The following is a 72089-nucleotide window of genomic DNA, read 5'->3' as shown; positions in this document are numbered from 1 at the left end:
TTAGCCGGGCACGGCACTTCAGAGGGGCGTTCCTGGGCACCGTGGAGAAAGAATAACGCCCCTCTGGGCTCCTTACAGCGCCATTTGCATATCATAAGAATCGATTTTTTTGAAGAAATGACAAGACTCACAATCAAAAGAACAAGACAGATGGAAAACAGGTACTCTGTTAAACATGGATTCATGAAAAAAAAATTGGGGGTAAATTGCTAGTGACAGATTCCCTTTAACATGGCACCCCAAATAAGGAGACCTGCAGGCTGCAGCAGATATCCCATGTGACAGGTCACCCCCAGGAAACCCCTAACAGTTTCTGTAGGTCATGTATAAATTTATTTAATGGGGGTGTGGCATGGGAGGAGCAAGGTTAGGAAGTGGGAGGGGCCATGGTGGGTAGTGGGCGGGGTTAAGGGGCCCAATTCAGATTTTTGCTATGGGGCCCAGTGATTCCTATGTACGCCTCTGAGATTAACTATATTAATTTCCCTGTCACGTATGCAGTGCAGGTGTACCTCACACCACAAATGGGTATATGTCACCCACTGAACTAAAAGACGGATTAACTATATTAATTTCCCTGTCACATATGCAGTGCACATGTATCTCACACCAAAAATGGGCATATGTCACCAGCCGAACTAACAGTCAGATTAACTATATTAATTTCCTTGTCACGTATAAAGTGCACGTGTATACCCCATTAAAAATGGGTATATATCACCCAACAAACTAACAGACGGAATAACTAGAATAATTTCCCTGTCACATATGCAGTGCAGGTATACCTCACACCAAAAATGGGAATATGTCACTCACCGAACTAACAGACGAATTAACTATATAAATTTCCCTGTCACATATGCAGTGCACGTGTATCTTATACCAAAAATGGGTATATGTCATCGGCCGAGCTAACAGACAGATTAGCTATATTAATTTCCCTGTCACGTATAAAGTGCACGTGTATCTCACACCAAAAATGGGAATATGTCACCCATCAAACTAACAGACGGATTAACTATTATATTTTTGTGTCAGGGGTACAAAAATGGTGCATTGCACCCACAAAAAAATCGCTGTAGGTCACCCACAGAATTAACAGTCAGATTTATTATTATATTTCTGTGTCGGGGTACAAAGCTGGTGCATTGCACCCACAAAAAATCATTATAGGTCACCCACAAAACAAGTAGTCAGATTCCTAACACTCTCTCTCGCTTCAGCTGCCTTCTTCCTGTCCCTTCACTACTCAGAGCTGATGGGCGGTGCTACACGTGATCCAGCTTGTATAGAGGCTGGGTCACATGATGCACCGGCCAATCACAGCCATGCCATTACTAGGCATGTCTGTGATGGCTTCTAAGTGCCCACAGCTTAAAAGCTTATTGATTGGCTGCCCTGCAGCCTTCCAACAGCTTTATTAAATGCCCGAACACCGAACTCAAACCCACACTTTTCTGGCAAAGTTTGGGTTTGGGTACCCGAACTCGCAAAGTTCGGTACTGACCCAAACTTTACAGTTTGGGTTCTCTCAATACTACATATGTCTCTTAATATTACCAAATTGAATCCCCCCTTTCCAGTTCGCAGAACAGATTAAATGAAAGAAAGTATTTTGGTGCCCATGATGAAGGTTCCTTCTTTGTGGATGAAGAGACTCACAATGTTGACTTGAGTTTCCCTCTGTAATGATCATCCTGTTTCCTTCCCATGGGATAATCATGTCATAAGATATTAAGAGCGACATTCCATATTGTTCCATTATATTTCTAGTTATTAAATGTAATGTATATTTTGTTGTCAGGTTTCTTAAAGAAAATATAAAAAATAAATGTCCATATAACTGTGATTAAATTGTAGCAGTAATTGTGTGAGACATCAAATATAGTAGAAACTGACCAGCCAGATATGTCCATAGAAGGAAAGGTCCATTGAGATGCTAAGAACCTGCAGTTTGTCTTCATACATGACAACACAGGATGAATCCCAAAACTTATAAATATATATTTTTTTGCAATTTAGCATCTGTAAGAGCGGGTCTAGGTAAAGTCCAGGAGGGACATATATCCCATGAAACTGTAGTAGGTGGTCCGAAAAGCTGTAGCTAATCCTAGCAGTGGCCCTCCCAGCTGCAATCCAATTAGCACTGGTTAAAACAGAGTGTGAAATAAAAATAAATATCTGGTATTCTAAGACATTATTCTTCTGTGGCCTCTGCACTACTTGGCCTTCACCAAGGCTCTCACAGTCAACCAGTACATTATACACTTCCGAACCTTGGCCTCAGAGATGGCCTGAAATTAGAGATGAGTGAATCGAAGCTGACGAAGTGGAATTAGTTACGAATTTCAGGAAAAATTTGATTCGCACCTAATATGAATTTACTCGCGAATCGTGGTAACGAATCACATTTTTACTATAATGGCTGCTGCATGTGTGAGGACATGGAGGCAGGAACTCTGGGAAGGCAAGATCACCCATGCTGACATGCATGCAGCCAATCATCAGCCAGCCAGCCCTGTGATGTCACAGCCCTATAAATACAGCAGCCATCTTAAATTCTGACATTCACCAGCGTACTTAGTGCAGGGAGAGACGTCTGCAGGCGCTAGGGACAGTGCTAGAAAAAACTTCATTGTGTTAAAAAAGATTTACAAGTGTAGGGAAAGATTATTTAAGGTGCAGGGAAAGGACAGCATTTCTGTTGAACAGGGTTCAGTAGGGGAAGTTACAGCCTGGGAAATAGGAACAATCCCATTACACCTTGCTGCACCGACTGGGGATCCAAATTGCCATTATACAGCTCCGTAATTCCAGCAAACCTTTCTTATGAGGGTGCACGTGCTGTTTTATACAGGCACTAACAGGGGTTATTACAAGGAAATATTTATATGTCTTATTTGCCCTTGTGCGGTGCACTTATCTGTAGTAAAGGCTTTTGTGGGGTGTTTTAGCGGAAAAAGAAAAAATATATTTGCCGCTCAGGGGTGTAGTTATTTCTTGTTAAGCTTTTTGTGACGTGTATTAACACAAAAATAAAAAATACATTTGCCGCTCTGCGGTGCAGTTATCTGTAGTAACTTTTGTGGGGTGTTTTAATTTCCTTTTTATTTATTTGATCTAACAGTATGTCAGGCAGATAAGTGCCAGGCCCTGCACAGGGGAGTGGCAGAGGCCTAAATGTTTCTGGCGCAGGCACAGGTCGCAGCAGAGTAAGGGGGCGTGGCAGCAGGGGTCACTTCAAGATGCCTGAGCTCCCAGTGTCAGCTAGCGGTCGTGTCGTGACCAGCAACCCAGCAGTTTTTGAGTGGTTGACTCGATCTTCGACTTCATTGCAAGTGACATCAGACACCCCCAGCCAAGAGTCAGTGGGTTTGTCAGACACAACCCTTAGTTGGCATGGCCCTGGAGCAGGCCCTGCCCCTTCACCTATCTTCAACCTGCCTCTGTCCTTTTCTGTTCTCAGAGCCATAGAAGTACTATATACTGTGGGCTTAGCTCCCCTATACAGCGAGGATGAGGTATTAGAGGACAGTCAGCAGCTACTGCCCAGACAAGATCTGGAGGAGACATCTGCTGCTTCCTCCGCTAGGCGGGCAAGTAGTGATGAGGAGAGTGGTGTGGGAGCTGGTGTTGCAAGGGATCAGGCTCCTTACCCAGAGACCGTTGAGGTGGACATCAGTGATGTGCAGACAATACTCAATGATAATGATGTAGCTAATCGCACTTGGGAGCCAGGTGATGAAGGGGCTTTATCATCATTGGGAGAAGAGGGTGGCAGCTTGCCCGTGAGCCAGCAAGTCGCTAGCGTGGCCGGGAGTCAGCAGGGTGACAGCAGTGGGAGGTCGGGAGCCAAACGTGCCAGGGGTTGACCACCCGCTTTGCAGGAGCCTACCTGCCCGGGAAGTAGCGGTGCAAGAGTTCACGGAGGCAGCGGCGGTAGCATTCAGTCAGTGAGTAGTGTTGGTGGTAAAATCACCTACTCGGAGGTGTGGCAGTTTTTTTAAAGCCACCGGAGGAGGTAAACGTGGCCATATGTAGAATTTGAGGGCAGAAGGTGAAGCATGGCCAGGGTGCCAATGTTGGCACTACGTCCCTGTGTTAACATATGCAGTGTCGCCATACAGTGGCCTGGGAGAACCGTGGCTCCGATGTGGTGGTCCAGCAGCATCACCCAGTGGCACACACCTGGTTTCAGTCAGTCAAGGCTCCACTACCTCAGCCGAAGGGAGCTGTCTGTCATTCCCATCATCTGCTGGTTATGCTGCTCCTACTCCTCGTCACTCATTCCGTCAGCAATTGATCACCGAAGCGATTGCCAAGAGACAACAGTATGCGTGCACTCATCCAACAGCGCAGAAGCTGAATGTGCTCCTGGCCAAGTTGCTGGTGCTGCAGTCCCTCCCTTTCCAAGTGGTGGAGTTTGCACCTTTGAGAGAACTGATGGCTTGTGCCGAGCCAAGGTGGAGAGTCCCAAGCCGTCATTTATTTGGCAAAAAGGCAGTACCAGCCCTGCACACACATGTAGAACAGAAGGTGGGCCAGTCCTTGAGCCTATCGGCGTCTGCCAAAGTATACGGCAGCGCCGACGTGTGGAGCTATAACTACTGTCAGGGACAGTACATGTCCTTTATGGCCCACTGGGGGAATGTGGTTCCTGCACAGCCACACCAGCAACTTGGCCAGATGATGCCGCTTCCGCCTCCACGTTGCCACACCGTTGGTCCAGCGACAATGTCCGCCTCTGCCTCCTCATCCTCCACCGTGTCCTCAGCCTCCACTGCAGAGACAATTCACAGTGCCCCTCCAGCATACCACATGTGCAGGGCTCGGCGATGTCATGCTTGCCTTGGCAAACTGAGTCACACAGGGGAGGAACTGCTCCGTGTCCTTCAGCAAGAAATCGAATCCTGGCTTTTTCCGCGACAACTGAAAATCGGAACCATGGTGACCGACAACGGGAAGAACATGGTGTCGGCGCTGCGTCAATTTGGTTGTCAAGAGTTTTACTGAAGTCTTCCACCCATCTGCAAGACATCATAAAAATAGCCAGGAAACTTTGCATGCATTTCAGCCACTCGTACACAGCAATGCACACCCTCCTTGAGCTGCAGCAGCAGAACGGCATCCCCCAACATAGGCTCATATGCGACGTTTCCACCAGTTGGAATTCCACCCTCCATATGTTGGACCAACTGTACGAACAGAGAAAGGCCATAAACGATTTCCTGATGATCCAAGCGGACAGGAGTACTCCCCTGTGTAACTTCGATGTCAGCCAGTGGCAGCTCATGCGTGACACCTGCCGTTTGCTCAGGCCCTTTGAGGAGGCCACGTTATTTGTCAGTCGCCAGGATTATGGGATGAACGACGTCATTCCACTGCTTCATGTCCTGGAACAGATGCTGGTAAATCTGGCTGGTCAGGTGACTGGAGACGTGGCGCCTAGATCTCATGGCCACATGAGCCCTGTGGGGGCTGAACTGGAGGAGGAAGACATTGGAGCACAAGCAATGTGTAGCGAAATGGCTGGTTTTTCTACACATGTAGAGGAGACAGGAGAGGAGGAGCAGCCGGAGGAGCAAGAGGGAGATGAGGAAGACGAGGCAGATGACCCAGGCACACCATGGCAGTATGCAGTGGAGATGGAGGCAGGGAGTAGAGATGTCCCGAACTATTCGCCGGCGAACAGTTCCCAGCGAACATAGCTTGTTCGCTTTCGCCGCAGCGGGCGAACATATGCGATGTTTGGTCCGCCCCCTATACATCATCATTGAATAAACTTTGACCCTGTACCTCACAGTCAGCAGACACATTCCAGCCAATCAGGAGCAGACCCTCCCTCCCAGACCCTCCCACCTCCTGGACAGCAGCCATTTTAGATTAATTCGGAAGCTGCATTCACAGAGAGAGGAGGGAAAGTGTAGCTGCTGCTGATTTAATAGGGAAATCGATAGCTAGGGCAGTGTATTCAGTGTCCACTACAGTCCTGACGGAATCATCTGATCTCTGCTGTAAGGACAGCACACCAAAAAGCCCTTTTTAGGGCTAGAACATCAGTCTGCTTTTTTTTTTTTTCCTGTGTAATCAAATTGCAGTTGCCTGCGTGTGTGTCAGGCTCACAGCCCTGCAAGCGCATAGTGTCACCAGCGCAACTCATATCTGGTATCACATTCGATTACATTTAAAGAAAAACAATTTTGACTGTGAATAACTAGCAGTCAGTTGCACACACGTGTTTGTGTGTTTAAGGCCCAGTGCAGTGCATAGTGTCACTTCAGCGCCATTCATATCTTGTGTCACATTCGATTCCATTTAAAGAAAAAAAACTATTTTGACTAAATAACTAGCAGTCAGTTACACACATGTTTGTGTGTTTAAGGCTCAGCTGCAAGTGCATAGTGTCACTTCAGCGCAACTCATATCTGGTGTCACAGTAGCTTGAATGCATAGTACAACTTAACCAATCTAAAAAAAATGACAGGCAGAGGCAGGCCACCCCGCAGGGGCCATCGTGGTTGTGGTGCTGTGATTCCCTTTGGCCCTAGACTAATGCCCAGTGTTCAGAGGCCACGTACCCTGAACTCGAAAAGTTGTGAGGACAGAGTTGACTGGCTAACACAGGACACCCAATCTTCTACAGCTTCCGCTCGGAACCTTGACGCACCATCCTACTCCAGCTCAGCTTCGGGCACCTCTCAAGTTACCACTCGCCCGCCTGCCGCCACCACCAACACTAGCACCACAGCCGCTTCACTTGATCTGTCAGAGGAGTTATTTACACATCAGTTGGAAGAAATGAGTGATGCGCAACCGTTATTGCAAGAGGATGTACATAACAGGGTTATGTCTCAGTCAGGCAGCATTACACACATGGACGTACGTGTGATGATGATGATGTACCCGCTGCTGCTTCCTTTGCCGAGTTGTCAGATACAAGTGAAGTGGTTTATGATGACGATGTGTCCGTGGATGTCACGTGGGTGCCTGCTTGGAGAGAAGAAGAACAGGGGGAAAGTTCAGATGGGGAGACAGAGAGAAGGAGGAGACGAGTTGGAAGCAGGGGGAGGTCGTCGCAAGGAGCTAGTGGCACAGTCAGACAGCATGTATCGGCACCCAGGGTCAGCCAGACAGCACGCCAATCAACGCATGCTGTTGCCACCACCAGAATGCCGTCATTGCAAAGCTCAGCAGTGTGGCATTTTTTTTATGTGTCTGCCTCTGATAACAGCGATGCCATTTGCAACCTGTGCCGAAAGAAACTGAGTCGTGGGAAGTCCAACACCCACCTAGGTGCAACGGCTTTGCGAAGGCACATGATCTCACATCACAAACGCCTATGGGATCAACACATGAGTAAAAGCAGCACACAAACTCAAAGCCACCATCCTCCTCCTTGTCCAGCATCTTCAGCCAAGTCAACCACTGCTGTCCTCCTTGCCCCCTCTCAACCACCCGCCACTCCGCCTCTCGCCTTAAGCAGTTCCTGTTAATCTGCCCACAGTCAGGTGTCTGTCAAGGACATGTTTGAGCGTAAGAAGCCAATGTCACAAAGTCACCCCCTTGCCCTGCGTCTGACAGCTGGCTTGTCTGAACTCTTAGCCCGTCAGCTTTTACCATACAAGCTGGTGGAGTCTGAGGCCTTCAAAAAATTTGTAGCTATTGGGACACCGCAGTGAAAGGTACCCAGTCGAAATTTCTTTGCACAAAAGGCAATCCCCAACCTGTACTCGATTGTGCAAAAGGAAGTCATGGCATGTCTGGCACACAGTGTTGGGGCAAGGGTCCATCTGACCACTGATACCTGGTCTGCAAAGCACGGTCAGGGCAGGTATATCACGTACACTGCGCATTGGGTAAACCTGCTCACGGCTGCCAAGCATGGAATGCATGGCTCTGCAGAGGAGTTGGTGACACCGCCATGACTTGCAGGCAGGCCTGCTGCCACCTCCTCTACTCCTCCTACTCCATCCTCTTCCATAACCTCCTCGGCTGAGTCCTCTTCTGCTGCTGCGTCTTGCTCCACATCAACAGCACCCCCCAGCTCCCCAGGGGCTATTCCACATCCCGGATACAACAGTGTCATGCCATCTTGGGGTTGACTTGCCTGAAGACAATAACAAATACAGGTGCACTCTGCAGTCTTACTAAACCCTCAAACTGATTTTAAATTTGAGAGATTAGTCAACATGTCCTACGGTGTAGAACATGTCTAAGCCCGGGCACCACGTGGTGCCCGGGCTTAGACATGTTCTACACCGTAGGACATGTTGACTAATCTCTCAATTTTAAAATCAGTTTGAGGGTTTAGTAAGACTGCAGAGTGCACCTGTATTTGTTATTGTCTTGTTATATTGATTATGACATACGCACTTGTTACCTTGTGTGAGATGTCTATTGTGGTACTTGTGGTTCGCCGCGGGCATCCTCCACCGTATGCATTTTGCTGGGGATCGCCATTAGCAACGGGCCACAAGTGCAGGATTTGCTCCCCTGTATATATGCACGACTGCATGTGGGTTTGAGCACCTCCTGCTAATGCCACCCTGTCTTTTTGTTTGACTTGCCTGAAAGCAGAGAGTCACACCGGACCAGCAATCCTGAACGCACAGGTGGATCAGTGGCTGACTCCGCACCAACTGGAGATCGGCAAAGTGGTGTGTGAAAACGGAAGCAATTTGTTGGCGGCATTGAATTTGGGCAAGTTGACACATGTGCCGTGCATGGCACATGTGTTTAATCTGATCGTACAACGCTTTGTGCATAAGTACCCAGGCTTACAGGACGCCCTCAAGCAGGCCAGGAAGGTGTGTGGCCATTTCAGGCGTTCCTACACGGCCATGGCGCACTTTTCAGACATTCAGCGCCGAAACAACATGAGGCGCTTGACAGCCCGACACGTTGGAATTCAACACTCCTAATGTTCGACCGCCTGCTCCAACAAGAAAAAGCAGTCAACGAGTATTTGTATAACCGGGGTGCTAGGACAGCCTCTGCGGAGCTGGGAATTTTTTTGCCACGTTACTGGATGCTCATGCGCAATGCCCGTAGGCTCATGCGTCCTTTTGAGGAGGTGACAAACCTAGTCAGTCGCACCGAAGGCACCATCAGTGACATTATCCCATTTGTTTTCTTCCTGGAGCGTGCCCTGCGAAGAGTGCTGGATCAGGCCGTAGATGAGCGTGAAGAGGAAGAGTTGTGGTCACCATCATCACCACCAGAAACAGCCTTATCAGCATTGCTTGCTGGACCTGCGGCAACGCTGGAAGAGGAGTCTGAGGAAGAGGAGTCAGAGGAGGAATGTGGCTTTGAGGAGGAGGAATACCAACCACAGCAGGCATCCCAGGGTGCTTGTTGTCACCTATCTGGTACCCATGGTGTTGTACATGGCTGGGGGTAAGAACAGACCTTCAGTGAGATCAGTGAGGACGAGGAACGGGACATGAGTAGCTCGGCATCCAACCTTGTGCAAATGGGGTCTTTCATGCCGTCGTGCCTGTTGAGGGACCCTCGTATAAAAAGGCTGAAGGAGAACGACCTGTACTGGGTGGCCACGCTACTAGACCCCCGGTATAAGCAGAGAGTGCCTGAAATGTTACCGAATTACTGAAAGTCGGAAAGGATGCAGCAGTTCCAAAATAAATTAAAAAGTATGCTTTACACAGCTTATAAGGGTGATGTCACAGCACAATGGGAATCTAACAGGGGAAGAGGTGAAAGTAATCCTCCTCCTACCACGACGGCAAGGACAGGACGCTTTACAGACGTGATGTTGATGGAGGACATGCAGAGCTTTTTAAGTCCTACGCATCACCACAGCCCTTCGGGGTCCACCCTCAGAGAACGACTTGACCGACAGGTAGCAGACTATCCCGCCTTAACTGCAGATATCGACACTCTGAGGAGCGATGAACCCCTTGACTACTGGGTGTGCAGGCTTGATCTGTGGCTTGAGCTATCCCAAATTGCGATAGAACTTCTGGCCTGCCCCGCTTCAAGTGTCCTGTCAGAAAGGACCTTCAGTGCAGCAGGAGGTATTGTCACGGAGAAGAGAAGTCGCCTAGGTCAAAAAAGTCTATATTACCTCACCTTTATTAAGATGAATGAGGGATGGATCCCGAAGGGACTGACAGTGGGCGATACATTCAATTAAAAAAGGCCTGATAACTGAGATTAGCTGCCTTGGGCTAAAAAGGGGCCACACGCTGCTGTATTTTATCTCTGAATGCCGGATGACTTGCGTGACTTATCCGCCACCAACTAGGGTTCAAGCCGCAATGTTTTAGGGCACTTTCTGCCTGGAAAACATCAATTTTTCTGGCCGCTGCTACAATACCTAGTTTTTCAGGCATGTGTACATGCCTAATTTTTCTGGCCTCTGGTGCTGCACTGTGGCTTCAAAAACCAAACAAAAAAAAAAGGACATACATGTGTCAATTCCCCTTTGTGATCGTTACCTTGTTGTAGTGAAGCGGCTTGCGTATCACAATGAAGCGACCACCTCTATGAGTGTGTTGGCAATGGCAATGTTGGCACACCCCAGATGATAAGGTCGCTGTTTCATTGTGAACAGACCAAAAGCGATCGGCTGGATAATTTTGCATACAAAAAACATTAATTTTCTTTGTGATCATCTAAGGTGATCATTAAAGCCTACTAGGCCAACAATGGGCCCACACTGCAGAATCATTGTTTTCTGGGTCACTTAACTGTCACTTAACTACCTCAGCACGACCATAGGCTTTGAAAAAAAACCATCGCCTGCAATCTCCCAAACGTGCGCACGAGCACAGTCATCACTACACCAAGATTGACGCATAGAGGAATATAATTTATGTCATGAGTGTGTCAACTATTGACAAGTCTTTGTGGTTGTCTAAAATCTATTCCATACACGTCCCCTGATAGGGGACGTAACAGGGAATAAACTGATAAGAATAGTACTACTTAACACGCTGCTCATATCTGGCAGCACATTCGATTGCACGCACAGTGCCCCAAATTTGAAGTAGGAGGACCGACCAAGCATCTTTTTCCATCTCCCGGTTCCTAAAATCGATGCCATATACACATCCCCTGATAGGAAAGTAACAGGGACTAAACTGATAGGAATAGTACTATTTAACACACCTTATAATAATATTAATAATAATAATACTAGTGGACGTAACAGGGATTAAACTGATAGGAATAGTACTACTTAACACACCTTATAATAACGCAGAGAGAGGCAACGCAGAGAGAGGAGTCTGAAGAAGAGGAGTCAGAGGAGGAAGGTGGCTTTGAGGAGGTGGAAGACCAAACACAGCAGACGTCCCAGGGGGCTTGTTGTCACCTTTCGGGGACCCTTGGTATTGTACGTGGCTTGGTGGAGGAAGAGACCTTCAATGACATCAGTGAGGACAAGGAACGGGACATGGCTAGCTTGGTATCCAACCTTGTGCAAATGGGGAGTTGTGCAAATGGACTGTTTGCGGTGCGTTAAACGGGGAGTTTGGTCTGTCATAGTTTGGTGTGTCACTGTGAAACGGGCGTAACCCTTACACTACCTGATCGATACAACATCATACCTGATGTTTTAAAGCACATTATGCCAAACAATTTAGGAATGTTAGGTGATTTATGCCCTTTATGGATTAAAACCCGACTCTGCATCAACTACGTAATTTTCCATGGGAGTTTTGCCATGGATCCCCCTCCGGCATGCCACAGTCCAGGTGTTAGTCCCCTTGAAACAACTTTTCCATCACTATTGTGGCCAGAAAGAGTCCCTGTGGGTTTTAAAATTCGCCTGCCCATTGAAGTCAATGGCAGTTCGCCCGTTCGCGAACATTTACGAAAAATACGGAAAATTTTATGTTCGCAACATCTCTAGCAGGGAGTCCCTCCAAGTCACTTGCGCAAATGGCCTGCTGCATGCTCACTTGCTTCGGTAGTGACAGCTGAATTGTCACCATTCAGCAGAGGGATGAATTCTGGCTCTCCATCTTGTTGACACTCGCTACGGTCAAAAATGGGGGCCTTTTTTACACCCGCTGAGAGGGAGGACAAACTGAACTACTATAGAGACATTCTATGTAGTCAGTTGGCCACTGCCTATCTGTGCCATCGTCCATCCTCTCGCAGGTCTGACCGGGGGGGCCCTCTGCGCTCACGTTCCACTGCCATGGCTGCTGGGGAAGGGTGGGTTGGCAGGAACAGTACCAGCATCATCAGCAGCAGCCTGAGTCTAGAGTTACTGATTAGCAGCTTCCCTTACCCGCATAGTGAAGAAACTACTCACCAACAGCTAGACATAGAGCAGGACCTGAACCAGCAGGTGGTGGCATACTTGGACAGCACCCTGCCACCCCACATTAAAGATCCACTGGACTACTGGGCAGCGAAACTGGATTTGTGGCCGCAACTAGCAGAGTTTGCCCTAGAACAGCTGTCCTGTCCGGCCAGTAGTGTGGCATCAGAACCCCAAGAAGAACTCGCCTGTCCACTAAAAAAGTGGAGAGACTAACCTTTGTCAAGATGAATCAGGCGTGGATCAGCCAGGATTTCCACCCACCAATGCCTGATGCATCGGACTAGATCATCCATGGTGCCACACCAACACTTTGACAAAAGAGACCGTTTCTTATGGCTACCTGCCTCAGCTACTATTCTGATGCTGCCACCCGCCTGATGCCACACATCTGATGCCAAGTGCTCCTTCTTTTACCCACCATCTTCATTGGGTACTGGTGTTACTACCCACCTCCACACTATGTCACCATGCCACTCTGTGGCCTCCTGATGCTGCCGCCACCTCCACACTCTGTAATTGTGCCACTCTGCGGCCTCCTCATGCTGCTCCCACCTCACCTCTTAGTCATAGGGCCACTCTGTGGACTTGATGCTTTTTCCACCCTCCCCACTTCATGACTGGGCTACTATTTAGCCTTTTTGGCTTGGCTGACATCATCATTTATTTTACCTTTCTTCTGATCTGTCAGAAGGAAGGTAAAATGAGACGCCCAATGGATCCTGTCTGTGTAGCAGCTTTAAGGCCTGTATGGTCCCATCAGAATTGGCTTATGATTTGGTAGCCAAAAGCAGGAGTGGGTACAAAACACAGAAGACATACAAATATTCCATTCATGTGTCATCTATGTTTTGGATCCACTCCTGGGTTTTTTGGCATTAGCAATACTGATGGATTGCTGACCAAATGCTGACCGAGTGAAGGCGGATGCTCAACAGACAGGATCCGTTTTTTGTGGATTATTGTTCTGACGGATCAGAGGAAGGGCAAAATAATCAGTGACGTCAACACAAACTTACTGCTGACACCTACTCCACTCTGTCGGAGGGCTCTACTTGTATAAGCGTTTAATAGAACAGGTTCTGTAGACATCTATGTGGAATCAGCTGACGAGGGTGTAAAAGGAGTGCGCTTCTTCTTGGCGCTAACATTGACCTGTAAGGCTGAGTTCACACTTGAGTTTTTTTGGTCAGTTTTGGCCCCGTGACTGCCCAAATCAGTGAAGTGTGCAGTGATTCTAAGGGCGACCCCTGTCATCTGCATGTCATACGGACTCACAGTATTATTTCACTACCACAGCAGACTCCCTATGCAGGTTACTGAAAGGCACAGTGTTCTACACCAGTATACAGGCACAGTGTTCTACACCACTCTCTGCAGCTAGGAAATAGCCGTCTTTTATTCGGATCGAACCAAATTTTTCCCAAAAATTCGGCGAGCCAGCGAATTGAATTTGAGAAAAATTCGCTCATCTCTACCTGGATTTAAAGGGACTCTGTCACCAGTTTCTAACCCCCTCTTTTAAAAATATTGTTCTGTCCATGGAGCCCTTGTGATTACTAAGGTGTTGTTATAAGATAAATCTGCTGGCTCGTTTTGATAAAAAAAACTTTTATCTAACCTGTCAGTCATGTAGTTAAGGTGCCCGGGGGTTTCTCATGGTCTGAAGATGCCGCCCGCCGCCGCCGCCGTTGGTGCCCAGCTCCTCCTCCGCTCTCGTCAGCGCCGCCTGAAAATCAAGAAATACGCCTCCGGCTCTCCCTCAGTCCCCCCTCCTTCTTTTCTAAGATCCCGCGCGTGCGGCAGTGTTCGCGTTATCGGGAGGTTGAGCGAAGTGCTCGCGCATGCGCACTTCGCTCAATGAGGCTGAACCGAAAAGTCCGCACGGGCGCATCAGGCACAGGCCTGTGCGCATGCGCGGGATCTTAGAAAAGAAGGAGGGGGGACTGAGGGAGAGCCGGAGGCGTATTTCTTGATATTCAGGCGGCGCTGACCAGAGCAGAGGAGGAGCTGGGCACCAACGGCGGCGGCGGCATGTTCAGACCAGGAGAAACGCCCTGGGCACCTTATCTACATGACTGACAGGTTAGATAAAACGTTTTTTTTTTATCAAAACGAGCCAGCAGATTTAGCTTATAACAACACCTTAGTAATCACAAGGGCTCCATGGACAGAACAATATTTTTAAAAGTGGGGGTTAGAAACTGGTGACAGAGTCCCTTTAAAAAGTGTTGGTTGCGGCCTTCTAGGGATGGTCTTTCTGGACAAATTAAAAATGAGCTGGCAGGTCGAGATATTTTCATGTCTCTAGATGGCCTGATAACCTTAGATACCCAGAGTGACCTGTGTTTCTGGGAGCTTGCCAAGGAGGTGGCTAGTGAGAGAAGTCTTTATCATCAAGCCCCCACTAACCAGAAACCATCCCCTCTATCTCGTGCAATACCAACTTTTATATCTGAGCAGGTGCAGATGGATAGAGCTGTGAGAAGAGGTACATACTCATATAGACGTGCCAATGGTCTGTGTATGTACTGTGGAGTCAAAGATCATGTTGTCCTCATAAGGCTAGACTCCTGGACCTATGTCAGTCGGAAAGATGACCATAGATGAAGAACAGTCCTCTCTAAGATTGACATTACCAATGGACTTGTCATTTGCTCTTAACCAGTTTATCATGTCGGCCTTCTTGGACTCCGCGGGATGTTTCCTGCACCAGCTCGTAGTGGCTCAATATCAGATCCCTGTGTAGCGATTGGAATGACCCTTGGTGGTGACATCCATAAATATACATATAGACGCACACGGTAATACACTAACAGCACTATAATAAACCTAATTATATTAACACAATAAATATACACTTAACACACACGTACTAGCAGCACCCACCCACCTGGCTATAAATTGTCACTATGGGATAAAAGGGGTTAATTCAATAGCTGTGGGGTATTGTAGGGGTTAAATGGATATGGTGTCAGGGCAATGCAGGGCAGAATATAGTCAGTGAAGGGGTTAATAATACAGGTTATGCAGAGGCATGTCTGCAGGGCAGAGGATATTGCAAGGGTTAGTTAATCAGGGAATACAAAAGGGATGGGTGGCAGTGGGATCAATGAAGGGGTTAATAATACAGGGTATACAGGGCAGAGAATATTGCAGGGGGTAATCAGGGAATACAAAAAGGGATTGGTGGCAGTGGGATATTCAGGAGTTAATAATAATGCTCGTTGGTCTAGGGCAGGGGTCGGCAACCCGCGGCTCCGGAGCCGCATGCGGCTCTTTCAAACCTTAGCCGCGGCTCCGCTCCGGTCTGAGACTCCGCTGGCCGCCTGTCACTTAGTTGTCCCCTGGGTCCGGGCCTCACTGTAGGGCACTGCAGTGAGTCAGTGACGACGTCCTCCTCCGCGCAGGAGAACGTCTTACGTCACTGAAGGGGCGGCCCTCCGCTGCTGGCGCCACAGAGGCATAGCGGTACCCAGTCTGGGCAGCATGGCGGCCGGCGGGTAAGGGAGCCGGTGCCAAAATGAAGGAGTGGGTCGGGACCGGGGTATCATGAGGGGCTTGGGCACTCGGGGGAAGAGTTTTTCATGAGTGGCTGTGGGCGGGGGAGCCACCGGGGGTAATTTGGTAAATGTATGGCCAGCCCAGGATCTTGTAGTAGGGTCCAGACCTGCTCAGGGGGATTAGGGGGGTTTAAATTGAACCCCCCTGATCCACCTGTGGTATTTTCATTGAGATTCTTCCCCCCCCCCCCCCTCTAATCAGGGCATAAATGGATCAGGGGAGAATTAAATTGGCTGGGGGGGGATTACAATCAGAGTGCCTCCAGCTGTTGCAAAACTACAACTCCCAGCATGCCCGAACAGCCTTTGGCTATCCGGGCATGCTGGGAGTTGTAGCTTTGCAACAGCTAAAGAGCCCCAGGGTAGGGGGAAGTGCTCTGTTTCCCAATCAGGGTGCCTCCAGCTGTTGCAGCTGCCCCTTTTGCCCTACATTAAAGACAGGCCTGAGTAGGACCCTCATCATCCACCAGCAACACCCTCCCCCCAGCAGTAGCACCCCCATCATCCACCAGCAAATCCTGCTGATGGATTATGAGGGGTGCTATTACCACATGGAGGGTGTTTCTGGTGGATGATGAGGGTCCTACTGCTGGATGGTGCTGATGACGGGATGCTACTGCTTGGGGGGGGGGAATGTTGCTGGTGGCATCCCATCATCCACCAGCAACACCCCCATCATCCGTCAGCTGATAATTTCCCCTACCTATGCACCCAACATAATCCACCAGCGAGAGCTGGTGGATTATGTTGGGTGCATAGGTAGGGGAAATGATTACATTTTATATGTGAGGCACAGGATGGGGCATTATTACTTTATGTGAGGAGGGCAGAGTATTTAGCAAATTTTGCTATGGGGCCCTCTGATTTCTAATTACGTCCCTGTTTTGGACCCCTGTAGACCAGCCATGGATAAAGGCAAGAAAAGAAAAATTTCTGAAGAAAACAGAGTGTTTAATGATACATGGACAGAATCATTTGCATTCTCTGCTGACAGGACTGGTTTACCAGTATGCTTAATATGTGGTGAGAAATTTGCAAACAACAAAAAATCAAATATTGCAAGACATTTCCAGAATAAACACACAGCCTTTGCTGAAAAATATCCAGATGGAGATGAGAGACGAAAAGCCGTTGCAGAACTTATGAGGAAGGTTGATAGGAGCAAAAAGAATTTCAAGAAGTGGGTGAAGTCTGCAAATTCCACAACATATGCTAGTTTTGTAGCCGCTCAGGAAATAGTCAAGCACGGGAAGCCGTTCACAGATGATGAGTATATAAAAGAAGCATTCATTAAGATTTCGGAACATCTATACATGGACTTCAAAAACAAGAATGAAATTGTGCAGAAAATCAAAGACATGCCTCTCTCTGCGAAGACTGCTAAAGACAGAACCCTAAAAATGGCAGAAAACATTAGCAAACAGCAAATTCAAGACATTAATTCAGCTGTGGCGTACTCCATCGCCTGTGATGAGTCCAAAGATAAAGGTGATATTGAACAAATAGCGCTGTTCTTGCAATATGTGAACTCTTTTGGGCCACAGGAAGAACTGATTGAGCTGATACCACTAAAAGACCAAACAAGGGGTGAGGATATCTGTAAGGCTGTCCTGGACTTTTTAAGTGCTAAAAAAATAAACACCAACCACCTGGTCTCAGTGGCTACTGATGGGGCACCGAGCATGAGAGGAGCACAGAAGGGCTTTGTGGCTCTACTGCAGAAGGCGCTGGGTAGAACGCTGCTGTCATTTCATTGCATCCTGCACCAAGAGGCATTGTGTGCTCAAACATTTCCCCCCGAATGCACAAAAGTGATGGATGTGGTCATTCAGATTGTTAAGATAATGGCAAAGGGTTTAAACCACCGCCAGTTTCGTTTGCTATTGGATGAGGTGGAAAGCACATATTCTGACCTCCTGCTCCACAACAAGGTCCGGTGGCTGTCCAGAGGCGAGGTGCTAAAATGCTTTGTCACATGTTTGGAAGAAGTAAAAACCTTCCTGGCCAGCAAAGAGCTCACCTTTGCTGAGCTGGAACAGCCAGAGTGGCTGGAAAAATTACATTTTATGGTAGACATGACAGCCCATCTAAACATGCTAAATACAACCCTTCAGGGGAAAGGAGGCACAGCCCTGCACATGCTGGAGGAGGTTTTGGCATTCGAGCGCAAGTTGACAGTGTTTGTCAAAGATTTCCAGAGAGGTACACTGTCTCACTTTCCCACTTTGAGAGAGTTCAAACAAAGTCATGAAACGATAAATTTGGAATATTTCAAGTCTGCAATCACCGCAATGCAAAGCTCGTTTGGAAAACGATTCTGTGAGTTCAGAGAGGAAAAAAAACACATTATCCTTCCCTGTCACTCCCCTGGCGATCGATCCATCCCTATTGAATATGACTGCATTTGCAGGTGTAAGTCAACCTGATCTTGAGATGGAACTGGCCGATATAGCCGACAAAGATATATGGGTGTCCAAGTTCAAATGCTTGACCGCTACTCTTGAGGATGTTGCCCGTCAGAAGGCCATTCTGGCTCAGAATCATAAATGGAGTGATATTGAAAAACTTCCCAAACAGGACAAACTTGTATTCGAAACATGGAATGACATCCCCAACACTTATATAAACATGAAAAAGTATGCATTTGGAGTCCTGTCTATCTTCGGTTCCACATATGTATGTGAGCAGGTCTTCTCCAACATGAACTATATTAAAAACAAACATCGATCACGCCTCACAGATGACAGCTTGCAAGCCTGTGTGAAAATGAAGGTGACGTCTTACAGCCCTGATGTGCAGACACTGAGCACTGAGGTTCAGGAGCAAAAGTCCCATTAACCAGGTAAATTAAATATTTTAATTAGCTATTAATTTGCAAAAATATATTTTACATTGTTAAGTGAAAGTCCTTTTTTTCTTCAGATTGACAGCTGACTGCACGATCCTGTATATATAGCATTAAGGTAAGAAACAATATATGCAGTGTTATATTTGTTTTAAATGTCACAATGGTTTTGCGGCTCACAGTTTTTTTTTTTCTTCGGAAACGGGTCCAAGTGGCTCTTTTTGTCTTAAAGGTTGCAGACCCCTGGTCTAGGGAAAGGGTAACTCAGCTATCCAGGATTCTCCAGGGGTTAATGTTCGTTCCTAGGGGATGATTTTCACATAGGCTCGTTATCCAGGGGTTAATTCCCGCTTGTAGATGCTTGTCTTCCAGCGGATGGTTCTTGCATGGGGCTGCTTGGCTCAACTGATACGGGGGCAGGAGGGCTCCTTGTTCCCCTGTCCCTGTTATGCATAACATCTCCGGCCCTAGCAAAAGGCAGAGAATCTCTTTGATTCTATGTCTTATGATATGCCCGACACTTCTGCAGTTATCTGGGCAGCATCTCCCCCTGCAGGCGCCAGGGGATTACTCAGCTGGCGGTAATTTCTAAGAGTATATACATATATATATATGTATATATATATTACAACAGGGGCATATATATATATATAGATAAATATATATATATATATGCACACACAACCTGGGGGACAGAAATAAAGTGTATATATATATATATATATATATATATATATATATACAGTACAGACCAAAAGTTTGGACACACCTCATTGAAAGAGTTTTCTTTATTTTCATGACTATGAAAATTGTAGATTCACACTGAAGGCATCAAAACTATGAATTAACACATGTGGAATTATATACATAACAAAAAAGTGTGAAACAACTGAAAATATGTCATATTCTAGGTTCTTCAAAGTAGCCACCTTTTGCTTTGATTACTGCTTTGCACACTCTTGGCATTCTCTTGATGAGCTTCAAGAGGTAGTCATCTGAAATGGTCTTCCAACAGTCTTGAAGGAGTTCCCAGAGATGCTAAACACTTGTTGGCCCTTTTGCCTTCACTCTGCGGTCCAGCTCACCCCAAACCATCTCGATTGGGTTCAGGTCCGGTGACTGTGGAGGCCAGGTCATCAGGCGCAGCACCCCATCCTTCATGGTCAAATAGCCCTTACACAGCCTGGAGGTGTGTTTGGGGTCACTGTCCTGTTGAAAAATAAATGATGGTTCAACTAAACGCAAACCGGATGGAATAGCATGCTGCTGCAAGATGCTGTGGTAGCCATGCTGGTTCAGTATGCCTTCAATTTTGACTAAATCCCCAACAGTGTCACCAGCAAAGTACCCCCACACCATCACACCTCCTCCTCCATGCTTCACGGTGGGAACCAGGCATGTAGAGTCCATCCGTTCACCTTTTCTGCGTCGCACAAAGACACGGTGGTTGGAACCAAAGATTTCAAATTTGGACTCATCAGACCAAAGCACAGATTTCCACTGGTCTAATGTCCATTCCTTGTGTTCTTTAGCCCAAACAAGTCTCTTCTGCTTGTTGCCTGTCCTTAGCAGTGGTTTCCTAGCAGATATTCTACCATGAAGGCCTGATTCTCCTCTTAACAGTTGTTCTAGAGATGTGTCTGCTGCTAGAACTCTGTGTGGCATTGACCTGGTCTCTAATCTGAGCTGCTGTTAACCTGAGATTTCTGAGGCTGGTGACTCGGATGAACTTATCCTCCGCAGCAGAGGTGACTCTTGGTCTTCCTTTCCTGGGGCGGTCCGCATGTGAGCCAGTTTCTTTGTAGCGCTTGATGGTTTTTGTGACTGCACTTGGGGACACTTTCAAAGTTTTCCCAATTTTTCGGATTGACTGACCTTTATTTCTTAAAGTAATGATGGCCACTCGTTTTTCTTTACTTACAGTGGGGGAAATAATTATTTGACCCCTCACTGATTTTGTAAGTTTGTCCAATGACAAAGAAATGAAAAGTCTCAGAACAGTATCATTTCAATGGTAGGTTTATTGTAACAGTGGCAGATAGCACATCAAAAGGAAATTCGAAAAAATAACTTTAAATAAAAGATAGCAACTGATTTGCATTTCATTGAGTGAAATAAGTATTTGAACCCCTACCAACCATTAAGAGTTCTGGCTCCCACAGAGTGGTTAGACACTTCTACTCAATTAGTCACCCTCATTAAGGACACCTGTCTTAACTAGTCACCTGTATAAAAGACACCTGTCCACAGAATCAATCAATCAAGCAGACTCCAAACTCTCCAACATGGGAAAGACCAAAGAGCTGTCCAAGGATGTCAGAGACAAAATTGTAGACCTGCACAAGGCTGGAATGGGCTACAAAACCATTAGCAAGAAGCTGGGAGAGAAGGTGACAACTGTTGGTGCGATTGTTCGAAAATGGAAGGAGCACAAAATGACCATCAATCGACCTCGCTCTGGGGCTCCACGCAAGATCTCACCTCGTGGGGTGTCAATGGTTCTGAGAAAGGTGAAAAAGCATCCTAGAACTACACGGGAGGAGTTAGTTAATGACCTCAAATTAGCAGGGACCACAGTCACCAAGAAAACCATTGGAAACACATTACACCGCAATGGATTAAAATCCTGCAGGGCTCGCAAGGTCCCCCTGCTCAGGAAGGCACATGTGCAGGCCCGTCTGAAGTTTGCCAATGAACACCTGAATGATTCAGAGAGTGACTGGGAGAAGGTGCTGTGGTCTGATGAGACCAAAATAGAGCTCTTTGGCATTAACTCAACTCGCTGTGTTTGGAGGAAGAAAAATGCTGCCTATGACCCCCAAAACACCGTCCCCACCGTCAAGCATGGGGGTGGAAACATTTTGCTTTGGGGGTGTTTTTCTGCTAAGGGCACAGGACAACTTATTCGCATAAACGGGAAAATGGACGGAGCCATGTATCGTGAAATCCTGAGCGACAACCTCCTTCCCTCTGCCAGGAAACTGAAAATGGGTCGTGGATGGGTGTTCCAGCACGACAATGACCCAAAACATACAGCAAAGGCAACAAAGGAGTGGCTCAAGAAGAAGCACATTAAGGTCATGGAGTGGCCTAGTCAGTCTCCGGACCTTAATCCAATCGAAAACCTATGGAGGGAGCTCAAGCTCAGAGTTGCACAGAGACAGCCTCGAAACCTTAGGGATTTAGAGATGATCTGCAAAGAGGAGTGGACCAACATTCCTCCTAAAATGTGCGCAAACTTGGTCATCAATTACAAGAAACGTTTGACCTCTGTGCTTGCAAACAAGGGTTTTTCCACCAAGTATTAAGTCTTTTTTTGTTAGAGGGTTCAAATACTTATTTCACTCAATGAAATGCAAATCAGTTGCTATCTTTTATTTAAAGTAATTTTTTCGATTTTCCTTTTGATGTGCTATCTGCCACTGTTACAATAAACCTACCATTGAAATGATACTGTTCTGAGACTTTTCATTTCTTTGTCATTGGACAAACTTACAAAATCAGTGAGGGGTCAAATAATTATTTCCCCCACTGTAGCTGCTTTTTTCTTGACATAGTCCTACTGAATAGACTGTTAGAATTTGTATTATCAGCTGTGTGTCCACCTGACTTCTCCACAACGCAACTGATGGTCCCAACCCCATTTATAAGGCAAGAAATCCCACTTATTAAACCTGGCAGGGCACACCTGTGAAGTGAAGACCATTTCAGGTGACTACCTCTTGAAGCTCATCAAGAGAATGCCAAGAGTGTGCAAAGCAGTCATCAAAGCAAAAGGTGGCTACTTTGAAGAACATAGAATATGACATATTTTCAGTTGTTTCACACTTTTTTGTTATGTATATAATTCCACATGTGTTAATTCATAGTTTTTATGCCTTCAGTGTGAATCTACAATTTTCATAGTCATGAAAATAAAGAAAACTCTTTGAATGAGAAGGTGTGTCCAAACTTTTGGTCTGTACTGTATATGGGACACACAAGGATATATATACATATGTATATATATACAAAAAAGGAAGAGAAGTTTTGAGTACATGTATGTTTCTGTTATACATATGTATACACACTGACGGGCACATAGCCGCACATGGATACCCACATACACATGTACAGGGGCCAGAGACATGCCACATAGGGGCTGGAGTCTTGAAGGGTTATTGATTTAGTAATTACTGTGTTCCAGGGTTTCGTTTAGACCAAACGGATGAAGGGAGTTGAAGCGAAATATCCAGTACATCTCTTTACAACAGAGGTGCTGGAAGGATTTTGGTGCCCATTCAATGGGGGTTAGTTTCAAAAGGGAAGCATCACCTGAATGTATTTGTGAAAAGTGTCTAGAGATACAATATTTTTAATATATTCTTTTGTGATGTTAGAACGGTGCAAGTTCATACGGTCTCTCAGATTTTGAGTTGTGCGGCCGATATATTGGAGCCCACATGGGCACTGTAGCATGTACAGTCATGTGAAAAAATTAGGACACCCTTTGAAAGCATGTGGTTTTTTGTAACATTTTTAATAAAAGGTTATTTCATCTCCGTTTCAACAATACAGAGAGATTACAGTAATCCAACTAAACAAAGAAAACTGAAGAAAAGTCTTTTCAAGATCTTCTGTAAATGTCATTCTACAAAAATGCCTATTCTAACTGAGGAAAAAGATAGGACACCCTCACATGTATTCCCTCTTAAATTGGCTCAGATCTCACACAGGTATATCACACCAGGTGCACATAATTAGTAGATCGTTACTCTGCATGTTGAATGAGGCTTGCCCTATTTAAACCTCAGACATTTAGTTTGGTGTGCTCCTGACTGTTGAAGTGAGAGTGAGCACCATGGTGAGAGCAAAAGAGCTGTCAGAGGACTTCAGAAAAAAGATTGTAGCAGCCTATGAGTCTGGGAAGGGATTTAAAAAGATCTCAAAAGATTTTGAAATCAGCCATTCCACTGTCCGGAAGATAGTCTACAAGTGGAGGGCTTTCAAAACAACTGCCAACATGCCCAGGACTGGTCGCCCCAGCAATTTCACCCCAAGAGCAGACCGCAAGATGCTAAAAGAGGTCTCCAAAAACCCTAAAGTGTCATCTCGAGAACTACAGCAGGCTCTGGCTACTGTTGATGTAGAAGTACATGCCTCTACAATCAGAAAGAGACTGTACAAGTTTAACTTGCATGGGAGGTGTGCAAGGAGGAAACCTTTGCTTTCCAAGAGAAACATCGAGGCCAGACTGACATTTGCCATAGATAAAGTTGACAAAGACCAGGACTTCTGGAATAATGTTCTTTGGACAGATGAGTCCAAAATTGAATTATTTGGACACAACAGCAGAGGACATGTTTGGCGTAAATCAAACACAGCATTCCAAGAAAAGAACCTCATACCAACTGTGAAGCATGGAGGTGGAAGTGTCATGGTTTGGGGCTGCTTTGCTGCAGCAGGACCTGGTCAGCTCACCATCATAGAATCCACGATGAATTCTACTGTGTATCAGAAGGTGCTTGAAGAACATGTGAGACCATCAGTTAGAAAATTAAAGCTGAAGCGGAACTGGACCATGCAACATGACAATGACCCAAAACATACTAGTAAATCAACCAAAGATTGGCTGAAAAAGTAGAAATGGAGAGTCCTGGAATGGCCAAGTCAAAGTCCAGATTTGAATCCCATTGAGATGCTGTGGGGTGACTTGAAAAGGGCTGTACGTGCAAGAAACCCCTCAAACATCTCACAGCTGAAAAAGTTCTGCATTGAGGAGTGGGGTAAAATTTCCTCAGACCGATGTCGAAGACTGGTAGATGGCTACAAGAACCGTCTCACTGCAGTTATTTCAGCCAAAGGAGGTAACACTCGCTATTAGGGGCAAGGGTGTCCTATCTTTTTCCTCAGTTAGAATAGGCATTTTTGTAGAATGACATTTACAGAAGATCTTGAAAAGACTTTTCTTCAGTTTTCTTTGTTTAGTCGGATTACTTTAATCTCTCTGTATTGTTGAAACGGAGATGAAATAACCTTTTATTAAAAATGTTACAAAAAACCACATGCTTTCAAAGGGTGTCCTAATTTTTTCACATGACTGTATATTACATAGGAGGTGCTGCAATCCATATAATTGTGTAATTTAATTTTTTCTTTAGAGGTTGCTATTTCTACTTCTTTCAAATTGTCACTAATCATGGAGCAGCACTTGCAGCGGCTATGCTTGCATTTAAATGAGCCGTGTGGTTTCCGGGTAATATCTGTACTAATGTCTGTATGTATATGTATTTTAGGGCAGGAGGGTGCCAGCATCTCTTTTAGGGTTCTTGCCCTCCGGAAGGTGAGATGCGGTTGGGTGGTGATTGTTTGGCCCAGGATGGGGTCCATCCGTAGGATGGGCCAATGTCGGTTAAGTATTTCTTAAATTTTCTGATGAGAGGAATTGTAGCGGGTTATGAAATTATATTTATACTTATTGGTGTCCATTGTTGGTGGTATGGCAAATACGTCTTTATTTTTATTTTTCGTCCGTTTTTTGGGGCTGATTGGTTTTCGCCTTTTATCTTTTTGAGGGAGTCTTCAATTAATCCTTTAGGGTAACCCTTTTCTAGGAATCTTAATTCTAGGATTTCTAGTTGTTCCTGCATTATCTGATCATTTGAGCAATTTCTTCTTATTCTCCTCATTTGGCTGTAAGGGATGTTTCTCTTCCATTTATGGTAGTGGCAACTTTTATAGTCGAGATAGCTGTTGGCATCTTCTGTTTTAAAATGTGTACTGGTTTCGATCCTATTTTCCCGTATGTTTATTTCTAAGTCTAAAAAAGCAGTATGGAGAGGGTATATGTGGGCAGTGAATGTTAGGTTCCAATCATTGGAGTTGAGGTCCGACACATATTGATCTAGGGTATCTCGTTCCCCTTTCCAAATAAAAATTACGTCATCAATGAACAAAATATTTGGGTGGTGTAGAAGGCCTATTTTTTCTTCAAAGTCCCCCATAAAAATGTTGGCATAGGATGGGGCAAACTTTGTCCAATCTGCCGCAAGAGGTCCAAAGAGCCCCCTGGACCCTTCAGACCCCCTAGGGTCCCCACCGCCGGAACTACCACACAAATGACCCTGCCGCCCTCCAGGGCCTCCCTGGAAAGTGTTAGATCTGCGGCAAGTATTTATATGGTTTTGCTGGTGCTCCATATCTCCTGTATGCTATCCAGACTAAATGTTCCCGCCCATCTTCTGACTCCCAACCAGGAGCCATATAGGGCTTTGCTGCTATGCCATACATCCTGTAGGCCATCCAAGCAATATGGTCTAGCCAATATCCTCATTCCCAACCAAGAGCATTATAGGGCTTTGTTGGAGTTCTATTTTTATTGTTGACCCTCAAACTACAAATAGACAACCATCGAGACATGGCGGCACCTCAGGCACAGCTGGTCACATAGATATCCACTCAGGGCCAAGAACAGTCATCCAGACCCTGCTGCATGAGAGGTCAGCCATCGAGACATGGCAACAGGAGACACCAGCCCCGTAGACACGGCCGCAGAAACAGTGAGACATGCAGACACGGCAGCAGAAGCCATCAGCCATGGCGGCAGAAGCAGTCAGCCATGCAGACACAGCGGCAGAAGCCATCAGCCTGGCAGACATGGCCACAGAAGACGCCAGCCATGCAGACACGGCTGCAAAAGCCGCCAGCCATGCAGACACGACAGCAGAAGCCGCCAGCCATGCAGACACGTCCGCAAAAGCCACCAGCCGATCAAGCACAACTGCACTAGATAAGCCCAGAAAACAGCCGCTACAGGCGTTCAGCCAACCAGGCATAGATGCAAAAGGGAAGCGTCATGTCATGAGGAAGGATCGCTATTGTCTCTGATCCGAAACATGTAGACTGGACTGTAACTGGCTTTTACCTGCACTTTTTTCTCTAGGCATAGATGCAAAGGCGTTCAGCCATACAGGCATCACTTATTCAGCCAAACCAACATAACATCAAAGGCATTCAGCCAGGAAAGCCTGAAGCCCAAAGCCAAGAGGCAGACAAACAGGCCCTGAAGCCAAGAGGCAGACAAGCAGGCCCGGAAACCCAGAGGCAGACAAGCAGGCCCTGAAGCCCAGAGGCAGACAAGCAGACCCTGAAGCCTAGAGGCAGACAAGCAGGCCCTGAAGCTCTGAGGCAGAAAACCAGGCCCTGAAGCCATGAGGCAGCCAACCAGGCCCTGAAGCCATGAGGCAGCCAACCAGGCCCTGAAGCCATGAGGCAGCCAACCAGGCCCTGAAGCCATGAGGCAGTCAACCAGATTCATACCAAAACAAATATTCGCTGTAAAACCTACGTTCAATCCATCATAAGGTGTTCCTTGTTTCACAGCCCTGGAGGCTGCATGCTCCAGGCTCCTCTGCCTGGAGGATAGGAAACCACACCTTGAAGACATGTTCTCCTCATGAATCCGCGCCGCATGCAGTGGAAAGAAACACCCCCTCCTGGAATCACGTGTCTTCACTTCCCTGGAGGAGCACACGCACCTGCCGCAAGAGCCACGTGGAAGCCCTGGACAACCACCGGCTCCTACCAGCCCATCATCTGGGCGATAGACCCCGACAGGTATGTTACCAATTAGCCCTCCAGAACATATCTGGGACTTCCAGACTAGCTGTAGTGACCTGTAAAAACAAACTGCAGGTCTCCCACTCCAGGGACAGGAAACCACTGAGGTGGGAGAGAGGCTCCACCTTTTTATTCTGCAGGTTTCCTGTCCCTGGGGGCGGATCCTCTCTCTGTGGTGCTGTCATGGGGGAAGGGAAAATATGTATTGCCATTGTTTATTTAATGGTGTGAGGATGAGGATCTCTATGAAGGGCAACTTACTTTATGTATATGAATATGGTTGTAAGGCAGCTCTCACCTGCGTTGTTGTAATCACCCTCTGTGCAAGGATGCGGGACCTGGATGCGGTAAAGTCCAGAAATTTGCAAAGAAAATATCCAGCCCAGTTCAGGTGAAGTATGGTAGACTTTATTCCAACGTCTAAAATCCGTACAGCAAGTGTATATCTATGCGTTTCAGACCTCTTAAAAATATGGGTCCTTACTCATGACAAGCATGAATATGAAGTGGGAGCACCTCCATATATATCCTGAAACTAACCCCAGGTTGATAGATATCACCTGGGAGGAGGAGACATTAGGAGGCGTTCCCCTACAAATTAGATGGGTTAAAAAACCTACAGGCCAACGCATGAAAAAACTGTGGAAAGAGGCTGAGGTATAAATCCTGACACTAAAACAATAGTGATGAATAGAATTCAGTGTTCATAAATAAACAACATGGGAATATAAATAGATTAGAAAAAACAGATATAGCATATAATCAGTACTGCGAAATGAGATCATGGCGTTTGGTAAGTCCCTGTGGCTGGCGGGATCCCAGCTGGAAGATCCAGAAGGCTTCTGTATTCAGGAGTTTCCTTCTGTGATCTTCCCCCCTGGGTGGCAAATGAACCCTTTCTATGCCTTTAACTTTTAAACAAGACACATCACCCGCAAAATGCAGGCTGGCTGCAGAGACATTACGGTCCCTGTAGTGTGGCACGTCGGATATGTGTTTACGTATCCGATTTTTTTATGGATTAACAGTGCAGTCTACATATTGTAAAGAGCACATTGTGCATGTGATAAGATAGACCACATGTCTAGTGTTACAATTAATGTAAGATTGTATTTTATATTCTTTATTATTTACGGTAGATCGAAAGGTTTTCTCAGTAGTGGTGTGCTCGCAACAAATACATTTCTTGTGTCCACATTTAAAGCTACCTTTATAGTGGAGCCATCTGAGAAAAAACTTGGGCTGATAATATTGCCTAGAGTGGGTGCTCTCTTAGCCACACATTTTATTCCATTAGACACAGTACCTGACCAATTGTCATCAAAATTAAGGATATGGAAATATTTTTTTAATGATCCTGCAAATGGCAGGAAATTCTTGGCTGAACTGTGTAATGAAATAGGTGGCCTGTTTGTTGTTACCATTTCCAGAATGTCTGGATTTTGGAGAAAATTCGGGGAAGACTAGGGATTGTCTATTCATGTCAGAGACCATTTTAGTAGCCCGCTCTATATTGATGCGTGAATATTCCCTGCGTAGGAGTCTATCACTTATATTGGAGGCTTCCCTCTCAAAGCCCTCTTGGTCAGAGCAATTGCGGCGGGCACGAATCAATTCCCCTTTAGGGATATTGCGAATGGTGTGGGAGGGGTGACATGAGTGGGCTAATAGTGTGGTATTTCCAGCAAGCTGTTTCCGATAAGTAGACGTACTGACTCTGTGGGTGGAAATATTCCCCCTCAGGCACAAATCCAAAAACTGAATTTCAGTGTCTTTAGTTTGGAAAACAAATTGTATTTAGTCAACGCCGGAGTTGAAATGTCTAATAAGCTCTGGTATGGACGCCACATCACCAGACCATACCATCAGCAGGTCATCAATGTAACGTCCATACCAGAGCAAATGATCCAAAAAGGGAGAGGTGGCGATGAGGAGAAAGTGACCCTCCCACCATGCCATAAATATATTTGCAATGGAGGGAGAGAACCTGGCCCCATCGACACCTACTTTATGTATAAGTTTTTACTTTTGAAGTGTTATTTTATATTGGGCCAAATGCTGAACAAATAATTGAGACTGATAAATTATATTTCTCGCAAGACTTTGCGTAATAACTTCATAAATCAATTTCTACTGTAAAAAAACATTTCCCGAACTAAGGTTCGGTTCCAAGTGGTACCTTGGAACTGAACCAGAGTTCGGGAAATGTTTTCTTTACAGTAAGAAAAAATTATGAAGTTATTACGCAAAGTCTTGCAAGACTTATTTATATATATAAGAAACCTGACTATAAGATGTACATTATGTATAAAAACAAGAAATATAGTAAACAATATGAAAAGATCACTCTTAATATATAAAACATAATTATTTATTGTATGCACTTATATAGCGCTAATATATTCCGCAGCGTTTTACAGACATTATCATCACGCTTTACCTGGAGGAAACCCACGCAAATGCGGGGAGAAAGTACAAATTCCATGCAGATGTCCTTGGTCTAATTCGAACCTAGGACCCCAGCTACAGCGCTGCCCATAATTATTCATACCCCTGGCAAATTTACTTTTATTCAACCAGCAAGTAATTTATTTTTTTTACGGGAAATGACAAAGGTGTCTCCCAAAAGATAGTAAGACGATGTACAAGAGGCATTATTGTGGGGGAAAAAATTTCTCAGCTTTTATTTACATTTGAGAAAAAAGTGTCCAGTCCGAAATTATTCATACCCTTCACAAACTGTCACAGTCTGTGGGAAAAGCAAAAGTCCTATACCATTCCAAATAGTCCAAGCTCTTCTAAAGCATCCTAATTACCCTGATTAATTGGGAACAGCTGTTTTAATCAACTCAACAGGTGAAAAACAGCAGCTCTCTGCAGTTGGTTTGTGGACAGTCATGGCTAAGACAAAGGAGCTCAGGGAGGACCTGCGGCTGCGCATTGTGGCTGCTCACAGGTCAGGAAAGGGCTACAAGGCCATTTCTAAATGTTTTCAAATTAACTTTAAGTAACTAAGTCAAAATTTGCCAGGGGTATGAATAATTATGAGCAGCGCTGTATGCAAGGCACTAGTGCTAACCACTGAACCACCGCGCTGCCCATTATGATATTATGCCATAGGAAGAGAACAGGATGATTAATGCAGAGTGAAACTCTATTATTAATAGCGAACAATCCACACTATATAAGGCTACATGCACACGAACGTATTTTGTTTCCATGTCCGTTCCGTTTTTTTTGCAGATAGAATGTCGACCCATTCATTTCAATGGGTCCGCAAAAAATGCTGACAGCACACCGTATGTCCGTTCTGTAGCTCCTCAAAAAATTAGAGCATGTCCTATTCTTGTCCGTTTAGCGGACAAGGATAGGCATTATTACAATGGATTTTTTTTTTTTGCGGACCGCAAAACACATACGTTCGTGTGCATGTAGCCTTAGGCACATTAAAAGGCAAACTGAATCCTAGATTTTGTCCATTGCATTGTAGTAGTTTGTAACTCAGTAAATGAATTTCTTCATCTTCAGCTCTAGGGATCATATCCACAAGTAGCAACTGATAAATCACATCCAGCACAAGTATTTGTGACTGTCATCTGTTATGTCCATGATGACACCGCATTTACCAGCAATCAACACATTGGGAGGGTTTATAGTGTACGCTCAGCTCAATGTCGGACTGGGGTGCCTGGGGTCCACTGTACAGATACATTCAAATATTACCTGCTCACACAGCAGCAAGATGCTACCAGATGCTTGAATATGGGGGTCCCTGCAGCTACTGGCTAGCTTTCCTCTATACCTAAAATACATCTCGGCTATCTGATCCTGTCTATAATAATAAACTGGAGAGTTTCTTCTATGAAGTTTGTTATATGAACATAGGCTGGTTGAGGTGCTGTGCATTGAATATATGTATGTAGTGCAGCAAGTCTACTGTGTTATTTGCCACTTGTGCATGGGGTGGGATACTAGGGGCCCACCTTGCTCAGGGGCCCATCGGTGGATTCACCTGTAACCTTGTGGGCCAGTCTGGCGCAGTTTACTTCAGGACCACATACAGCATCCCCACTGGCTGCATTTCCTTTAGTCCAGACCTCATAGGGTCAATACCGCCCATAGAGTTCCTTTTAACTGTTTTGCAAGTACCGTATTTTTCGCCCTATAAGACGCACCGGCCCATAAGACGCACCTAGGTTTTTGGGGAGGAAAATAAGAAAAAAAATATTTTTAACCAAAAGCTGTGCTGTGTGTTTGGTGGGTTTGGAACTAATGGTGGTCTGTGGATGGCACTATTACTGGGGATCTGTGGATGACGGGATCTGTGGATGACTGACACTGTTATGGGGAGGATCTGTGGATGACGGACACTGTTATGGGGGGGATCTGTGGATGACGGACACTGTTATGGGGGGGATCTGTGGATGACGGACACTGTTATGGGAGGGATCTGTGGATGACGGACACTGTTATGGGGGGGATCTGTGGATGACGGACACTGTTATGGGGGGGGGATCTGTGGATGACGGACACTGTTATGGGGGGGATCTGTGGCTGGCACTGTTACAGGGGGGATCTGTGGATGGCACTTTTAGAGGGGGGATCTGTGGGTGGCACTGTTATATATGTGCCATCCACAGACCCCCCCCACCCCATAACAGTGCCATCCACAGACCCCCCCAGCCCATAACTGTGCCATCCACAGACCCCCCAGCCCATAACTGTGCCATCCACAGATGTCCCCCATAAAAATGTCATCCACAGATCCCCCGCCGCTCCAGTATACAAATATAAGATGTCTTATTCAATTAATAGTTATTAAACATGCCCCCCAACTCCTAATAGTACCTTACATCCTAACTTCAGTACAATGGAGGCTTCAGTACAATGGAGGCAGGCAGGCCATGCGGCCGGCACGTCACTCACTGACGTCACTTGCCTGCGCCGCCTGCTTCATTCATAAAGTAGGCGGCACAGGCACGTGACATCAGGGAGTTACGCTGCCGCCCGCCCGGCCTGCCTGCATTCTACTGAAGCAGTTAGGATGTAAGGTAATAATAGGAGTGAGGGGGCATGTTTAATAACTATTAATTGAATAAGACATTTTATATTAGTATACCGGAGCGGCGGGGCTATAGTACAGTGACTTCACCGCCCCGCCGCTATTGCCGGCCCCCAGCTCCTCCTCCCAGTCCCTCCCCGAATCCCCGCTCGCTCGTACATCGCAGTTTGCGATGTAAAGCTGGCAGCATTCGCCCCATAAGACGCAGGGGCATTTTCCCCCCATTTTGGGGGGAGAAAAAGTGCGTCTTATGGGGCGAAAAATACGGTATGCTGTCTGATTGATGGTGGAAGGGGGTTTGATCACATGCAAAGATGTCCATGATATCCTCCCTAGGTCATTAATATGTGAAACTGGACAACCGTTTTAAGTTATACAGAATACATGATTAGGCAGCAGATCTCACAATGAAGCTCCACATCTCTCACATGTCTTACAATCTGAACATTACAATGGCTTCTTTTCTAAGTGAATTCTCTCATGTTTAGCAAGACTTGATTTCTGAATAAAAGACTTGCCAAATTTTCCACATAAATGTGGCTTCTCCTATATGTTGTGAGTTCTGTGATGTCGAACAACACTTGCTTGACAGGTTAAACATTTCTGATGTCTAATAAGATTTGCTTTATACCAAAAGATTTACCGCATTTAAGACATGAAAATGGCTTCTCTCCTAAGTGGGTTCTTAGATGTTTTACAAGATTTGGTTTCTGGCTAAAACATTTCCCACATTCTGAACATTAAAATGGCGTCTCTCTTACTGTATGTGACTTCTTACATGTTTTATAAGCACTGATTTCACACCAAAACACTTCCCACATTCAGAACACATAAATGGCTTCTCCCCTGTGTGACTTCTCTGATGTCTAACAAGATGTGATTTCTGAACAAAACATTTCCCGCATTCAAGACATGGAAATGGCTTCTCCCCTGTGTGACTTTTTAGATGATAGTTAAGCCTTGATCTCGCTGTAAAATACTTCCCACATTCAGAACACATAAATGGCTTCTCCCCTGTGTGATTTCTCTGATGTCTAACAAGATGTGATTTATGACTAAAACCTTTTCCGCATTCAAGACATGGAAATGGCTTCTCCCCTGTGTGACTTCTTAGATGATAGTTAAGCCTTGATCTCAACGTAAAATACTTCCCACAGTCAGGACACATAAATGGCATCTCTCCTATTTGAGTTCTCCGATTTGCTCCTATGTGAGTTCTCTGATGTATAACAAGATACGATTTCTGACTAAAGCACTTTCCACATTCAAGACATGAAAATGACTTCTCCCCTGTGTGAGTTCTCTGATGTGTAACAAGATGTGATTTTTGACTAAAACATTTCCCACATTCTGAACATAAAAACGGCTTCTCCCCTGTGTGAATTCTTTGATGTCGTATAAGAAATGACTTCTCATCAAAACACTTCCCACATTCAGGACACACAAATGGCTTCTCTCCTGTGTGAGTTCTCTGATGGGTAACAAGATTTGATTTCTTACCAAAACATTTCCCGCATTCAGGACACACAAATGGCTTCTCTCCTGTGTGAGTTTTCTGATGTGTAACAAGATTTGATTTCGAACTAAAGTATTTTCCGCATTGAATACATGAAAATGGCTTCTCTCCTGTATGAGATTTCTGATGCTCAGAAAAATTTGATTGACTATGAAAACATTTCCCACATTCAAGACATGAAAATGGCTTCACCTTTGTGTGAGTTCTCTGATGTCTAACAAGATTGTATTTCTTACTAAAACATTTCTCACATTCTGAGCATGAAAATTGCTTCTCCCCTGTGTGAATTCTTTGATGTTGTATAAGAAACGACTTCACATCAAAACACTCCCCACATTCAGGACACACAAATGACTTCTCTCCTGTGTGAGTTCTCTGATGGGTAACAAGAATAGATTTTCGACTATAGCACTTTCCGCATTCAAGACATGAAAATGGCTTCTCCCCTGTATGAGTTCTCTGATGCCGAAAAAAACTTGACTGAGTCTTAAAGCATTTCCCACATTGTAAACATAAAAATGGCTTCTCCTCTAAGTGGAGTTTTTCATGTTCCTCAACATGGGATTTCTGGCTAAAAGGTTTAACACATTCTGAAGATGAAAATGGCTTCTCTCCTATGTGACTTATTACATGTTTTATAAGCATTGATTTCGCACCAAAATACTTACCACATTCAAGACACATAATTGGCTTCTCCCCTGTGTGAGTTCTCTGATGCCGAATAAAATGTAAGTGATTGTTAAAGCCTTTCCCACATTCAGGACATGAATATGGATTCTTCCTTGTGTGAGTTCTCTGATGTCTAACTAGAATGGATTTCTGACTAAAGCACTTTCCACATTCAAGACATGAAAATGGCTTCTCCCCTGTATGAGTTCTCTGATGTCTAACTAGAATGGATTTCATGCTAAAAGATTTTCCACATTCAAGACATGAAAATGACTTCTGCCCTGTGTGACTTCTATGGTGTTTAACAAGACTTGATTTGTGACTAAAACATTTCCCACATTCACAACACATAAATGGCTTCTCCCCTGTGTGAGTTCTCTGATGTGTAACAAGATGTGATTTCTGACTAAAGCACTTTCCACATTCAAGACATGAAAATGGCTTCTCCCCTGTATGAGTTCTCTGATGCAGAATAAAAGTTGATTGATTGTTAAAGCCTTTCCCACATTCAGGACATGAATATGGATTCTCCCTTGTGTGAGTTCTCTGATGTCTAACTAGAATGGATTTCATGCTAAATGATTTTCCACAAGTCAAGCATGAAAATGACCCATTATCTCTGCTATTTCTCTCATGCAAAAAAAGAGTAGATTTCTTTTTAAAATGTTTCCGACTAGAAAAAATGTTCCCACATTTCTGTTTAGTTCTTGTTTTGCCAATCAGTAATTGCTTAGATGAAGGTTTCTTGTGACCAGCAGTATCAGTGGATAGATCTCTGCTGTGAAAGACTGAGGGTACATTAGGAGTTATTGAATCATCATGTGTGATATTGTTATCTTCTGCTTCATGATGGGAAGATAAATGAAGATGTCCATAGGAGTCTCTCATCCGGTCTTCCACTTGAAAATGAAACAAAATGATATTATTTTCTGAGTTTTATTGAGACAATTGCAAGCCAGGAAATGTGATCACTACTATCTTCAATTACCTGTAGAATCCCCTGCATAAAAACACGGATATAAACTTTTCCCAACCACATATTGGTGCCACGTTTTATTCTAAAACCACTGGTTGACTTGTTTCAGGATTGAGGGATCTCCTATCACTGGCGATTCCCTTTGCCCCTTTTGTCAGAAATAGGTAAGGCTCATCTATTCTCAGACCCAGGATTCCTTCAGGATCAAGATCTACCTCCTGTGATCTTGGCTGCCTGGCTCTCCTTGGCAACTTCCTTCTTAGCTGGATCACATCAGTCTAGAAATTCTTTGGTCTCCTCAGATCTGCAAAACTGCCTTTTCCCCCACCTTCCCCTTCTACCCTGCTGGGCTTCCTGCAACATCTCCTGTGATGCTGGCCTGTACTGACCGAAGAATAGTTTGGTAAAAGTACTTTACACACTTTTTTTTGCAGAACCTCCCTCTTGACTAAAAGGTTCATTTATTTTAAATTGCCTTTGATCGGTCTTTAGATAACTGCTACCTTTTCCTTACCATTGATGGTCTTGTGATATGGAAACCAGTTTTTTTTTTTTATTACAAGTACTCTCATCTCAGCAGGTTTGGTTTAATCAGAATTTTACCAGCTGAATTGCAAGTGTCCTCCTCTCCTTATTTCTCTTATCATTATTAGATGCCTTCACTTTTCCAGTTATTATTTCAATGGCTATTTACCCTTCATCTTTAGGACCAGGCCCTAATCTGACTGAATGCTTACATTCTCTACTACTGATCTCCCCTGCAAGGTGGGAACCTGTCTGAGAGGGACATATGGACAACCGAAGCACTCTGACTCGAGAAGGACCCCATGTGTCCACATACTACAGATTCTTTGGCCTATCATATCATGTGACCTTTATTCTGAATCGGCATTTACCCTCCAATCATTTTTGTTTCTCTGAACTTCCTAAAAAAAACATTTACAATAAAAAAAGATTGATGAAAGGCTCTTACCATTTACAGACACCGAGATGGGTTTTTCAAGTCTACTCGTCGTTTCACCAGAACTTTCCTGCAAGATGAAGGATATGAAAAAAATATACTCCACTGCTAGTTTTTCTTATGTCCAGGCGAAAATGAAACACTTCAATATAACAAAGCCTTTTCCTGGCGAAACGCGCGTCGAGGTGCAGCTCTGGTCAGACACTTGGTGCCTCCACACATTATGGGTAACTCATGCATTCTGTAGTTCATGCTTTGTGCCTCTATTTGGTTGTTACTTCTTACACGTGCTATTGTTGCTCTGTTATGATTTCATCATCCATTCCCCCTTAACACCCATCAAATTTCTACCCTACTTGCTTGAAGCTGATTTTAGAGATGATTTCATCATCCATTGTGACCATTTTTCTGCCCTACTATATAGGCAGGCCACGGCCGCCACTTACTGTGGTGGGCAACCATGGTATGTGTGATTTCATGTACACCTGCGGTATGCATTTATCTACATGTTATTTTGGGTGAATCTACATCTCACCCACTATAGTGCGGCTTAGCACCTTGTGTTTCTGGCACGTTCCCGTGTCAGTACGGTATATGTGAGGGTGGGGGTTTACGGCTCCGATACACGGGGCGGCCCAATCCCCACATTGCCTTGTGCTTTTGTCATTGTATGTTTACTTTATGTCTTAATAAACTTCATATATTTTATATGAGTGTTTTCCTAGTTTTTTGTGGGGTTATTGGTTTGTTTCTTTCTGGTTATAGTAATTTATGCTAGACCCCAGTGTATTGTATGCACTTTATTAGAGTTTTTCTTATCAGTTGACAAAATGAAACACTTCTACAAGACATGAATTAGGCTACTTTCACACCTGCGGTTTTGCTGGATCAGTCATGGATCAGCAAAAACGCTTCCGTCTTACAACTGTCTGCATCTGGATCCGGTTGTATTATCTTTAAAATAGCCATGACGGATCCGTCATGAACACCATTGAAAGTCAATAGGGGATGGATCTGTTTTCTATTGTGTCCAAGAAAACGGATCCGTCCCCATTGACTTACATTGTGAGCCATGACGGATACATCTTGCTCCGCACCACATCGTGGACAGAAAAAAGCTGTTTGCAGCGTTATTCTGTCTACGATGGGGATGCAACCAAACGGAACAGAATGCATTCTGGTGCTCTCCGTTTAATTCAGTTCAGTTTTGTCCCCATTGACAATGAATGGGGACAAAACAGAAGCGTTTTCCTCCGCTATTGAGATCCTTTGATGGAACTCAATAGCGGAAAGGGAAAGCGCAGAAGTGAAAGTAGCCTTAGAGATGAGAGAATTTCTTGAAATTTTATTTGGGTCCAATTCGAACAAATCACTCCAAGATTTCGATTTGGGTCTGAATCGATTCTACCTCAATTACAAGTGCTCCGATTGGCCTGAGATCTGGTATATCACACTCTAAGATCTCCTAGGACACAAATTATTTCTCTTGTGTTTCTTTCTTTTTTATTTTTTTCTCTCCTCTCCCCCTTTTAAGTCCTTTAACATTAAATAATGTCAGAATGACACTGATATTTATAGCTCTGGGTAAACACATTATTGACAGTGTTAAGCAGCCTGTTTAAAAACACACTGTGTCGTCGCATGTGTTATGCTTTGTAAAATTAAAAACATTCCAATAATTGTCCTGTATTGGAGGCAGATGCCTGCCCAAAAATTCTCACTTTTTGGGAGCAGCAGTGCAATGAGAAACCTCACAAAAAAGGCAGGCAATGTGCAGCCATTTAGGGGTATTAGTAATGGCACCAGATGGAGCAGCAGCTGCAGTACAGTATGGAACACCATGAACAGGCAGGCAGTCGCATCACTGGGCTGATCATAAATAGCCAGCAATGGCAGATCTGTAACGCCCCACCTTTTACACCTCTCTAGTTAGTAAGAAGTTGGTTTAGCTTACCCCCTCTATGGGGAAGGAAGCAGGCCCTCTTCCCTCCGGGACTAGTCCTGCAGAAGTGAGTCTGGAGTACCCCTCCAAGGGGAAGGTTGTGTTCCAGCCAGCAGAGCACCATCAGCTCTGCTGGAACAAGAGGAAAAAGCAAAGAGCTTCAGAAGGCAGGAGGAGAACTTCCCTGGATAAAGATACAGACAGACCAGACTACAGAAAGTAAAGTTCAGCAGAAAAGAAAGAATTCTAATTAATCCTGTTAGAAAAGCAGAGCCAGAGAGCAACAGATATAGCAGAGCCAAGTGATTTTGCCTGCCAGAGTTTTTATGCCAAAGCCTGCTGGTAACCATGATAAAGTTGGAAGATTGTTTCCTGATGAAAGTTTATTCAAGTAAAGTTACTTTTCAACTTCAACACAAGGTCTGGACTCAATTCATTTCATCATCCCCTTCACCAACTATCCCTTGCTCTGCTTTGGACGTCAACACCTGGGGTTCCAGGATATCCAGGTGGGAGCACCGTGACATGTGCACAGCCACATCTAAAGGGACATTATAGGCACCCTTACACCACTCTGGAATTCCTACACCTGGGTACCACCACCACCATCTACTTAAGGGGACTCTGTCCCTTGTTGCTTCATTGCAACTGGCGTCACAACAATATTCCTCTAAATACCACCATAGGGGACCCCAGCCTTAGTCACAGTTCACTGCAGATCTATTCATTGTCATCTGCTGGAAATGTGTGAAAATCCTCAAGTATCCACGTGAATTATTTTGACAAAGCTAATGTTTTGCAAACATTGCCACCTGCCATGAGGAAAACCCTCCCGGAAATGACACAAGAGGCTGGAAAACATAGTACTGTGATAGCAAACTTGGCCGTTTCCAGCCACTGTTCCAATCTGCATTCCCAGAAGTCCATAGGGTTAGGGAACAGGGTGTGTGCCAGAGAAAGGGCAAAGTCCAGGTACAACTGAACCTAGCTGTTTGCATCAGGTTTGGGGCAGCAGCTTCTGCTACTTGTTGTGAGTTAAATTTTGGTGAAGGAATGAAACTGCACTGCAATTACCACAACTAAGTGGTACAGCAGCAACTGCACTGCCAGAAACTTGGCCACGTGGGAGTTCAGTTTGCACACAAGCTAATTGCTGGTTGTGAATAGATTTCCCATGGTCGCACATTCTGTTATCGATGTCTCATGATGGAACAGAAGACAAGGAGGAGGAGTATGAGCAGGAGAAGAAGAAGATGCTGCTGATAAGGTCACTGTACTGCTTGGGGATGTGGCCTGGCTGTCACAAAGAAGACTGGGAGAAAGAGGACAAACTTTATCGAATGCTGGCCAATTCTATTTTCCCACTTGATTTGGTGATGCCGTTTCATATACTGCAATAGAGATTTGTTGCCAATGCTTGTGTTTGAATGTCAATGACATATTTTAATCCTGCAGATAAGTTTTGTGTGTTTGCCTTGTGGAGAAAAACAGCCAAACATGAGATAGCAAAAAAAAAAAAAAACTGAGTCAGCAGCAAGGAGCTACACCCAGTAAGGCACAGGACAGACTGACTCCTAGCCCCACAGCTCACAGGTAGATATAGCTAGATAAATGGGCTCCTGATAAGCCACACCCAGGAATAGACCAGGGGAAGTTAACCCCATCAGAACCAAACAGGGAGGGGAGCCTGCATGAACAGGGAAGTGAACACACAGGCTGCAGTACTGGATGTTGCCCCTGGCAACCAGCAAACATGGAGTCCACTGCAGCCAATACGCCAGAGCAAAAACAACCCATGTCACAGAGACAAACCGAAAGCCCACAGCCAGCATGCATTGGGATACCCACAGCCAGTACACAAAGCGCATGCAGCCAGCCTGCATCAGAGACATGAGCCACAGAGATGCAGACAGACACAGGAATCCACAAACACAGGCCACAGGTCACACACTACACCGCAGCCAGCATGCAGTCCCAAGCAACCAGCATACACAGGTGTAAGCTTGCAGCCAGTACGCGAGGGAGCCTGCACGGCAACAGTGATATGAACTGCACAGAAATGCAGACAAGAGGAGTACACACATTCACAGGCAGCAGTACCACAAAACACTGCAGCCAGCATGCAGCCCCAAGAAACCAGCATACACAGGAGACAGCCTGCAGCCAGTACGCGAGAGGGCATGCAGCCAGCCTACACGGCCAAAACTGTCACAGTGAACCGCACCGTGACAATTATCTTCCACAGCACATGGGGTTTTGTTGCCTCTTCTTAGGAAACAAGAAGGTCCCTCATTAGAAGAGCGGAATTAAGAGACAGAGATGATGAAAATGAAAAGCTTCTCTGGAGCCGCAAGGAGGAGGGCAGGAGGAATGCTGTGACTCTTGGCTCAATGGCACATTGTCAGACTCAGAGGTGAGAATTAACATCCAGACCCTGGGAGGATGACAGTAACGGCATGACAGCAACATCTATCTTAGTTGTGGCAGTATCATTGCTATATGTAATTTATTTGTTTAAACTTTTACTTTCACTGTTAGGGTGATTTAGGGTAAGTAGGGAAGGCACGAGAACAGGGAAACCCCACCATCAGGGGTGGTGCCTGGGCAAAGGCTAGTGGAGGACTGCATTAGGGAAAGACTCCACACATATAAGGATACTAGCCGCTCCACCTAAGTATGGTATGACCTTCCCCTCTATCTATCTATGTGTGTATTGTTGTATATTCGTCACAAACGTGGCGGTCGCTGTATGTGTAGTAGTAAGTAGCCGGCTTTAGGTCTGCACTTTTGTGTATTATCAGCCACCAAAACGGGGCACATATTTTAATGATAAATAATAAAAGGTATATTTTAAGGGTCCTAGTTCGAATAGAGTGAACACATTAAATAAAAGGACTTACTATGATCTCAAAACATTGTCAAAATGTGTTGAAAATTGACATCAGCCTGCTGTGACTGAGATGAGGAGTGAGCCATCCAATCCACAATCTCATCCTCTTTGTCTGTTACTACAGCCACCCACATTCTGAATCGTAGATGATGAGGCACGGGTAGTGGAAGTGCTCATTAGTACAGAAGGCCCAGGGAGTGGGAAGTACAGTGCTAAGTATTACATACCGCACCCTGGTCCTCTTCTCCCGGCGTCAGCTCTGCATTCTGTTCTGACACAGGTTTGAGGATATGAACTAAGAGTGATGGTACCTGGAGGAGGAGAGGTGAGGTTTTTTTTTTTTTTTTTGTCTGGTCTGAGGTCTGCATTTAAGGGACCAAGAGGTGAGGTGGGAGATATAGGTGTGACAGGGGTCTGCATTAATTTGGGATCCGATATACGGTCTGTATAAATTTGGATCGTAATTTAGGGTCTGTATAAATTTGGGTTCTGATCTGGGTCTGAATTAATTTTGATGCCGATTTGGGGTCTGTATAAGTATGGGATGTGTACTAATTTTGGGGTCTTTTTAAGGATCTGTCTGGAAGTATGTATTAGTTTTGGGGTTGCCCAATCATATAAAATATTTTTTGGGGGTGAAAATTGATTAGAATGTCATAAAATAATAAAAGTAGTGACAAATTTCTGATCCCGGTGCTGCAGCATTAATCATCTAGGACACTACATTAAGACCAATGATGGCTGGTCATTACTTTTTAAATTACATTCCGCCCAACCAAACATACAGGAGAATACAGCACCACATACCTCTTACATGCACTGATGTCTCCTCTGATGTTCTCACAGTTTGTCACACAGAAATCTTAGATTCCTACTTTTCCATCATCGTCTCACCTTCTCAACACCCTATTCTGCCACCCTCAGTAGTAGCTGTGCTCCCCAATACTATACTGCAGATACAAATAGTCCTCCAGAAAATACTAGTACCACACAGACAGTGCCCCATTCAATAATTATTGGCACACAAAGTGCCCTCAAAAATAATTGCACCCAGTAATAGTGCAGCAACCATAGTGTCTCCCAAAAATAGTGTGCCTGGGTGCGCCCCATAGTAATAGTGCTCCCAAAAGTCCCACCAATATTATTAATTCTCTCCCACAGTGCCATTTGTAGTAATAGTGCCCCAAAGGTAAATGTCCACCATTGTGCTCCAAAAGTAATAATGCCTCCATAGTGCCCATACTAGTAATCATGTTCCCCATGACCCCCCAGTAGTAATGAAGCACACAAAAATGCCCGCCTATAATGCCCCCAGTAGTACTAACACCCCCTATTGTGCTCCAGTAGTAATAAAGCCCTCTATAGTGCCCTTCAGTAGTTTTAAAGGGCTTCTGTCACCCCACTAAAGTCATTTTTGGGGGGGGGGGCTAGTTAAATTCCTTATACTGCGATATATGAGAATATAATGGTCTTACTTACTTTCCTTCAGCAGTTTCTTCTAAAAACTAACTTTTATAATATGTAAATTAGGTCTCTACCAGCAAGTAGGGCGTCTACTTGCTGGTAGCCACCGCAAAAAACCGCCCCCTCGTCGTGTTGATTGACAGGGCCAGCCGCGATCTCCTCCTCCGGCCGGCCCTGTCAGTATTTCAAAAATCACGCGCCTGTGTTCATTTGGCGCAGGCGCTCTGAGATGAGGAGGCTCGCCTCCTCAGCACTCCCTCAGTGCGCCGATGACATCACCGAAAGAGAAGACGTCATTGGCGCAGGCGCACTGAGGGAGTGCTGAGGAGGCGAGCCTCCTCATCTCAGAGCGCCTGCGCCGAATAAACACAGGCGCGCGATTTTTGAAATACTGACAGGGCCGGCCGGAGGAGGAGATCGCGGCTGGCCCTGTCAATCAACACGACGAGGGGGCGGTTTTTTGCGGCGGCTACCAGAAAGTAGACGCCCTACTTGCTGGTAGAGACCTAATTTACATATAATAAAACTTCGTTTTTAGAAGAAACTGCTAAAGGAAAGTAAGTAAGACCATTATATTCTCATATATCGCAGTATAAGGAATTTAAAGGGAACCTGTCACCGGGATTTTGTGTATAGAGCTGAGGACTTGGGTTGCTAGATGGCCGCTAGCACATCCGCAATATCCAGTCCCCATAGCTCTGTGTGCTTTTATTGTGTAAAAAAACTGATTTGATACATATGCAAATTACCATCTCACATACAGGACTCATCTCAGATTCATTTGCATATGTATCAAATCATTTTCTTTACACACTAAAAGCACACAGAGCTATGGGGACTGGATATTGCGGATGTGCTAGCGGCCATCTAGCAACCCATGTCCTCAGCTCTATACCCAAAATCCCGGTGACAGGTTCCCTTTAACTAGCCCCCCCCAAAAAATGACTTTAGTGGGGTGACAGAAGCCCTTTAAAGCCAACCATGAAGCCCCAGTAGTATTAAAGCCCCCAGCGTACCCCAGTAGTAAATATGCCCCCAGTAGAGCTAATGACCCCCCAGCAGTAATGACAGCCCCGAAAGTATGCCACAGAAATAATAATGTCTGCCTATAGTGCCCCAGTTGTAATAAAGCCCCCATAATATGTGCCAGTAGAAAAAATGCCCTCTTATAGTGTACCCAAGTAGGGTTGCACCAGGTACCGAAGTCTCAATACTTTTTCCATAGTTTGATACCCAATTCGATACCAGGATGGACATTTTTTCGCTATTGTGCAGCTTAGAATCAGTCACTATCAGTGAACATGGTGCGCGCAAAGCTCAGCGCACACCATGTTCTCATAAGCAGCTGCACAGTGGAGAAGAAGGGAGAGCGTCCCTCCCTCCTCACTGTGACGTGGTCAGCCACAAATACCTTAACTGGGTGGCCCGATGAGGGAGAGCCGGAGAGAGATAAACTCACTTGGTCCTCAATGTTGATAAGAAGAGATAAGCAAATTTTTCAAAAAGATTTTATTAAAATTTTTTCGTGATGAATTGGGTTAAAAACTGCTATTTCCCGGCTGTAGAGAGCCTGTACATTGGTGTACAATACTGTGCAATGCAGAAAGATGTATAGGTAGTCCGCTGTGGTAGTGAAACAGTACTGTGGATCAGTATGACACGCAGATTACAAGCATCGCTCTTAGGACCCTTTCACACGGGCGAGTATTCCGCGCGGATGCGATGCGCGAGTTGAACGCATTGCACCCGCACTGAATACCGACCCATTCATTTCTATGGGGCTGTTCACATGAGCGGTGATTTTCACGCATCACTTGTGCGTTGCGTGAAAATCGCAGCAAGCTCTATATTCTGCGCTTTTCACGTAACGCAGGCCCCATAGGCCTCTTTCAGACGGGCGTTGCAGGAAAAGGTGTGGGTGCATGGCGGGAACATGCGCTATTTTTCCGCGCGAGTGCAAAACATTGTAATGCGTTTTGCACGCGCGTGAGATAAATCGCGCATGTTTGGTACCCAAACGCGAACTTCTTCACAGAAGTTCGGGCTTGGGATCGGTGTTCTGTAGATTGTATTATTTTCCCTTATAACATGGTTCATAAGGGAAAATAATAGCATTCTTAACACAGAATGTATAGTACAATAGCGCTGGAGGGGTTAAAAATAAATAAATAATTTAACTAACCTTAATCCACTTGCTCGCGTAGCCGGCATCTCTTCTGTCTTCTTAGCTTTGTGCAGTAACAGGACCTGTGGTGACGTCACTCCGGTCATCACATGATCCATCACCATGGTAAAAGACCATGTGATGACCGGAGTGATGTCACCACAGGTCCTGTTGCTGCACACAGCTAAGATGAAGACAGAAGAGATGCCGGCTACGCGAAGCAAGTGGATTAAGGTGAGTTAAATTATTATTATTATTATTTTAACCCCTCCAGCGCTATTTGACTATGCATTCTGTATTCAGAATGCTATTATTTCCCCTTATAACCATGTTATGAGGGAAAATAATAATGATCGGGTCTCCATCCCAATCGTCTCCTAGCAACCGTGCGTGAAAATCGCACCGCATCCGCACTTGCTTGCGGATGCTTGCGATTTTCACGCAACCCCTTTCATTTCTATGGGGCCTGCGTTACGTGAAAAACGCACAAAATAGAGCTTGCTGCGATTTTCACGCAACCCCTTTCATTTCTATGGGGCCTGCGTTACGTGAAAAACGCACAAAATAGAGCTTGCTGCGATTTTCACGCAACGCACAAGTGATGCGTGAAAATCACTGCTCATGTGAACAGCCCCATAGAAATTAATGGGTCGGTATTCAGTGCGGGTGTAATGCGTTCAACTCACGCATCGCATCCGCGTGGAATACTCGCCCGTGTGAAAGGGCCCATAGAAGTGAATAGGGTTGCATGAAAATCCCAAGCATCCGCAAGCAAGTGCGGATGCGGTGCGATTTTCACGCACGGTTGCTAGGAGACGATCGGGATGGAGACCCGATCATTATTATTTTCCCTTATAACATGGTTATAAGGGAAAATAATAGCATTCTGGATACAGAATGCATAGTAAAATAGCGCTGGAGGGGTTAAAAAAAATTAAAAAAAATTTAACTCACCTTAATCCACTTGATCGCGAAGCCCGGTATCTCCTTCTGTCTTGATCTTAGCTCTGTGCAGCAACAAGACCTGTGGTGACATCACTCCGGTCATCACATGATCCATCACCATGGTAAAAGATCATGTGATGGATCATGTGATGACCGGAGTGACGTCACCACAGGTCCTGTTGCTGCACACAGCTAAGATCAAGACAGAAGGAGATGCCGGCTTCGCAATCAAGTGGATTAAGGCATGTTCAATTTTTTTTATTTAACCCCTCCAGCGCTATTTTACTATGCATTCTGTATTCAGAATGCTATTATTTTTCCTTATAACCATGTTATAAGAGAAAATAATACAATCTACAGAACACTGATCCCAAGCCCGAACTTCTGTGAAGAAGTTCGGACTTGGGTACCAAACATGCACGATTTTTCTCAAGCGAGTGCAAAACGCATTACAATGTTTTGCACTTGCGCGAAAAAAATCGCGCGTGTTCCCGCAATGCACCGCACATTTTCCCGCAACGCCCGTCTGAAAGAGGCCTTAGAATCACTTCACATATTTGGGCAGTTACGGGCCAAAACTGACTAAATAACTGTCACGGATGTTGTGTGGGTGGGAAACTCCACACCGAGCACAGAAGAAAAGGGGACAGGAACTAGGCCTGGAAACTAGGGTAAAGGAGAAGGTCACCTCATAGAACAACCCTAATCTAAGTCCTGACTAACTATCAGTATGAACTGACCTCTATGGTAGGAAAGTTTATATACAGGAACCTAGAGCCCTAACACACCCTGTAGGGCCCTGGTTATAGTGACTGGACTTGAGACCTAGATCCAACAACCAGCTAGCCAGAAGTCCAGGAATAGAAGCTATAAACCACACCCCAAAGAGGGAGAGGCGGCAATAAATAGGAAAGGTAAAATGACCACACAAACAACACCTGAAGCAAGGGGTGTGGCCATTACCAAAACAAGACAGACACAAATTGATCCACATGGAACTTGTCAGATCAACGTGTTGCCTGTCTTTCTGATCTCCTGGCACTTGTCACGGGAACGTTCGTGACAGTAACCCCCTTCTACAGGTGACCTCCGGGCACCCAGGACCCATCTTATCTGGGTGAGATCTGTGAAAGGCTTTCACCAAATGATGGCATTCACGTCGGAGGCCGGTACCCACATTCTGTCTTCTGGTCCATAACTCTTCCAGTGGAAAATATACTGAATAGATCCACGGATAACTTGAGAATCAACTATTTTGGCAATCTGGAATTCCAAACTACTATCCACCATGACAGGAGTGTGTGGTAAGGAAGACGGCTCCAAAGGTTCTACATATCTCTTCAACAAAGACTTATGGAACACATTATGAATTTTCAGGGTCTGAGGAAGTTCAAGACAAAAAGCTACAGGATTAATAATGGCCATGATCTTATATGGACTGATAAACCTTGGACCCAACTTCCAGGAAGGTACCTTCAACTTTCTTGTGGACAGCCACACAGAATCACCCACACATACACTACAGACCAAAAGTTTGGACACACCTTCTCATTCAAAGAGTTTTCTTTATTTTCATGACTATGAAAATTGTAGATTCACACTGAAGGCATCAAAACTATGAATTGACACATGTGGAATTATATACATAACAAAAACGTGTGAAACAACTGAAAATATGTCATATTCTAGGTTCTTCAAAGTAGCCACCTTTTGCTTTGATTACTGCTTTGCACACTCTTGGCATTCTCTTGATGAGCTTCAAGAGGTAGTTACCTGAAACGGTTTTCACTTCACAGGTGTGCCCTGTCAGGTTTAATAAGTGGGATTTCTTGCCTTATAACTGGGGTTGGGACCATCAGTTGCGTTGTGGAGAAGTCAGGTGGATACACAGCTGATAGTCCTACTGAATAGAATAGACTGTTAGAATTTGTATTATGGCAAGAAAAAAGCAGCTAAGTAAAGAAAAACGAGTGGCCATCATTACTTTAAGAAATGAAGGTCAGTCAGTCCGAAAAATTGGGAAAACTTTGAAAGTGTCCCCAAGTGCAGTCACAAAAACCATCAAGCGCTACAAAGAAACTGGCTCACATGCGGACCGCCCCAGGAAAAAGGAAGACCAAGAGTCACCTCTGCTGCAGAGGATAAGTTCATCCGAGTCACCAGCCTCAGAAATCGCAGGTTAACAGCAGCTCAGATTAGAGGAGACCAGGTCAATGCCACCCAGAGTTCTAGCAGCAGACACATCTCTAGAACAACTATTAAGAGGAGACTGTGTGAATCAGGCCTTCATGGTAGAATATCTGCTAGGAAACCACTGCTAAGGACAGGCAACAAGCAGAATAGACTTGTTTTGGCTAAAGAACACAAGGAATGGACATTAGACCAGTGGAAATCTGTGCTTTGGTCTGATGAGTCCAAATTTAAAATCTTTGGTTCAAACCACCGTGTCTTTGTGCGACGCAGAAAAGGTGAACGGATGGACTCTACATGCCTGGTTCCCACCGTGAAGCATGGGAGGAGGAGGTGTGATGGTGCTTTGCTGGTGACACTGTTGGGGATTTATTCAAAATTGAAGGCATACTGAAACAGCATGGCTACCACAGCATCTTGCAGCGGCATGCTATTCCATCCGGTTTGCGTTTAGTTGGACCATCATTTATTTTTCAACAGGACAATGACCCCAAACACACCTCCAGGCTGTGTAAGGGCTATTTGACCATGAAGGAGAGTGATGGGGTGCTGCGCCAGATGACCTGGACTCCACAGTCACCGGACCTGAACCCAATCAAGATGGTTTGGGGTGAGCTGGACCGCAGAGTGAAGGCAAAAGGGCCAACAAGTGCTAAGCATCTCTGGGAACTCCTTCAAGACTGTTGGAAGACCATTTCAGGTGACTACCTATTGAAGCTCATCAAGAGAATGCCAAGAGTGTGCAAAGCAGTAATCAAAGCAAAAGGTGGCTACTTTGAAGAACCTAGAATATGACATATTTTCAGTTGTTTCACAATTTTTTGTTATGTATATAATTCCACATGTGTTATTTCATAGTTTTGATGCCTTCAGTGTGAATCTACAATTTTCATAGTTATGAAAATAAAGAAAACTCTTTGAATGAGAAGGTGTGTCCAAACTTTTGGTCTGTACTGTAGGTCCGGACCATTCATACGTTTCCTGTCAGCTACACGTTTATACTTGTTGCTCATATTCTTCAAATTATTTAGAATTTTTCGCCATATCTATGACAATGATGATGAAAAACATTCTTCCTCAGGGATACCAGAAGTATCAGACTGAGAAAATGTGCTAAACTGCGGGTGAAACCCATATGCCCCAAAAAAACTCACCGGTGGACTCCTGACTACGATTGTTTATAGCAAACTCTGCCAAAGACAAAATGGAAGACCACTCCTCCTGGTTCTCAGATACAAAACATCTCAAGTAAGTCTCCAAACTCTGATTAGTGCGCTCCCTCTGTCCGTTCGACTGAGGATGAAAAGCCGAAGAAAAGGACAGTTGTACCCCCAGTGGAGTAAAGAACGCTTTCCAGAATCTGGAAACAAACAGTCCCACGATCTGGGACCACATCAGAGGGAATGCCATGGAGTTTCACAATGTTGTCAACAAATACTTGTGCAAGTGTTTTAGCATTAGGTAGGCCCGGTAAAGCAATAAAGTGCACCATTTTACTAAAGCGATCAACTACCACCAGAATAACTGTCTTTCCTGAAGAGTTAAGTAGATCAGTGATAAAATCCATGCATACATGAGTCCATGGTCTGGACGGGATAGGTAACGGAAGTAAAGATCCGAAAGGCCGAGTATGTGTCACCTTAGCACATGCACAGGTGGTACAGGCTGACACATAGTCCTCAACACACTTATGCTACCCCGGCCACCAGAATCTACGAGATATGAGGTTGGCAGTGGATCTGCTTCCAGGGTGTCCCGTAAGAACCGTACAATGATGTTCCTCAAACACCTTGTGACGCAATTCCGGTGGCGCAAATAGTTTCCCAGAGAGACACGAATCTGGTGCGTCTCCCTGCGCCTCTAACACCTTCACCTCAAGGTCAGGGTAAAGAGCGGATATCACCACCTCTTTAGACAATATGGGACTCAGATTTTCAAAATCACCACTTCCAGGAAAACTACATGACAAGGCATCCGCCTTGACATTCTTAACCCCAGGACGATAGGTGACAGTGAAATTGAATCTGGTGAAAAACAGGGACCATCTGGCTTGACTCGGGTTCAGTCAATTCGCCGACTCCAGGTAAGCCAGATTTTTGTGATCAGTGAACACCGTGATCGGATGAATCGCCCCTTCCAACCAATGATGCCATTCCTCAAAAGCCAATTTAATGGCCAGCAACTCTCTGTTACCCACATCATAGTTTTTCTCAGTGGGGGAGAGTTTTTTCGAGAAAAATGCACATGGTCTCCATTTACCAGGTGATGGGCCCTGCGACAAAACTGCTCCTACCCCCACCTCGGGGGCGTCCACTTCCACAATGAAAGGTTGTGATACATCCATCTGCACCAATATAGGGGCAGAAGAGAAGCATTCCTTAATCGCAGAAAAGGCTTGCAACGCTTAATCGGACCACACTGAGACATCTGTCCCCTTCTTAGTCATGTCAGTTAAGGGTTTTACTATTGTCGAATAATTCTGAATACATTTTCTGTAATAGTTGGTGAACCCTAAAAACCGCATAAGAGCCTTCAGATTCTCGGGTTGATCCCAGTCTAATACATCACGAACTTTCTCTGGATCCATTCGAAAACCTGAAGATGACAGCAGGTAGCCCAAAAACTGCACTTCGTGTACCGCAAAAACATACTTCTCTAATTATGCGTACAATTTATTGTCTTTTAGGATCTATAACACCTGTCTCACATGATTCTGATATTTTTCCACTATAAAATTAGAGAATAAATTAGAATGTCATCCAAATACACGACTACAAACCTCCCCACCAGGTGATGAAAGATGTAATTCACAAAATGTTGGAAAACTGCAGGAGCATTGTGTCACGGATGATGTTGCAGATAGCTGGGACTTATAAATAAACATCCGACTGGCTTGATCCCAAACTAAGGAGCATATAGGTGGGCCCTATAAAACCCTAAGAGCTCTCCCTGACTGCTATGCCCATTCAAGGGTCTCAATGGTAGACGATTGCATGCCTACGTACCTAAGACTGTGTGACACCTGAAAACCCTATAATAGTGAGGGGACACGACCACCAGCTCCCTGCACTTAATACGGACGGAGTCAGGGTCACCTAGAATCAAGCCGGCAAGGAAACACAATAAAGGAAAAATACTTATCTGAGCAAACAGCAGCAGCAGCCTTCAGCAGTGAACACTTCATCCAGGAAGTAGTATAAACCGCAAAGTGAGGCAGTATGGGAGAGAATATAAAGGAAGACAATTAGTCTAAATAAGTGACACCTGGCAGAAGGAAAGGAGATGAGGAAGTGAAACCAAAACAAAGAAGGTCATACAAGAGGTAGAGAAGAATGTCTGCCAGACCTTCTCACAGAACTGGCGGTGACACATTGATCAACCCAAAAGGCATGACCAGGTTCTCAAAGTGCTACTCAGGAGTATTAAAAGCCGTCTTCCATTCATCACCTTCCTTGATCCTAACCAGATTTATGCCCCCCTTAAATCCAACTTGGAGAACACCTTGGCACCAATAATAAGGAAGAGGGTAAGGATCACAGATAGTAATCCAATTAAGTTCACAGAAATCCAGACATGGTCGAAGACCTCCGTCCTTTTTTTTAACAAAAAATAACCCTGCTGCCACTGGAGACTTGGAAGGTCTTATGTGTCCTTTACTCAAACTCTCGGCAATATATTCTCTCATGGCCAATCTTTCAGGTTCCAAAAGGTTATACAACCTAGATTTAGGCAATTTAGCCCCAGGAATAAGATTGACAGGGCAATCATATTCCGGATGAGGAGGTAAATCCTGACATCCACTCTCAGAAAACACATCTGCAAACTAAGATATAAAAGAGGGTACGGCCTTAGTAGTAACAACAGAAAAAGATGTATTAAGATAATTGCCAATGCAATAAGTCACCCCAATCCAGAATCTGTCTCGCTTGCCAATCGATATTTAGATTGTGCTTGCTAAGCCACGGTAAACCCAAAACCACTGGTGCAGGGAGAATTTCCAAGACAAAACACAAGATAAATTCTTGATGAAAGTCACCCACTCTTAATCTGATATCATGCACCACTTGAGACAAACATTTCTGAGCAAGAGGTGCAGAATCAACAGCAAATACGGAAATATTGTTTTCTAATGTACTTGGTGACAACCCATGCATACGGACGAACTGAGCATCAATCAGGTTCATCCCGGCCCTGCTGTCAATAAATACTTCAATTCCCACAGTTTTTCACTTTAGCGGCACCTCGGCAGTCAGGGGAAATTGGGTACTAGCAGTAAAGGACAAATGCACGTTCCCTGACTCCCCGCTCACAGCCCCAAGAGTCAGATGGGAATTAGACACTTTTTGACACTGAATGCATGGACATACATTGATAAAATCGGCAGAGAAAAAGCCAAAGACTAGGCGTCCCCTTTAAGCAATGAAATAATCACACCCACTCTCTGACTATCATCCCCAGATAAGTGTGGACATAGCTTAAAAAATAATTTGCATGCTTTCCTGAACTAAATAAAATTATCACTCCCCCCCCGGGAATCTATCCGGGGGGGGGAGAATTTAGGTTTAGGACAGGCCTGGTAACCACTACTAGGATCAGCCGCCTGTGGTCTCTGAATCTGTGAGACTGTCGTGCGGATGTCAGCTACCTCCAAAGACAGCCCCTGCAGCTGTCCAGCCAGTGCAGTGATAGCATCCATGGCTGAACTGATACAGACAAACAAAAATGACAGTTATTTGGCAGTTTATAATGTCACAGATGGGGTGTGGGTGGGAAACTCCACTCCGAGCACAGAAGAAAAGGGGACAGGAACTAGGCCTGGAAACTAGGGTAAAGGAGAACGTCACCTCCTAGAACAACCCTAATCCAAGTCCTGACTAACTATCAGTTTAAACTGACCACGATGGTAGAAAAGTTAATATACAGGAACCTAGAGCCCTAACACACCCTGTAGGGCCCTGGTTATAGTGACAGGACTTGAGACAACCTATTAATCCACCAGAAGGACAAACAGGAGTCTTCCTCAGGCCTAGATACAAAAGACAGGGAAATACAATGAATAAAATACAAATAGAGAAGACAACACTTAACTTTACCTAGAGTAAAGGCAGCACCAGGAGCTCCACCGAGATCCAACAACCAGCTAGCCAGAAATCCAGGAATAGAAGCTATAAACCGCACCCCAAAGAGGGAAAGGCGGCAATAAATACAAAAGGTAAAATGACCACACAAACAACACCTGAAGCAAGGGGTGTGGCTATTACCAAAAAAACACAGAGACAAATTGATCCACACGGAACTTGTCAGATCAACGTGTTGCCAGTCTTTCTGATCTCCTGGCACTTGTCATGGGAACGTTCGTAATAATAACTTAAGTGTGAACTCAGTCTTACAGGTCAATGTTAGCGCCAAGAACCGTGCAGTGGCCAAAAATTCTACTATAGAGTGAAAGTGCGCACTACTTTTACACTGTCACCTGCTGATTCCGCAGATTTCTACAGAACCTGTTCTGTTACACATAGATACAAATAGAGCCCCCCCCGATAGAGTCGAGCGGGTGTCAGCAGTAAGTTTGTGTTGATGTCACTGCTTATTTTGCCCTTCTTCTTATCTGTCATAAGAGCAACTCCCAAGAAACAGATCCTGTCTTTTGAGCATCCTCCTTCACACGGTCAGCATTTGGTCAGTAATCCATCAGTATTGATAAGGCCAAAAAAATCAGGCCTGGATCCTAAACAGAGATGACACGTGAATGGAATATTTGCATGTCTTCTGTGTTTTGTACCCACTCCTGCTTTTGGCTACCAAATCATGAACCAATCCTGATACAAAATAGGGACCAAGCCTTAGGCCCCTTTCACATGCGTGAGTTTTCCGCACCCGCACTGAATCCGGACATATTAATTTCTATGGGGCTGTGCACACGAGCGGTGATTTTCACGCATCACTTGTGCGTTGCGTAAAAATAGCAGCATGTTCTATAGAAGTGAATGCGGTTGCGTGAAAATCGCAAGCATCCGCAAGCAAGTGCGGATGCGGTGCGATTTTCACGCACGGTTGATAGAAGATTATCGGGATGGAGACCCGATCATTTTATTATTTTCCCTTATAACATGGTTATAAGAGAAAATAATAGCATTCTGGATACAGAATGCATAGTACAATAGCGCTGGAGGGGTTAAAAAATTTTAAAAAAATTTAACTCACCTTAATCCACTTGCTCGCGCAGCCGGCATCTCTTCTGTCTCTTTCCTTTCTGATTGCAGTCAAAGGACCTGTGGTGACGTCACTCCGGTCATCTCATGATCCATCACCATGGTAAAAGATCATGTGACGGACCATGTGATGACCGGAGTGACGTCACCACAGGTCCTTTGACTGCAATCAGCAAAAAAAGAGACAGAAGAGATGCCGGCTGCGCGAGCAAGTGGATTAAGGTAAGGAAAATAATACAATCTACAGAACCCCGATCCCAAAACTGAACTTCTATGAAGAAGTTCGGGTTTGGGTACCAAACATGCCGATTTTTCTCACTCGCGTGCAAAACGCATTACAATGTTTTGCACTCGTGCAGAAAAATCACGCATGTTCCCGCAATGCACCCGCACCTTTTCCCGCAACGCCCGGGTGAAACCAGCCTTTCTGACACAGAGATTTTTCATTTTTCACTCCCTGCCTTCCTGGAGCCATAACTTCTTTATTTTTTGTTCACAGAGCCACATGAGGGCTTGTTTTTTCTGAAACAAGTTGTACTTTCTAGTGGCACTATTTAATATTGCATATGATGTAGTGGGAAGCTAGAAAAAAAATTATGGAAGCACTAATTAGTACAGGAGGAGCAGGGAGTGGTGAATACAGCTCTCCCCGTGCTAGCTCTGTACTCCCCGCTTCTTGGTCTTCTTCTGCAGGCTCTGCGCGCTGTGCTGTGACCTGCGCACAGCGTGAGGATGTCGGCGTACTTTGTGACCTCGCACTGTGCGACGTTGGGTCACAGCACAGCAGGAAGAGCACTGAATCTTAGGAGGGGTCCGGAACAGGAGAGGCGAGTTAATTTTTCATTTTTTGTCTGATCTGAGGACGGATTAACTTGGAGGTTTTATTAACATGGGGGTCCGATTTGAGGTCTGAATGGGTGTGTTAGTAACATGGTGTCTGATCTGATGCCTGATTGGGGGGTCTTATTCTTATAAACATTGGGGGTCTTAGCTGAAGTCTGATAAAAAATCTTCTCTTGTTTTCCTACTTTACAACCTAGGTACGTCTCATGGGCAGGTGCGTCTTATAGGTAGAATAATACTGTATACAGTTTTTCAAGTTTTTTTTTTAAATACTGAAAAAAAAAAAAGTAAGCTTAAAAAATTACTTTTCTTTTCATCTCCATATTCTGACCCCATAACATTTTCAGTTATGTCTACGGAGCTGTGTAAGAGATAATTTTTTGCGGGACGATCTGTAGTTTTTATTGATACCATTTTGTGGTATGTTATTTTTCCATTACACCATTCGCCGTAAGGGATCAATATTTTTAGCTTTAAATAGTAGAGGTGTTATCAGATGCAATGATGTATATATTTTTTATTACTTTTATTTTAATTTGGGGTAACTTTTTTAATTTTAAAAAACTTTTTGAACTTTTTTTTTTTGGCCCCCAACGTGCAATCGTTAGATTGCCTTTTATATTGAGTATTGGAATTTTAGCCATTACAGAATACAAAGATCAGTATATTTCAATACATGCTGCCACCTGCATTGGATTATACATGTGATAGTCCTACAAGCCTTCTACAGCTTCTGGCCTATTACTACTATGGGACGCCTTCCCTGATTTCAGCCAGGGAAAAGTGTTCCTGCCCAGAAAGCGCGTGCTTCTGGGGTTTTTACCTCTTAGATGCCGCGGTCACATTTGAGCACAGCATCTGAGGGGATTAATGGGCATTATCACTGATCACAGACATTAGCCCTGTATGTCTGCTGTATTGAACTGCAAGCACCCGGCAGCTAAGACACTTGTTCCGGAGCAGACACCATCTTTAGAGACCTGACATCCGCTGTACATGTATGGCAGATGTCAGGAAAGGGAAAAGGGGACAGTTTAGAGGCCATTTTTCTGCTGACAAGTTCCATTTATTTACAATTAATACAATCTTTTATGACACCAGAAACCATTTGCAAACAACAATAACATGAAATACAGAGTACAGTATACTCCACTGCTGCTGGGGGAGGTCAGTAGACTGAGCGTACAGTATACTCCACTGCTGGGGGAGGTCAGTAGATGGAGCGTACAGTATACTCCACTGCTGCTGGGGGAGGTCAGTAGATGGAGCGTACAGTATACTCCACTGCTGCTGGGGGAGGTCAGTAGATGGAGAGTACAGTATACTCCACTGCTGCTGGGGGAGGTCAGTAGACGGAGCGTGCAGTATACTCCACTGCTGCTGGGGGAGGTCAGTAGACGGAGCGTACAGTATACTCCACTGCTGCTGGGGGAGGTCAGTAGACGGAGCGTACAGTATACTCCACTGCTGGGGGAGGTCAGTAGATGGAGCGTACAGTATACTCCACTGCTGCTGGGGGAGGTCAGTAGATGGAGCGTACAGTATACTCCACTGCTGCTGGGGGAGGTCAGTAGATGGAGCGTGCAGTATACTCCACTGCTGCTGGGGGAGGTCAGTAGACGGAGCGTACAGTATACTCCACTGCTGCTGGGGGAGGTCAGTAGACGGAGCGTACAGTATACTCCACTGCTGCTGGGGGAGGTCAGTAGATGGAGAGTACAGTATACTCCACTGCTGCTGGAGGAGGTCAGTAGATGCAGTGTACAGTATACTCCACTGCTGCTGGGGGAGGTCAGTAGACGGAGCGTACAGTATACTCCACTGCTGCTGGGGGAGGTCAGTAGACGGAGAGTACAGTATACTCCACTGCTGCTGGGGGAGGTCAGTAGATGGAGAGTACAGTATACTCCACTGCTGCTGGGGGAGGTCAGTAGATGGAGAGTACAGTATACTCCACTGCTGCTGGGGGAGGTCAGTAGATGGAGAGTACAGTATACTCCACTGCTGCTGGGGGAGGTCAGTAGATGGAGAGTACAGTATACTCCACTGCTGCTGGGGGAGGTCAGTAGACGGAGAGTACAGTATACTCCACTGCTGCTGGGGGAGGTCAGTAGACGGAGAGTACAGTATACTCCACTGCTGCTGGGGGAGGTCAGTAGATGGAGAGTACAGTATACTCCACTGCTGCTGGGGGGGTCAGTAGATGGAGAGTACAGTATACTCCACTGCTGCTGGGGGGGTCAGTAGATGGAGAGTACAGTATACTCCACTGCTGCTGGGGGAGGTCAGTAGACGGAGAGTACAGTATACTCCACTGCTGCAGGGGGAGGTCAGTAGACGGAGAGTACAGTATACTCCACTGCTGCTGGGGGGGGTCAGTAGATGGAGAGTACAGTATACTCCACTGCTGCTGGGGGAGGTACGTAGATGGAGAGTACAGTATACTCCACTGCTGCTGGGGGAGGTCAGTAGACGGAGAGTACAGTATACTCCACTGCTGCTGGAGGAGGTCAGTAGATGGAGAGTACAGTATACTCCACTGCTGCTGGGGGAGGTCAGTAGATGGAGAGTACAGTATACTCCACTGCTGCTGGGGGAGGTCAGTAGATGGAGCGTACAGTATACTCCACTGCTGCTGGGGGAGGTCAGTAGATGGAGAGTACAGTATACTCCACTGCTGCTGGGGGAGGTCAGTAGATGGAGAGTACAGTATACTCCACTGCTGCTGGGGGAGGTCAGTAGACGGAGAGTACAGTATACTCCACTGCTGCTGGGGGAGGTCAGTAGACGGAGAGTACAGTATACTCCACTGCTGCTGGGGGAGGTCAGTAGATGGAGAGTACAGTATACTCCACTGCTGCTGGGGGGGTCAGTAGATGGAGAGTACAGTATACTCCACTGCTGCTGGGGGAGGTCAGTAGATGGAGAGTACAGTATACTCCACTGCTGCTGGGGGAGGTCAGTAGACGGAGAGTACAGTATACTCCACTGCTGCAAGGGGGAGGTCAGTAGACGGAGAGTACAGTATACTCCACTGCTGCTGGGGGAGGTCAGTAGATGGAGAGTACAGTATACTCCACTGCTGCTGGGGGAGGTCAGTAGATGGAGAGTACAGTATACTCCACTGCTGCTGGGGAGGTCAGTAGACGGAGAGTACAGTATACTCCACTGCTGCTGGAGGAGGTCAGTAGATGGAGAGTACAGTATACTCCACTGCTGCTGGGGGAGGTCAGTAGATGGAGAGTACAGTATACTCCACTGCTGCTGGGGGAGGTCAGTAGACGGAGAGTACAGTATACTCCACTGCTGCTGGGGGAGGTCAGTAGACGGAGAGTACAGTATACTCCACTGCTGCTGGGGGGGTCAGTAGATGGAGCGTACAGTATACTCCACTGCTGCTGGGGGAGGTCAGTAGACGGAGAGTACAGTATACTCCACTGCTGCTGGGGGAGGTCAGTAGACGGAGAGTACAGTATACTCCACTGCTGCTGGGGGAGGTCAGTAGACGGAGAGTACAGTATACTCCACTGCTGCTGGGGGGGGGGGTCAGTAGATGGAGAGTACAGTATACTCCACTGCTGCTGGGGGAGGTCAGTAGACGGAGAGTACAGTATACTCCACTGCTGCTGGGGGAGGTCAGTAGATGGAGAGTACAGTATACTCCACTGCTGCTGGGGGAGGTCAGTAGAAAGCTCCATTACATCAGTCTATAGAGGATTTGTAGAAACCTCAGCTTCACCTACCTGATGATCCAGTGGGATATTCGGTTTCTCCTCTGGACAGTCCTGGGAATACTGAGGACTGGGACATCTCTCTGGTGGATTTCTCTGACTGGATCCATCTGTAGGAAAACACACGGTGACTGAATACATTGTCTACATCCAACGATAAGCGAATCTGTGATGCCGGCCGGTCCGTGGCTGCGGACATCTCCTTGTTCCTTGAAAGCCGTTGGAGCGCTTACCCAATTCCCTGCTCCGGTGGTCCATACCTGTTGACATTTCATTGTTCTGTCCACAGCGTGCTGATCTGGGCCCAGCTCTTGGCCTGCAGTGGCTTTGTCCGCCTGTAGGGCATGTGCTTCTTCTGGTTCTTAAAGGGCCAACCATTAGCAGTAGCCCCTGCCAAATCTGTGGCACAGCACATCTACATCCGCACTCTGATTCAAAACTGTTCTCTCCTCTACAGTCATGGAAGGTCTCCTATTACCTGGTGATGTGAGGGACTGGTGATTCTCCATCATGATGTCCTTGTACAGATCCTTGTGTTCTTCTAAATACTCCCACTCCTCCATGGAGAAATAGACAGCGACATCCTGACACCTTATAGGAACCTGACAACACAAGGACACAGTCATTACCAGACCCCTCCCGTGGCGTTATTGTATAATGTCCCAGCATTCCCAGCAGCGCTCACCTCTCCGCTCAGCAGCTCAGTGATCCTGGTGGTAAGTTCTAGGACCTTCTTCTCATGTATCAGGGAATGAGGTGGAGGCTCGGTGATGGGGCTCTGGGTCCTGCTCCATCCTCCTGACACACGGGGTGTCACACACTCACCAGACGACTTTTTCACTACTGTGTAATCCTGTGTATGGGGAGACGCCGATCACTACAGAGATTCTAAGAATCCTTCACCTTTCCAGACATTTCACTGTTTTATTACTAGAGAAAAGAGTGATGTCATGTGAGACTCTCACCTCTCCAGTTATCAAGGAGATGATCTCTAGGGTGAGGTCTAATATCCTTGCAGCCATGTGGTTTCTGTCCTTGTACAGATCCTTATGTTCTTCTAAATATTCCCACTCCTCCATGGAAAAATAGACAGCAACATCCTGACACCTTATAGGAACCTGACAACACAAGGACACAGTCATTACCAGACCCCTCCCGTGGCGTTATTGTATAATGTCCCAGCATTCCCAGCAGCGCTCACCTCTCCGCTCAGCAGCTCAGTGATCCTGGTGGTAAGTTCTAGGATCTTCTGCTCATGTATCAGGGAATGAGGTGGAGGCTCGGTGATGGGGCTCTGGGTCCTGCTCCATCCTCCTGACACACGGGGTGTCACACACTCACCAGACGACTTCTTCACTACCTTGTAATCCTGTGTATGGGGAGACGCCGATCACTACAGAGATTCTAAGAATCCTTCCCCTTTCCAGTCATTTCCCTGGTTTATTACTAGAGATAAGAGTGATGCCATGTGAGACTCTCACCTCTCCAGTTATCAAGGAGATGATCTCCAGGGTGAGGTCTAATATCCCCGCAGCCATGTGGTCTCTGTCCTTCTCCATCCTTGGTGGGTCCTTGATGGAAAGGACCATTGGATCTAAAAAGAAGAGAGTCCTGCACCTAAGAAACGAGGGAAAGAAGTGTCTCAAAAATTAAGAATGACAAAAGTCTACCAATATTGTACAACGGAGGTGACTTAGCTATTGAGGTGTCTTATACATACCAGACTGGTGACCATAATAAATCAGTCAGCCGGCCTCCTGCTGTACAGTGAATACAGTGTTACACAGGACACACATCGCAGTCTACCACATACAGCAGACAGAGCTCATCTTATTTTTACTGTAAATGTCTTTATTAATGGGATGACTGATAGGAAGGTCACAGACACTTGATCTGACATGCTTTCTGCAGCCTGAGAGAATTTGAATGTTTTCCAGTGTAATGACTCACATTTGGTCTCAGGACTGTGTTTAAAGTGAACATTAGTTTTCAAAAAAGGTTTGTATAATGGCAGTGCTTCTTTCTACAGTCTGTGAAGGAACTGTTATGTTTGGGCTTACCTTAAGTTTATTTCAGCTGTATTATCTCATCTTAGCTGCACAGCTAGATGCATGTCACTCAGAAGCAGGGGGATTCTCCCTTCTACAGGTACTGTACGCAGTGACCTCACTTCCCTTACTTTCCACTATGTTTTTTTTCTAAGGAGCTCAGAAAGCTGATGAAGAGGGATAAATCACACTTACAGAAAGGCAGGAGGCTCCTGTGATCTTCAGAAGCTTTGTAGAAGCAGTTATTTTATCAGGGTCAGGATCTCAGCTAGCTCTGACACCCCCCACTTCCTCTCATCCGTCTTCTGGGTCTGGGTAATGTTTCTGTATAATGACTCCTAATTTCTTCGATCGTATCTCGGTCACTGGAATTTAATGTGAAATAACTGGATTGATAACTAGTATATTTCAGGGATGTATTCAGACCCTGCGGTGTCAGGGAGATAAACCGCAAGATCCAACCCATCTCTTTTCTACAGAGGCGCTGATAAGATTGTGGCCCCCACTCAACTGGAGTCAGACAAAGATGTGTTGGGTCCCCAAGACTCGCGCCTCCTTCCAGAAGATCTGGTATCCTTGGGCAAAATTCAGACACTTCCCTAATTGGAACTAACAGTTTTACTATCACAAAGAGAGACGTACATGCCCTTCCAATCAATATGATCTGCTGATTACCTCCTCACACTCCTTCTGCTGGTCCACAGTTACAGGAGTCTGTTGGTAAAGAGTCATATAAAAGTAGCTCTCACCTCCCCCCCTCACTTTCCTTCTCATTCCTCCCCTTCCCTCCGATTAGAACATAATGTTCTGGCCTAGTACTGCTATCCATCGATCACTGAATAATGGTCTACGTTGTCCACCTATCTAGTTCTGTTTACAGAAGGTATTATTTACACATCAATATCCAGCGCTCCTGTTTTACGATATAGATGCCTCTTTTTCGGATCTTGCGGTTGGAATATATACTTCTGTTACTGCTAACTCAAGATGTCACCTATAAGACAGTTGTACCGATGTACTGCTCTTCTAGTGCTTTACTTCATTCACAATAAAAAGAACTTTGAAATAGAAAAAAAAAAAAAAGAAATTAAAGATGTGTTGGGTCCCCATCAAGGACCTGTGCAAAATGTCCTGGTATATCCATTCTATGTACGTTCCCTGTGTGTGATTAGGGAGTGTTCAGGCTCCTTCCCCCAAATTATTGTTTTATTATTATTTTTTTCTTGATACCGACTGTTCACCTCCTTCATTTAGTTTTTTTTAAACCACCAGAGTTTTGGGGTGAGCGCTGCCGTTGCCTCCTCTCTTTTTTTTTGATATTTATATTATTATTATATCTTTTGTAATTATTTTACATCTATAAGAGATTGCTTAAAGTTTTCCACATCCATCCTCCTCCAGGTACCTTATTCTATCTTCTTATTGTGAGGGGGCACTAAGGGGACAGCACTATTGTGAGGGGACACTACTAAGGGGACAGCACTATTGTGAGGGGGCACTAAGGGGACAGCACTATTGTGAGGGGGCACTAAGGGGACAACACTATTGTGAGGGGGCACTAAGGGGAAAGTACTATTGTGAGGGGGCACTACTAAGGGGACAGCACTATTGTGAGGGGGCACTACTAAGGGAACAGCACTATTGTGAGGGGGTACTACTAAGGGGACAGCACTATTGTGAGGGGGCACTAAGGGGAAAGTACTATTGTGAGGGGGCACTACTAAGGGGACAGCACTATTGTGAGGGGGCACTACTAAGGGAACAGCACTATTGTGAGGGGGTACTACTAAGGGGACAGCACTATTGTGAGGGGGCACTACTAAGGGGACAGCACTATTGTGAGGGGGCACTAAGGGACAGCACTATTGTGAGGGGGCACTAAGGGGACAGCACTATTGTGAGGGGGCACTAAGGGGACAGCACTATTGTGAGGGGGCACTAAGGGGACAGCACTATTGTGAGGGGGCACTAAGGGGACAGCACTATTGTGAGGGGGCACTAAGGGGACAGCACTATTGTGAGGGGGCACTACTAAGGGGACAGCACTATTGTGAGGGGGCACACACGTTTTTATCCATCATTAATCAACATAAATGTTGAGAAAAAACTAAAAGCCCCATTCCGTCTACACAACGACCTTTCTAGCGGAACATAGCTTGTACTTCTAGTCTATGGGGTCGCACTGTGACATTACGGTTCCCACCTTTCCCAACAAAACATACTGGTCAAGTTAAAGGGAACCTGTTATCAACTTTATGCTGACGTCACTGAGGGCAGCATAAAATACCTACAGAAATGCTGATCTCAGCGGTGTGTCACTCATGAGCTAAGAGTAAGTGGTTGCTGAGAACCAACATCACAATCATTGCAGACTGGGCCTGGAAAAGAGTCCCGGCCACGTGAGAAGAGTCCTGGTTATTCCTAATCTCCTGCTCCCCCCGTCCATCTGCTGATGATTGGCAGTTCTCTCCTAGACAGAAAGGGAGAAAACTAGATAGAAACCTGTCAATCATCAGCAGGAGAGCGGGAATTTATGAATAACCAGGACTCTTTTCCAGGCCCAGTCTGCAATGATTGTGATGTTGGTTCTCGGCAACCACTTACTTTTAACTTTTAAATGACAGACGCTGAAATCGACTCACCTGTCTCTACTTTATTCTGCCGTTAGTATGGGCAGCACAAAGTTGATGACAGTTTCCCTTTATGTCACATCTCAATGTGGATGAGGGGACATGGCTTAACACAAGGTGTCGCTATGTCATAATGTGGCTCCTAGGATTAATAGTGCCCCCAGTAACAGTAATGCCCCACCAGAATTAAAGGGGTTCTTCACTTTCATTTAACTGATGATCTATCCTCTGGATAGATCATCAGCTTCTGATCGGCCGGGGTCCGAAACCCGGGACCCCCGCCGATCAGCTGTTTGAGAAGGCAGCGGCGCTCCAGCAGCGCCGCCGCCTTCTCACTGTTTACCGCCGGGCTGCCCGCCCACTGACGTCACGACTTGTATCAACTAGAGTGGGCGCGGCTAAGCTCCATTCAAGTGAACAGAGCTTAGCCTCGCCCACTCTAGTTGATACAAGTCGTGACGTCAGTGGGCGGGCAGCCCGGCGGTAAACAGTGAGAAGGCCGTGGCGCTGCTGGAGCGCCGCTGCCTTCTCAAACAGCTGATCGGCGGGGGTCCCGGGTGTCGGACCCCCGCCGATCAGAAGCTGATGATCTACCCCCCACACACAATTAATAATGGCCCCATTCGGGAGCCCCAAAATTAATAGTGCCCCCAATAATATTAATGCCCCAATTAGTGCCCCCAGAATGAATAATGCCCACATTAGAGCCCCCCAGACGAGGTCACGATCCCAAACTCACCAAGCAGCTCACAGTAACACACACTGCACCAACCTGATAAATGGGATGTAAAGGAAATCTGGCTGACCAAAGCAACCAATCAGATTCCACCTTTCATTTTCCAAAGGAGCTCTCCAATCTGAAAGGTGGAATGTGATTGGTTGCTAGGGGCAACTAAACCAGTTTTCCTTTACTCCAATTTGACAAACCTCCCCCACTGATTATTCTTAGTAATTAGTATCTGTTCTTCGGGGGGCAGTCGCCCAGCGCCAGCTGTTGGGTATAGGCGGCTGCCTCTCTCTGCCGTCGGGAAAGAGCGAGATCTCTGGGAAGTCTCACAGAGTCAGTTCTTCCCTCAGAGTTTTTCTGGCGGAGACATGAATGGATTGTAGCACCGTCCTTTCCCTCTGAGGACGTCTCCGCGGCGCATAAAAGGGCCCCAGACAGATCAGGGAGAGATCCCCTCATCTCCTCCCATTTCAGGCCGGCACTCGCTTGGTAGCAGCGTCCATTGTCTATGGAGACGTCTCCTCGCTAATGCCTCCATCAACAGTAATGCCCCATTTGTGCCCCCAGAATTACTAATGCTCCCTTCTCTTCTATGTGCAAAATAAAGAAGTCAGTTCCTCCAGTTGATGGCTCCGCTGCGTTCCAGCATGATGACGTCCGGCCGGTCCTGTCCTGAGCTTCCAGTGAGCAGCGAGTGTTCCCGGCAGAGGCAGCAAATTACCGGCTTGGCCGATGAGATACCAGCCGGGGGGCAACCCTACTGGTCATCAGTGTGCGGTAGGTGGGGGCTCGCCTCTATCAGGACCCCACTAATCCTGGGAATGAAGGGGCTGCAGAGCTGCTTTACTGCTGAATCTCCTCCACAGTCCCTGCTCATTAGAGCTCCGGCCTCCGCTGTGCAGGGACAGTGAGGAGAGGACACAGCGCTGCAGCCCCTTCATCTAGAAGAGGTTGTCCCCACCGATCACACACTGACTCCATATCCTAGTGACATCACAGAACATTGTGTGATGGAAGACCCCTCTAATCCAGGAGAACAGCCCCTCTTACAGGGGTCTGGGGGTCTCCTAATATTCCAGGGGGAGAGCAGACATGTCTGAGGAGAACTCCCCTCCTGTGAGCAGAGACTCTCTATGGCCGGTGCTGCCCCCTGCTGGCTGGACCTGCTATATATCACCTATAGAACCGCTCCATTCTAATAAACCCAGAACCAAGACCAATAACTGACCTGCAGATCTCACCTCCTGGGGCTGCAGGACCTGCGATGACGTCACACTGGTCACATGATAGGAAGTGCTGAACTGTGAAAGCCCTCCACTGCTTTACTCCTCCCCTCATGTGACTGATCACATGACCATGACATCATCAAAGGTCCTGTAGTCACTAGGATATAATATGGGAAGTATCTTTACTCTGTGAGCTGTAAGGACCTTCAGACGTCACAGGATCACGTGACATTGCAGCTCACTGTAAAGTACAATTCTCCCCCATTTATCAAATTAGTGTAAAGGAAAACTGTCTTAGTTGTCCATAGCAACCAATCAGATTCCACATTTCCTTTTACACAGCTGCTTTTGAAAATGAAAGGTGGAATCTGATTGGTTTCTATGGGCAACACAGTTTTACTTTACACCAGTTTGATAAATGCCCCCATAGTTTCTTATAGAGAGATATAATTAACTTTTAAATTCTGGAGGTCCCTCTGCGAGTAGTTAAAGGCAGACAGTTTTTTCTGGCGGAATGCCCCGGAATGGCGGAACGCCACCTATTGGGCGCCCATTGCAGTGTGGTATAAAAATAAAAAATAAAGTTGGTTATATAAGTTCGGCCGGCCGGCGGCGCCCCTCATGATGCACCTGCTGAGCGCTTGCCGCTCTAAAGAATCTCCGGCCGCCGGCTCAGTGCTGCGCAGCCTGCCTGCACATGCTGTGTCTTTTCTGTGCTGTTGTTAATGGAACGTGGCCGAGCTCTGTTCGGTTCGCGGTACAGGAGCTTTTGTTTCCTGTACCCGGCCGGACTGACAGGAAGTGCACACTAAGTGAGCACTTCCTGTCAGTCCGGCCGGGTATAGGAAACAAATGCTCCTGTACCGCGGACCGAACAGAGCTCGGCCACGCTACACTAGAGGTGTCAGGAGGAAGGGGGGAGGAATGGAAATGAGAGTGACAAGGGGGGGATGGAAACGAGAGTGACAAGGGAGGGGGGGAATGGAAATGAGAGTGACAAGGGGGTGGAATGAGAGTGACAAGGGGGGGGGAATGGAAATGAGAGTGACAAGGGGGTGGAATGAGAGTGACAAGGGGGTGGAATGAGAGTGACAAGGGGGGGAATGGAAATGAGAGTGACAAGGGAGGGGGGAATGGAAATGAGAGTGACAAGGGGGTGGAATGAGAGTGACAAGGGAGGGGGGAATGGAAATGAGAGTGACAAGGGGGGGTGAGAGTGACAAGGGAGGGGGGAATGACAGTGACAAGGGGGGGAATGAGAGTGACAAAAGAGGGGGGGTATAATGAGAGTGACAAAAGAGGGGGGTATAATGAGAGTGACAAGGGAGGGGGTAGAATGAGAGTGACAAGGGAGGGGGTAGAATGAGAGTGACAAGGGAGGGGGTAGAATGAGAGTGACAAGAGAGTCCCCAGAGCCAGACTGCAGCCAGAGACCAGATCATCTTATTGTCCTGGTGGTCAGTAGACAATGCAATAGGTTTATTATGTAAATGTTTAGTTATTAATACTACATTGGAAACTAATTTACCTCACATTTAGGGTCCATTCACACATCCGTGTGTGTTTTGCGGATCCACAAAACACGGACAGCGGCAATGTGCCTTCCGCATTTTGCGGACCGCACATTGCCGGCACTAAGAGAATATGCCTATTCTTGTATGCTATTGTGGACAAGAATAGGACATGTTCTATTTTTTTCAGGATCTGAATTGCGGATCCGGGTCCGCAATTCCGGATCGGGGCCGCACGTCGTGCGGCCCCATAGAAATGTATGGGTCCGCAATTCCGTTCCGCAAAAAGAGACAGCTACAAGAAGCTTGATTAACCTTAAGGGAAGCATAGCAGTTCTTTTAATTTAAATGCTGAGAAAGGGGTGGAACATATGTGATGTCTGATAAGTGGGGGGGGCGGCAATTTTTATCTTGCCTAGGGCGGCAAAAATCCTTGCACCAGCCATGCTTAGGCTGCTTACTTACAGTTTACATGATTGCTCAGTCCCTGCAGCCTCCAGCACCTCCGGCTCTCCACTGGCTCAGGCCCGCCCACCACTGACAGCGGCGGAGAGAGTGAGAGAGGAGACGCCGATTCTGTGGCCCCAAACCCTGCCCCCAGGCCAACTCCATTGCTGTCTGCGGCCCCAGACCCGGGACCCCCCGCCTCCACTGACAGGCCCGCCCAGCAGGCAGGGTGGCAGCTGGAGGCGCGGGCGGCAGTTTAGTGTCGTGGGTGTCGGCACGAGCAGGAGTCAGGAGGCAGAGCGGCACCAGGCAGGAAAAGGAAACAAAAGGAAAAAGGTAATTTTTCATTTATTTCATTTTTAAATTAAAAAAGATTGAATTGGCCAATTAGGGGAACAGGAACAGGGAAGGAAGGGGCCAGGCCAGGCTGCGCTGCCCATGTGTGGACTAGGGCGGCGGCGGCCGCGGGCACTGGCAGCCTGGCTGTCACGACCGTCACTGGCAATTTTACTTGCATCCCTGTTCTCTAACGGGACGGTTTTAGGGGGCGGTCCTAGAGGTGGGTAGGGGTGTGGCCAGGGGAGGGGGGTGAGTTCCACCACCTTTTCTCTGAGAAAAAAAGCCCTGGTTAAAGGTCATACCGACCAACTTTTGAAAAGCCAATTGAGGGACTTCATTTTTCACACTAAGCCGCACCTCTAACTCATGCCCAAATCCTGCCCAGTCCTCTTTGTGCCACCACACAATATAATGCCGGCCTTAGTGTTCACGTCACAGTAGTTACGCCAATTAATTCCCTCACACAGAAGTGATGCTCCCTTATTGCCCCCACAGAGTAGTAATAAAATAAAAAATAACACCTGAGCCCTGTTCCCCGGTGTATACAGTACATGTGGCAGGCGCAGCACTATGAAGTGCCTTTTGCGCTGTGGCATTAGGAGAATTTTGATATCTCTGACTTTTAGTCTAACCAGACTGTCTATTACTCTGTAATCTATGGAAACAGTAGGTTTAAAGAGCACACCAAATGCTTGAAATAACTTCTTTATTAACTTCAACTTTTCTTCATATATTACACTGCCGCCTCCGCAGCAGATAGTCCATGTACAAAACACGTGTTGAAAAGATATCACAAAAAGACGGTATGATTAAGATGGTGGTTCAACTGTTCAATCTTGTCATTCAACATAAAATGGTGGATATATTCCTCTCTTGAGTATCTGTACTCTCACTTTAAGTTATTTAAGCACTTTATGATCTCTCTGAGAGGTATATCTGAGATTAAACAAATAGTTCTGCTGCAGATTGCAGTTTGCTTTTGCAATTTGTATGGAATCTGGTTTGTATGCTTGCACTTTGTAGCTTGCAATTGGTGGAACTGTAAGTAAACACACATATAACTGGTTCAGTATACAGTTCTAAACACAATATGAACAATATGAGCATTATATAACTGTTTTAGGCCTCTTTCACACTTGCGTTGTCCGGATCCGGCGTGTACTCCACTTGCCGGAATTACACGCCGGATCCGGAAAAACGCAAGTGTACTGAAAGCATTTGAAGACGGATCCGTCTTCAAAATGCTTTCAGTGTTACTATGGCACCCAGGACGCTATTAAAGTCCTGGGTGCCTTAGTAGTAGTGGGGAGCGGGGGAGCAGCATACTTACCATCCTTGCGGCTCCCGGGGCGCTCCAGAATGACGTCAGAGCGCCCCATGCGCATGGATCATGTGATCCATGCGATCACGTCATCCATGCGCCTGGGGCGCCCTGACGTCACTCTGGAGCGCCCCGGGAGCCGCACGGATGGTAAGTATGCTGCTCCCCGCTCCCCACTACAGTTTACCATGGCTGCCAGGACTTTAGCGTCCCGGCAGCCATGGTAACCATTGAGAAAAAGCTAAACGTCGCATCCGGCAATGCGCCGAAACGACGTTTAGCTTAAGGCCGGATCCGGATCAATGCCTTTCAATGGGCATTCATTCCGGATCCGGCCTTGCGGCAAGTGTTCCGGATTTTTGGCCGGAGCAAAAAGCGCAGCATGCTGCGCTATTTGCTGCGGCCAAAAAACGTTCCGTTCCGGAACTGAAGACATCCTGATGCATCCTGAAGGACGGACTGTCCATTCAGAATGCATTAGGAAAATCCTGATCAGTATTCTTCCGGCATAGAGCCCCGACGACGGAACTCTATGCCGGAAGACTATAACGCAGGTGTGAAAGGGCCCTTAACTACCTATTTTGGCCTCTTGTTCCCAAAAAACTCAGCTTTCAGTGGAGTGAATGTCTCTTCAGCTCCTGTCTCTGGTGAATAATGATTCTAAAGAGCAGGAGCTGGGGGAATTCCCAGAGAGGCTGTGTGTGAGGCTGGCTGTGATTGGTGAAAACTCTTGCTGTGTGAAAAGCTGGCTGTGATTGGTCTAGACTTCTGCCCAGCAACAACAGATTAACTCTATGCATTCTGTTGTTTCTGCTGTGTCACTGAGCTTACCGTACACTATAAAATGAATCTTAAAGGCATATTATCTTTTTCTGCTTCTGTGAACACAATATATAACAGTTATATGACATCCAAAACATGATGTCACAGTAAATAACTCTGCTTTTGTCTTTAACACATAAAGATAGGAACTATATTAAGGTTATTAGCAGGATTAGGCTACTTTCACTCTGGCGTTCAACAGATTCGTTTAAAACAGATCCGTCTTAAGGATTGAAAAACGGATGCATACGTTGACCTTTTTATCGGATCCGTTTAAACGGAACCGCATGTAAAACAAATCTGTTATTTCCATATGCATCCGTTTTAGCTTCCGTTCAGCGGATCCGTTTTTTACTAAACTTTGAAAGAGTATAAAGCAGGTACACCTCCATTCAGGCTCATTGTATTTTGTATTGTTGCCTGCACATTTGCGTCTCCGATTGAGGTTTCAAATACTGAAAGCGAGATGGAGAAGACGAGACCAGGAAAGAAGAAGACTCCGGTATTGGATATACCCTATAAGTTCTAAACGATTGACCAGAGGGTTTTTTCAGTACTGTATTTGGAGTGAAATATACTTGTCGTGCATTGTGGGCGATATTGCATGAGGACTTCATACCGCATCCAACAACAGAACGTTGGCTTCAAATAGCAGACAAGTTCATGGAAAAAAGCCAATTCCCTAATTGTGTAGGAGCTGTGGATGGCAAACATATAAGGATTGTAAAACCTTCTGGAAGTGGATCGGAATTTTTTAATTACAAAGAATCCATCATCTTAATAGCCATTGCAGATACGGATTATCGATTTGTTGCAGTTGACATCGGAGCTTATGGACGGACAAATCACTCGATGGGTTTCAAAACCTCCTCTATTGGACACCTCCTGTATTCAAAGCAATTTGCATTACCACCTCCAAGACCGTTGCCAGGTACAGATGGACCTTCCATACCATTTGTCGTAGTAGGGGATGAGGCGTTCCAAATGTGTGAGAACCTCATAAAGCTGTACTCCAGCCGTGACTTGAACTCTACAAAGCGTATTTATAACTATAGACTGACATGAGCTAGACCACTGGTGGAGTACGCCTTTAGCATTCTAGTTGCAAAATGGCGTATTCTCAAGAAAGCCATTAACATCAAAGTAGAAACCATAGACGATGTAGTGAAGGCTTGTGTAGTTCTCCATAATTATCTTTTATCGGAGGAACCACTGCGTCTGGACCCGCAAGAGGTTGATTGTACACTCACCAGGATGCTAAATTTGTCATATCGCTCTACCATCGCCGTTGCTAGAATGAGGGACCGTTTTGCCGATTATTTTGTATCTGATGCAGGTAGAGTGAATTGGCAAAATAATGTTTTGTAACTGTTTTATCATTTTTAAAATAAAAATTCTGTTATTTATCACACCTGTTGTCAACTTTTTTTTGTTTAAACAACCAAGGTATAGTCATTATGGAGAAAAACGTATTGCATTCATCCATAGTGCTCAAAGGCGCTGGCCTGCATCCATCTTTGATTGCTCCGCACTATTGGGCCAGCTGTAGCCCTGCCATAGCTGGTCAAACAGCTATGACATGGCTACAGCTAGGCGTCCTCAGACTATTATTCAAACACACTGTAGGAATTCTCCGCCAAGCAGTGTGCTATTGTCAGCCCTTTCTATGCGTGATCCAACGTATGTCAAGGTAGAGCATTCCAGCCTGAACTGCTGAGTTCTTTGGATGGGTGCAGTTACCTATTTGGGTCTGAACCCATTCAAAGACAGCATTATGTTCAGTTCCTGTCCCTTGTGTTAATGACGATAATTTTTGTGCCAGTTTCATCTTTGCTAAAGAGCAAAATATAAATATTTTTACTCTCTAGTAAATTCAATTGTTGATGAGGGGGATTCACATGTACCGTGAGTCCCACAAGGGTTCATGTGGATTTGAACCAGATTGGCTGATGAACATGCTTTTGCTTGTTCATAAGCCAATCAGCTAGAATCTGATTAATAATGAGCTTTTAGAAAGCCCGTTATTGATCGTGCTCTCTCAATTTTTTTTTCTACCTTTGGTACTATAGGCGTGGGAAAAATAAATGTCCCCAAAAAACTTTTTTTTTATTAAGAAACTAAAAATATATTTTTAATAGGAATTTTACTTTCCCCA

The 72089-nt window shown here is 45.7% G+C and overlaps 1 protein-coding gene across 2 annotated transcripts; it reads right to left on the bottom strand.

Moving 5' to 3' along the window:
- Positions 1-32526: 32526 nt before the first annotated feature.
- On the bottom strand, positions 32527-65523 carry LOC122934736 (oocyte zinc finger protein XlCOF6-like). Of its 2 annotated transcripts, XM_044290407.1 has the most exons (4): positions 59342-59393; positions 58876-58973; positions 36495-36552; positions 32527-35444 (listed from the first exon to the last, which is right to left on the bottom strand). In XM_044290407.1, exons 1-4 carry the CDS (start codon positions 59373-59375, stop codon positions 33118-33120), a joined length of 2517 nt encoding a protein of 838 aa, XP_044146342.1. In that variant the 5' UTR covers positions 59376-59393; the 3' UTR covers positions 32527-33117. The 2 variants fall into 2 exon arrangements, with proteins under 2 accessions (XP_044146342.1, XP_044146343.1); XM_044290408.1 differs by lacking the exons at positions 58876-58973; positions 59342-59393 and adding an exon at positions 65497-65523.
- Positions 65524-72089: the final 6566 nt, after the last annotated feature.

This window comes from Bufo gargarizans, chromosome 4, assembly GCF_014858855.1.
Source record: "Bufo gargarizans isolate SCDJY-AF-19 chromosome 4, ASM1485885v1, whole genome shotgun sequence".
NCBI classification, from domain to species: domain Eukaryota; kingdom Metazoa; phylum Chordata; class Amphibia; order Anura; family Bufonidae; genus Bufo; species Bufo gargarizans.
Note: the sequence above shows the minus strand (reverse complement) of the source record. Positions and strands in the feature narration are given on the sequence as shown.

What these genes read in the sequence shown, in the direction of transcription:
- LOC122934736 (XM_044290407.1), bottom strand. Translation starts at nt 59,375, where the DNA reads ATGATGGAGAATCACCAGTCCCTCACATCACCAG. An exon ending in ATATCCCACTGGATCATCAG is followed by an intron (nt 36,553 to 58,875) that starts GTAGGTGAAGCT and finishes TTCATCTTGCAG; the next exon opens with GAAAGTTCTGGTGAAACGAC. An exon ending in CATCTCGGTGTCTGTAAATG is followed by an intron (nt 35,445 to 36,494) that starts GTAAGAGCCTTT and finishes TTCATTTTCAAG; the next exon opens with TGGAAGACCGGATGAGAGAC.